This window comes from Oryza sativa, chromosome 1, assembly GCF_034140825.1.
Source record: "Oryza sativa Japonica Group chromosome 1, ASM3414082v1".
Taxonomy (NCBI): Eukaryota; Viridiplantae; Streptophyta; class Magnoliopsida; order Poales; family Poaceae; genus Oryza; species Oryza sativa.
Genome location: NC_089035.1, coordinates 25,843,964 through 25,914,597, shown reverse-complemented (window position 1 = coordinate 25,914,597; position 70,634 = coordinate 25,843,964). Strand labels below are relative to the sequence as shown.

Genomic DNA, 70,634 nt, shown 5'->3' with positions numbered 1-70,634 from the left:
AGTTATGAATTTTTAAAGATTAAATCGGATTAAATCATTTATTTAGATTTTAATTGAATTATGACGCAATAAAGAATTATTTTTGAAAAGGAAAAAGGATTTATTGCATTAGCGGGCTCGGGTTCACGGTGGACCGGGTGCACAGAAACGGTCTACGGAACGAACGGCTGAGATCTAATCTAAACAAAACGAACGGCTGAGATCGAACTGATCTACCACGGGTCTACGGCTGACGTGGCGCTGACGTTGACGATGACGTCATCACCGGCGGCGGCTCGGCACCCCGTACTCACCGGCGAACGACGGCGCGGCGGCGCAAACGGAGGGCACCAACGGGTAGAGGGCGACGCGACGAACTCACCGATGGCTCGGACGACGACGAACGGCAACCGACGGCGACGGTGGCGAGGTCGAAGCGGCGTAGGCGTTCGGGTCGACGACGACGGCGATGCTCCGGCGATCTTCGGTGGAAACGGAGGACGGGACGAGGACGGCGATGACTTGGCGAACCCGACGGCGGCCTTCCCGAGCGACGACGACGACCGGAGCGGCGACGGCGCACGACCGGACTTCCTTCGGCGGCCGCGGCACACGGGCTCTAGTGGCTAGGGCGCTACGAGTGGCGGCGAGCTGAGGCGAAGGTGGCGACGAAAAGAGGAGGTCTCGGGGGTCCTTTTATAGGGGCTAGGGGGCGGCGGCTAGGCCCACGGCGGCCGGCGACGAGAAGGAAGGTTTAGGGTTAGGAGGGTAAAACGAATCCGAATCGAGATCAAATCCGGCGATTTCCAAACAAAATTAGATGAAGTTTCTATAGGGGAAAAGATAGAGGGGATCGAAGGGATCATTTCCCCTCTACCAATTTGACCGGATCGGGAAAGAGGCGACCGAATTTTGGAAGGGGGCGGCGGCGGCTTGCGCGCGACTAGGGCACGGCTGCGGCGGGAGGTTGAAGACGGCCCTGACAGGTGGGCCCCACCTGTCAGCGGGAGAGAGGAGAGAGAGAGGGTGGCTCGGCTTGGCGGGCCGACTTGGGCCGAACGCGAGCAGGCCGGGGAGAGAGAGAGAGACTTGGGCCGACTTTCAGCCCAAAGCCAAAAGAGGACTTTTAAAACCTTTTTCTTTTTAAATTATTCATGAAATGCAATTCCATTTATTAAAAATACTTCCTGAAAAATCTAGGGACTATAGAATCAAGAGAATTATTTAACAAAATTTTATCTGGCCCACTTTTATATTGGAATTTATTATTTAAAATTAGATCTTTTCTTCAAGGCTTTTAAAATCATTTCTAATAATTCCATTTAAACAACAATTTATACACTTGGGATTTTTAGGGTGTGACAGTAGTGCAATTCACTCATTAACAATTGAACATATGCAATCATTATTGAACAATAGGATCATATCGCTTCAGCACTTCTTGCTTTTAATATCAAACACCCTATTGAACTTGACAGGACCTACCAGTGGGCAGTGCCGGTGGGCAGCAGGCGTGGAGATCCGCTAGGCGTCGCTGGTGTTGTCCTATAGGAAAATTATATAAGCATTTTCTAAAGGAAAATTTATATAAGCAAATCAAGAAGAAAGTACACTTGGGTCACTGCACATATAAAATATGATGAGGATAAATTATATTTTGAAGTCGAAAACAAATTCTGTCATATTTAGATCAAACTTATATGTTGCCAGAAATGAAATATATGTTAGATTCAACTTAGAAATTGCAGCTTTTGATCCCCTAATCTTCCTATACTAATTTGGTTATGTATATGAAAACAGAGCTGATGGTGATGGGTCAACAAACAGATGTGTCACTATGTACATCCAAATTGACATATACAATATTTCTATTTGACATCACAGAATGAGGGAAAAACAAAACAAAAGAATTTAGCTGTCATTATAGGATCATAGCAGTAACTGGCAGTGTTCTTGTATGCTGCATGTCGTTCCATTTAAGGTTGTTCACATAAAGTATGTTCAGGGATACCAGAGAGTTTCAGGCTGCTATCCAGTCATTTGACCATATAACTGGATTTATGCTACCGGCAGTTAGTGTAGGATCTAATGACAAACATAATGTTTTACAGGTATATGCTTAACACATAAATAATAATCTTAAGCTGGCACTACATGCACATGAATGACTCAAAGATTAACAGTAAACTACAATTTATCATTGATACAGTCAAAGCTAGTAGTTCACATGGGAAATAAATCTACTTTCACATTAAACAAATTAAACACCTCTCACAAGTAATGATTAAGGGGAATCAGTAAGTGCATATATCAGGAACATCCATTTAAAATGACTATTTTGCTAGTTAGTTTTGGATATACTGCAGTTAGTTTTGGATCTATGCATATTGATATGAAAGAATTCAGAACAGGACTAGCTCTATAGGCAAAATACGTCAACTGACCTACAAGGAAAATGATTTTACAGTCTCCTCATGGACGTGAGTCCAAATTCACAGTTGTCTACTCATTGTAAGTATATCCTTCTGAATTTTCATTTTACCTATCAGTACAATATATACTATTGGTTTATGAATAGTATTTGAAATTAATCAGAGAACCTGAGATCTACTACCTCCGTTTCAAGTTGTAAGACTTTCTAGTATTGCCCATATTCATATAGATGTTAATGAATCTAGGAACACATATATGTCTAGATTCATTAACATATATATGAATATGGGTAATGCTAGAAAGTCTTATAATATGAAACGGAGGAAGTACCTCAACTCTAATGCCATAACTGCTATAAATGGTATAAAGAGTTATCCAGACGTGAACTGTTCATAGTGATTCCAGAAGAAATTAGCATGGTATGCCAGGCTGCAATGCACGAGTCGAAAAACAAATTAATTTGTTACCCAAACACAGTTGACACCTGACAGTAACAAAATCAGCTAGGTGCATATGATTTCCAGCTCCTTCCTGACCTTAATTCACAAACCATGCTTGCCAGGATAAAAGGCTTACATTTTTTGCAGAGTATAAATGTAAGCCTTTTACTTATGCTGGAAAGGAAGTACTACATCAGATGGTCTACATGCACTGTTAAGTTCTTGATTATAGCTGCATACTGCATTAGACGTACTAATTATAACTGCAGGAAATGGGGTACATCATCTACAGAAATTTCACTCAGATTATAATAAGCAGCCATAACCACTGAATGAAAAGAGGCAATAACACTCAGAGCACAAGTGTTATAATTAGCAGTGTTACAGTGAGAATCCTCCAATATTTCTAGATCAATTGTTCAGTTGAAAATCACCTATTAGTCCTTACCTGGCAGCAAGCAACTGTGTGCCACTATGTGTAGGTAGAAAACAGTACTAACCGGTGAAGCCAATTAATTTCAAGCGCAATGACCTGGATACAATTATAAAAATGTTGATTATATTCTGGAGCACCATCACTCCATCAGCTCTCAGGCAGCATAAATGGCCGATGTAATTTTGGATCAAAAGCATAAGTAAAACTGGAATTATTATGGGAGTTTGTTTCTATTTTTTGAAATATTTCATCCTCTTGAAAGTATAAGTTGTATAAATTTATTACATGGTGTATAATGCTATTTTGATAATATCAAGGTTCCATGGTCAAAATCAGCTCAGCAGTAGGGACTCAGCAGCTCCATCTCATGAACCATCTGAAGTTTGTCAAGTCTCCAGTACTGCAAAAGAGTCCCCTCCATAGTTTTCTGTTGAAGTGCCAGTGGCAAATCATCTATGCATAACAAATGGACACAGGGCCTATGAAACGGGAGCTCCAGAAATCTGTCACCACTTTTTTTTAACCTTAAAAGGTGTTTTATCAGGCAGCTGTCGTGCCTATGAAAATGAAAGGGACCAAGCCATCCTGATTTCATGGGGTTTTGATAGCTCAAGGAGAGGGATGCGAAGTGAATTCACCACAAAAGGTTAGATTGAAAAAAATGTGTGCATCTTCAACTAAATAGCTGATTTGTAAGCAACATAATAGAAGAGCCTGACGGCCCTGACCGCCGCACCACCACCAGTCCATACACCCACCAATACAAAGCAAGACGGCAGGGCGACTTATTGGGGGGAGGAATGGGGGTAGGGGTTATGTACCTTTCAGCGGCGGAGGGACGGCGGCGTGACTCCGTATAGGTGGCGGTTGAGGCGAGGCGTGACGATTTCCGCGGTGGAGGGACAGCGGCGGCGATGCCGGTTGAGGCGGAGGCCGCACAGACTTCGCCGGCGGAGGGACAGCAGCGATGTCCGGATCGGCGGGCGGCGTGGTCGTGGTCGTGGTCGTGGATGGATGCGCCCGACGTTGAACTGGCGACGGAGATCGGTGTCTGCGCGGAGGAGGGCGTAGGTTGCGGCGGAGGACGGGGATCAACAGGCGACGGGTTTGAGAAAGAGAGTGGGGAGACCGGAGCCGGAGCTGGGCGGCAAGACGGCGGATTGGGTCGGCGACGGGAGGGAGGCGGCGGTGGGAGGGGAGACTGGGCGGCGACGGGAGGGGGACGGATTCGATAGCGGCCAGAAGGGGGAGGTGCGACAGAAGCGGATCGCACGGATGCGGTCGAGGCGGAGAGAGGGAGGTGCGGGAGGGAGAGGCGGGGTTGCCGTCCGTTGTAAATCATCAGATGGTTTTCAACCGTTATATGTGTCACACGTGATGAATGAGTAAAATAACTTGTTGAACTATTGGGTAGATTTGAGTCAGTTTTTAATTTTGTTCGCTTTTGAAAATATAGATTCATGTTTGAGTTAGTTTTTATGTTTGTTAGCTTTTGGAAATACAAAAGGAGTCGTATAAGAAATATTTTTAAAAAAACTCGCATACTAACTTGAGACGAAAGTCGGACTCCTAATTACAACTCATGATTTTCTTAAAAAAGATCAAGCGAATTTTCAGAATAAATTTTACCCTAACTAAATCGTATAACAATAATAAGATTAAAATAACTCTCACCCGTTGCAACGCACGAACATTGTTTCTAGAGAGAATCCTTTATATGCCACTGAAAATTGGTCTGATCCCTTATATGCCATTGAAAATTGGCTCTTTCCTTATATGTCATTGATCCAAATTTACACACCCTCTCATATCACTCCCGTCAGTTGACCGTGTGTTTACCATTAATTCTCAAGGAAAAAAGATATATTTACCCTTCTGATTATAGGGCATACCTAACAATTTAGAGTGGGCAAATATGTCTTTTTTACTTGAGAGTTAACGGTCAACTGACGGTAGTGGCACGAGAGGGTGCGCAAATTTGGACCAATGGCATATAAGGAAAGAGCCAATTTTCAGTGGCATATAAAAGATCAGACCAATTTTCAGTGGCATATAAAGGATTATCTCTTTTTTTCTACTGTATATCTACGATGAACTCAACTCTATTAAGTTTTAAATTTCAGCTACATCTGATAACGACAACAAGCAAAGATGAGCTAAAGACCAGCGTTCTGAAGTCAAGCCATAAATTATACCAATTAACTGTTTTTCACAAGAGGACTACGATTTGATAAGGTAGTATACGTTAACATCTTAAGACGCCTAACAAGGCGCCTGTAGCTCAGTGGATAGAGCGTCTGTTTCCTAAGCAGAAGGCCGTAGGTTCGACCCCTACCTGGCGCGTTGCTCTTTTCTTTTCTTTTTTTTTTTTTTACCTTTCCTCTTGTTTTTTGCCTATCCCCATGCTGCCAGAATTTTTCTATTCTTCCTAAACAATTGCTATCTTTGGGTTTGAAGGATTTTTGGAGCTGCTCTTTTTTTAAGCTTTTCTCTCCTTTTTTTTTTTTGCCTGCGGGCCCTGCCCCCATGCTGCCACTATTGGCCACATTTTTTACCAGAATGACTATGCATACGACTCGTACATCCGACTCATGTATGACCCTGACTAGCTGTGAAAAAACTGGACCCACATAGAAGTAATCTGAGCAACGTGATTAGTCTAATGAGGTGAGACGTACACGAGTCGTATGCATCGGTCATACGTATAGCTCAGTGGATAGAGCGTCTGTTTCCTAAGCAGAAGGCCGTAGGTTCGACCCCTACCTGGCGCGTTGCTCTTTTCTTTTCTTTTTTTTTTTTTTACCTTTCCTCTTGTTTTTTGCCTATCCCCATGCTGCCAGAATTTTTCTATTCTTCCTAAACAATTGCTATCTTTGGGTTTGAAGGATTTTTGGAGCTGCTCTTTTTTTAAGCTTTTCTCTCCTTTTTTTTTTTTGCCTGCGGGCCCTGCCCCCATGCTGCCACTATTGGCCACATTTTTTACCAGAATGACTATGCATACGACTCGTACATCCGACTCATGTATGACCCTGACTAGCTGTGAAAAAACTGGACCCACATAGAAGTAATCTGAGCAACGTGATTAGTCTAATGAGGTGAGACGTACACGAGTCGTATGCATCGGTCATACGTATAGCTCTTCTCTTTTTGTACTCTCCCTAAACAATTGAGTGGTAGAACATATCTTCATGCCTCCTTTGGTTTGAAGGATTTTTGGAAGAAAGACATCGGATTTGAAATCCTATAGGAAAATCTAGTATTCATCCATTTGGAATAAAAGGAATTGAATATACTGTAACAAAATTAAAGGAATGATTTTCTGTAACAACTGTTCCGCAGGAATTCAAGCATCCACTTATATCATTTTTTTAGAACTATACCATTTTTTTAATTATTTACTTTCCTAAGTCCAAGAACCAATGAAATCAAGCCATATAGAGCATCAAATGAACATAGTTTGAGGATTTGAGCTCATTTGAGGAATAAGTAAGGGTTTAAACTTGATTAGCAAGATTCCTATATTTTGCCAATTCATGTGTTCCAAATGAAATGTCTTCACTTTTTCCTACATCTTGAAGTCCTTTGTTGTGTGTGTGTTCCTATAGTTAGGATCGTCACTAGCAATTTGAGGCCCTATGCCAAATATAAAATAAGGCTTTACTTTTAGAAAATACTACTCTCTTTATCCTATAATATAAGGCACAGCTAAGCTCGGTATGGTCTTCAAAACTAATCTTTGTCTTTTCTCACATACTATAAGGTTTATAGCAATAAAGTTATAACCATATGAAAAAAAAATCAAATGTCATGGTTATGGATACCACATATCCAATAGTAATCGACTAAGCTCGAAGGGGCCCACCATATACTAAGTCTTATACGGAATCATAACTCATATATAGAAGGAGTTCCGCATAAGGAAGGACAACTAGAGTTCTATATAGAAACGACAAGTACTAATTGGATTGTATTCATATTGGTTTCCCTATTCCTACCTGGACAAAAGGATATCTATGGGTATAAATACAAGACCTAAGAGGAGAGGAGACACATAAAGACACAACACATGAGTCAGAACAGACACCAACACACGCCGCCAAACATCGACATCAGAAATAAGCCTATACAGACCCAATATGGTGCCTGTGGAGGCTGACAAGAGTTATCTAGCACCATCTCTGATCTCGATGAGTTCGTACTCGAGGAGGAACATGCATGCACAACATTGTAGATTGTGAACTTAATATTATAGCCATATCAGAAAATGCTAATTTACAATGGGGAAAAAGTTCAATTTAGCATATGATGCCAATAATCCAGCGAAACTTAGACCTGCCCACTCCACTTCTTAAATTAAAGGAAAATTTTGCTAATTTAAAGTTTGTGTAATTTACTGGTAGACATCGAAAAATGTACCAAGGATACTTTAAGCTTACAATAACAAAATTTGCTATTATTAAAGGATACTTTCCAGTTGAAAGATACTTTAAAATTGGTAGTTTGTTGGAGAATATTTCCGGCCGAACTAGAAAGATAAATTCTTCAAAATACAGGAATATTCATAGGGACAAAAGTTTCTAACTTTCCCCCAAAAAAAAAAGTTTCTAACTTAGCGTGGAGTGAAGATATATAATGTATGACAACAATATACTTGAGATGATAGCAGATTTATAGTTACATAATTTTGAAATTTTCACTCGAACGTCGTGGTAGAAACTTGTGGCCATAGGTACATGCCCATCTATTTGAAAATTTTCTTATTCCAATTGGATCGGAAACATCCTCCACCAAACTACCATTTTTTAAGGTGTTCTCCTGTTGTGGCACATTTGGCACAAATTTTTTAATCTACTAACAAATTACACAAAAGTTAGATGTCATATTGCAACATTTGCCTAAATTAAACTAAAGTGCTTGCTCAGAATACACTAATTCGAACCAGGGAAAAAAATCAGGAAATACAAGTAATAAATTTACAGGGAAAAAATTGCCTTTGTGGTAGCTGAAAGGTCTCCTAGAGAAGCCCAAAGGGTTTTAGAAGCCCAAGACAAAAGCCGACGCCAACGCAGGAGTTTGTAAAACCCAGGTGAGCACAAGAAACCCTACCGCCGCCTCCTCTTCTCTTCTTCCTCTCCCCTTTCACCAACGGAGCAACCATGGCCTGTCCTCCGCTCCTCCGAATCCAACTCTTCGATTCCGACTCCCACGCTCACCAGCTTCCTCCGGAGCCGCCGCAAGAAAGCTCTGACGAAGAGGACATGGTTGCTTGTCATCCAGAACTGAAACCACCTTCCCAAGGAAAAAGGAGGCAATCTTCTCCTTGAATTGCCTGTCTATGTCTGTGTTTCTCCTTATGGCTGTCCTCCATATTATTCTTCTTGTGCTGCTGAAGAGACTCACCGACCTCCGGCGGCGACGTCTTCTTCTTCCCATTGAAGGTCTCGGTCTTCTCCTTCAGCTCCTGCGGCATGGGACGACGAGGTGGAGCTCGAGTCCTCGAGGAACTTGTGCCGCATGGGACGCCCACCAAGAAAGCCCCCCTCGTCGCCCCGCCACCGCCACCGCCGCCGCCGAACAACCAAGAGTCTGAATCTGATTCTGATTCCGATGACGGCCAAAAGTCCGATTCCAGTGACGACGAGGCGCTGCCGGTGCCGAACCCAGCGCTTCAGGCCAACAAGAATGTGCCTCCGTCCGATGATGATGAGGATGACGACCAAGAGTCCGATTCCGGTGATGCCCGAGGTCGGTGAGTCTCCTCAGCAGCACAAGAAGAAGAATATGGAGGCCTCAGCCAAAGGGGACAGCCATAAGCATAGCAGGAGAAACACAGACATAGACAGGCAATTCAAGGAGAAGGCCTTCTACTTTTTCCTTGGGAAGGTGGTTTCAATTCTGGATGAAGATCATCTCGACTAGTTTAAGGAGGCTTTCTTGAAGCTTGCTGACAGCAAGGCCAGTGCCTTGGATGCTAAGATCAAGCAGCTGACTTTGGCTCAGGTCAGGGTGTCTTTGCAGGGGCGTGGCCTGGAGAAGGAACTGATCAAGTTGCTGTCGGGCTTGCTCAAGTGATCATTATAGATTGATTGACTGACCTTTCTCACCTCTAATTTACCTTGCCATCTTTTAGTTGTTGATCTGCCTTTACCATACAAGATTTCCGTTTAGAAGTAATCACTGTTATCTCCATATTCCATCGTGATGCTGACTTGAGGTTCTAATCTGTGGAGGCAGTAGTTTAGTTGTGATATACTGATATCCTTTTAGGAAGAGCTTGCTGGTAAGGTTCACATTGCTTAAGAGCAGCTGCGTCCATTTGTTGCCAAGGGGATATATAATAACTCAAATGGGCAAGTTTGTACTTTAATGGTTTTTGAGGGCATCAAGCAAAGAAAAAACAAGCCCAATGACCTATCAATGTCAAAAATTGAGGTGATTTTGTTCTCATTTACCAGTATGCCGTTTGGACATTGTTGTTTTTCTCTCAGACCGTATGATAGAATAGAATAAAATATACTACACATGTATACTGGCTATGCTTATAAGCAATTTATTTTTGTTTAGTTATATTACCATGTTGGCTTACTGTTGCAGTTAATAACTGCAGGGTACATTTTGGTGGGGGGGGGGGGAAGGGTGGAGATGCTTCTATTAGAGTATACGTTTATGATTGAATTAGTGAACTTTAGGTTTGTGGTATAGGTAAACAGCCCAAATGATGTGCCAACTGATGTAGAGTGCATTGTTTTTTTAGAAGTGTCAAGTCTATGATGTTGCATTTTGTAAAGTGAATTGCATAACGTCAGTTTGCCTCTGCTAGCTAGTATTTGTTTTGTTCTGTTTTAAGTTTATTCATTTCATTATTCTTATGTGTTTCCAAGCTGCGATGCATTTTATTGCTTTCCATTCCATGTAACACCATGATATGAATTGCCTGCCTGTTCATTTAATTTTAGACTCTTCTCTTTACACGTGAAGCCATGCCATTCTCTTTTCTTATCCTTGTTAAAACTTTTTTGTGTGCAAACTGCTTAAATGATGGAAATGCAAGATTCCTTTGGAAATATAGTTGCGGATAGTTACTGATTGATATATAAGAATGTCCCCAGAAACTAGATTCTTTAGTATAAACAATTGCAAACTTTCTAGACAATTGAAACTACTGATTGTGTTTTCAATGTCTTGATACCCTTCTTCCTTGTGTAAGTAAAGGAGTTATTTGACATCAACATCAGTGGGTGCTTATTTGTTTAGAAGGTTTCAATGACCTATCGGTGTAAATTGAGTCTATTTTTGCAAACTGGTTGGCCTTCTATGGTCTTGGGCTATGTGCAGTTGTGTTTCTGATGACTAATCTAGCCAAGCAATTATGTCACTTGATTTGCGTTTTTTTTTTCATTTTTGCAGACATGGAGAAAGCTTCAAGGAAGTACAGTATGCTAATGCACCTGGTCATTTTGCTTTTGGTCTGGCTCATATCTTTATGTTATGTACATACCAACCTCGTTGGTATCGTCTCATTTGGGTCCAAGATGGACATGTCTAATCTACTGATGTAAATACTCTGGTGATTTGGGACCACCAAGACTAGCCACTCTACCCCATATTTAGGTATGAAGTAGCTTATATTCCACTGAACTACCTGCACAACAGTTATTAATCATGGTAAACTTCAGTTAAGCTTCATTCAGAAGCATGCTGTTATTCTGGTTATGGTATGAATGATGGTATTGTGCGACTTCGACGGAACACAAGGTGAATGATCGTAGGGAAGTTTGGATTCTATGATTTTCATAAGAATAATCATATTAGTTTGCATATAAGAATAGTTCCTCCCCCAAATTTAAATGGAATTCATACCTTATGCCCTAATTCCACAGCAATACAAGCTGTGTGCTAACATTATCTTGTTTTATTCTCTGACAAGTCCGACGCACTATTCTCAAACAAATCTGATCTTGAAATTTCCATAATTTTCATGTGAGCCAGCCATGATGTTGTAATCAGGCGGTCAGGCTAGATCCTCAAATACTTCCTTCGGATATAAAACGGAGGGAGTAGTAATTTAGGATAACTGAGGTGAGCAGAGCTTCTTGTGTTGTTATATTGATCGATCTGATAATTACTCCGTAAACAAACATGTGGTCGATCCGGTCCACAAAGCCGTTGTAGCTTTTAATTTAACACCAAACATGTTGGTTGGAACATCAATTCGAGAGCTTTATTATTAACATATATGGGAGTTGAGTTTGTAAATGATCGATCTGGTGTAGTGAAAATAAAATGCCCTGAAAAATGACACAAAGGAACGGACCCAAATTCGCTGAAACAAATTTCAGAAAGAAATAACGCAGCGGCATTGTCACCAAGCTACACAGAGCTAACTAGCTCTTTTTTTTTTTTGAGAACAAGGTTTATTGATCATTAAAAGCATAGTACATGAACTAGAGATACATTCTCCATAACTGGCTAACTAGCTAGTGCTTCAATCGAGCAGGCCATTCAAAGATCCACAATTAAATTCAGAAACGGGAATTGAGAAGCCCAAAATAAGTTGATTTCTTCTATCCCTTGAATAAAAACATTGTCAAGTTCTTGGAGCGTGAAATTTATAGGCGGAAAACTTAACACTTTTATACGAGATATCCATGCAAGCTCAGATTTTACAGGCTTTTATGAAAGACCGACAGGGTTGGCCATGCTACTCGAACAAGCTTCATCTATTTTATGCTGCTGATGACCAAAATTTTTGTAACCCTCTGTGAGCACGAAATCATTATCACAACTGTAGTCATCACAACCTAAGCTCATCACTTGTTCATCACTGTGGCATTCACTCCCACAGTTCATTAACTGATCGTCAGTTTGGCCTCCTGTACAATGATATACTAGAGCTCTAAGACTACTGCTTACATTCAGTACAGCTTCTACCTCTGCACCCTTCCTTTGTTCTGTGAAATCAATTTTTTGACGTAGAGGCATCTGATGCCTCATCTGGTAAATCACCCTGATCACATTCAAACAAACAATCTATCAAATACCTTCTCACAGTAGTCTTGAACAGCATCTCATCGTTTGAACCTTGACATAGTATGGGACGCAGCAATTTAAGATCCCCTTTCTTCAACTTTTGAATTGACCAAATAGCATTCAGGACATCATTTTGCAAGAAAATAGCTTTCTTTGAGAATGGAAAGAACTCTGCCTGTGAGATGTCCATGCATTTCAACTCTTGCTTCCTATACAGATTCACCACTGATAGTGCTTTTGCCAAATTCTTTGGCAGGTCACCACTTTCCCCAACCCTTGAAATCATCTTATTGCACTGTTTCCTAATCACAGTAACCATATGCGCCTTTCTGCTTATACGAGGTACAAAACTAAATTTTGGGGTGAAAGATATTTCATCAAGCTTTCTTTTCATTGCAACAAGAGATTGTATAGTCAGTGTACCAAGTACATTTAATGCCTGGTTGATGGATGATAACATTTTCGGTGAAATAGGTGTTGCAATGTTTAAGGAATTAGATCGGCAACTGAATGAATTTGTTAAAATGTGCGACAGTTGAGACATGTCATTTTCATCACGCAAGTTTGCCAAGTATTGTGGTAGGTGGTCTTCTATGATCTTGTTCATCGCTGGCCTGGTCTTCTCAAAACTAACCCTATTGTGGGTGACGATGTTAGCCACTGAATGAAGTGCTTCATTGCTTAACTTATTTATTATGAGTTGCATGTCTGCAAGACCTTGTGGACTGAGTGAGCCATCCTTGCCTTTTTGCAACTTAAAAAACTGAAGGCCATCTTGAACAATGTGGTGGCTGTAGCCATCGCTTTGGAAATCAAAACATTTTTCAACATGGGCTATGACTTTCTCACAAGAAACCTAGGGAGAAATATTCAAGACAATGTGCTGACTGTAGTAACTGGATAAGAACAATGTGATGACTTACCTCATCACTCCTTACATATGATTCAGCCAAGTACCTGCAAACCAGAGAAATCTCATAATAAGATTTTTGTTTTGTTACAACAGTACTAATAATAGAAACATAATAGCACTAAAAGACAATGTAAAGAAGATAGCTGCCTTCAAACTGGTGTGACGTATAAGTTAGCATCATTTTCTGCACATGTAGTGGTGTGTGACCTATAAGTTAGCATCATTTTCTGCACATGAAGTGATTTGCAAGCCATCAAATGACAAAGATGAATACATAGAAACATATATTGAAATGCCACCTGATCATCCATTTATGTTCTTAGTTGCTTCAGTAATAAAGCATAAAAGTACCCATGGTGTGATATTACAAAACAATTCAATATTTTGAAATGAGCAACAAATAGATCATTTGTTTACAAGACATGATCACATTAGTAGACAGCAAGCTTCCAATCAGTACAATTTGAAACCCCAAGAATGGTGTAAATGGTGCACTTGCGCATCTTTTAGAAACTTGGGTCGTTTGATAGGTTTGATGAGACCGTCTTCCCTTGGAATCAGAGACCGCAGCCATCTGCTTAAAAAAAAGGTATTAGCACAAGAATACTGAATCTGGATCAAGAATGAGAAAAAAAAAGAACAGGGTTATCTTAGATAGTAATAGAAGAGAAATATACATACTTCCTTTTCTTTTTGGCAAGTGCTTTCTGCTTCCGAACAAGAGAGCACAGTTTGTTGGCATCCTTGAAAGAGAAATCAGTCTCAGAATCTGTAAAAGCAACAGTAAATTACAAAATATAAAATGGCAAATTATTAGAAAAGAGAAACCAGCCTACGTAAATGCTGTTGAGCAAAGTAGTTAATTAGGAGTAGTTGCTAATTTGCAATTATGCACCGTCATTGGTAAATTTGAGTGTACTTTTTAACTTCCAAATCAAATTTCAAAACAAAGTTCACAAGTTTATATCACATAACAAAAGTTTCGAACATCGTAAATCCCATATGGAATTACAAATTTAGTTGAAAAAAAAGGCGAGAAATATAGCAATAATATCTTATAATAATTGACTAACTTAACAAGCTAGGTTCAAAATGTGCAAATGTTGTAATATATAGTTCAAGTAGAAAAGGTCTTACACATCAATTATGGAAACTGTTGGTGGTTCTTCTTCAGTTACGGGAGCTTCATCAACTACAATGGCACATTCACTAATAAGCAATCACAAATTCAGTAATTTAAGAATTGGTAAGGACAAATGTTTCATAGTTTATGGTTCAAATACAACGAGAGACTGTTAACAATGAAACTATGAGCTAGAGGAATGAAGATACCTGCTAGAAAAGGGGCAGATGGGGGATCGACAGGCAAAGAGCAAGGGAAAGCGGCACGGGTGCACTGTGCAGGGGTTGACCCAGGATTTTGAGGCTGGGTATTCGAAATGTGAAGGGTAAAAATATATTTTTTACTCCCAAAAGAAACTATAATTGGCTTGTATAACATTAAGCACTAATGGTTGTACGATATATAGCATATATAACACAAAATTGAGCCTAACTTAATAGCCAACTGTACTTATATTCTCAGAAATTAAGTCATTGCATCAAAGCCCGATTTTTTTTCATCTAAGCACATGCAACACTGTATTTCCAAATACAAGCAAGCAAAACACACATTTAAATTTGTAGGCAGGATGCTCCTTGAGTGGTGATTCTATTCAACTGATGTGAACAAACTAATTGGATGCTGAATTGATGAGTACATACGTACACGTATATACCAACAGCCTACCTCCAATTGGCCCGGTGGCTTTTGTTTCAGAAATCAGAACAACATAATAGGTGTAACATTTTTTCTACAATTCAAATCTAATTCATCCGTAAGGATCATCAAAATCATAATTTGTGCTAATTAGTAATCTTCATTTGTTTTGCATAGCAGTGTTGCATATCGATCAGCTTTTACAAATCATTGTAGCATATACATTTTTCAGTGTAATCTAAATATAGTAAGGCAGTTACACGATTGCTATTTGCTGGCAAAGAAGAGAGTGTTTTTTGAAGAAGGCAAATAAGAGAGTTATCAAGGCTGATGATTCCTGCACGTTACTGCTAGTAACAAAGCAGCGAAAACAGGGGCGGATCCAACTTGGGACATGAACCCCTAAACTTTTGGGTGAACAAACAAACTGTTACTACTTGTATTAAGAGAGGTTTAAGGCTCTCAAATTAAGGAGGAGAAGAGCTTCTTCCAGATCTAGAAGAGAAGCTAGTAGGGTTAACGAACGCAAGCAAATTCCAGACATAAGTAGTCCTGGTGGGGTGAGAGAGAGATGAATCAGAAAGAGGATGTGGATGCTCACCAGGATCCCCTCCCATGCTCTGCTCGCCAGATGAAGATCGCCGCCCCTCCCCTGTTCAGCCGCGACTCGTCTTGGCAGCGGCGCAAGGAGCGGAGGAGACAATGAGACGGGAGGTTTCTCTTTCTTTTACGCGATACCCGACTCCTCCACCTTTATCTCAATATTTTTACTATTTTAAAACTAGTTGATTAGTAGTATTTCTTTATGATGAATCATTAATACTTGGAGAAAAATTAACAGGAACATATCCTATACACACTTCGTACACATCAACTAACGAATGTCACAAAAAATTATACATTTACTCCTAATAGTATATGCGCTCCATAATATATATTAACATAAGAAATTGTATTTATATAAGGTATCTGACTAATTTTTTAAGAGAAAAATATTTTTGTTAAGTATAATCTAGAATGCTATAAAGGTTAATAATATTGATCGATATAGTCATATAAATTTTATGCACTATATACATTGTTCAAGTGAATTGTGAAATTCACTATTTACTAGTTAAATGCATATGCATTACAATGTGATCTATATATAAAAATAAGATTTAGTTTATTTTTAGTCTGGTTTGTTATGATATATTGGATTTTTTACATTTCTTTAGAGATAATATTATATAACAGTTAGATAATTTATTATTTTATAAATAAATTAATTTACCGTACCACATTTATAAAATCCTATGTCTGCCGTTGAGTGAAAAGCACATCAATCTCTCCGATATTTAGTTAAACAAACAACCAATTTTTTTATCAACATCAGGTCAACTGGATCGACATGTTCACGTAGGCATGTTGCTTAGAAACAAAAGCCCAAAAATTATGTGCTCACATTCGTAATTAAAAGGTTGTTGTGATTAAATAACAAAAAATCGGCATCAAATCCATTACACAAGTTCGCTAAATCCTTGTATATATACGCTAAGCCATTGCACAAGCACAAGTTCTACTTCCCAAAATGAAATCCTCAGTGTGAAATTTGGATAACTCAATAATTTAGTTTTTTTTCTTACTAAATAGAAAAAGGAATCCTTATTTCCTATAAGTTCAAATCGTCTTTACGAAATACAACTATGTGATGTATAGTCATGATTATCATCGGAACACTTATCGGAGTTGAGAAAAAAAAACAGCTCCATCGAACCGATTGAGTGGAGCATAGAGAGAAATTTGACAAAATGGAATGATGAGATCCTAAACAAACCTAAACATATTGTTTTAAATTGAAACACATAATTTTTAGGACACGCGTGCTTAGAGATGGGCTTACTTTCCTATCATGTTCCTACATTTTTTTTCTAAGGATTTGCTAGATTTCAAGCGTCTGAAGATTCAGTAATTTATTGTCAAAGGGTTGGACCTGACAATGGCGTAGGTTACATTAGTACTAGGGTATATACGAGATTGAGAGTAAAAGATGCGAATCATGGATTCCTATACTGATTCAGCCCCCGAGATGGGTTATATCCCTAATCTTGTTTATATATTGATATGCGATGTGTTGCACTAATTACAAAAGTTGAGAAAGCCAACTATTCTAACCTACCATCTAGTCTTATCGAGAACTACTCTAGTGACTTATAGTCAGCAACTAACTTTGGGTCGAGCTTCTCATGGCTGGTCTTATATGTGGCTCCTGGCTATGGGTTATGCTTCAATACCCTCCCATTCTGAGGGGCTTTGTATTTATACCGATAGGCAACTCATCATCCAAGACCATAGACAGACAAGACCTTGTAATACCTGAATCCAACATCTTACCTTACTGGGGAGGATTTTTGGCCATATCTATAGAATTTACAAAACTTGGATATACCCTTCCATATAATATTGGGTACACGGTATTCCCTACTGGTATGAATACAAATATAGGATGCATACATGATCCGTAACACTAACACCTATAATTGCACATTGCTAAGCATAGGATTGCAGTGCTATATAACATGCAACTTTAGTTATTTAATCTATATACTTTTACTTTAGTTGTACATAATTAAGTTTGAATATTTTTACATTTATTTATTAGGAATTGCAAAGTTACTTCATATTTTAATTAGAGTGATTTATTTTTCAACATTTTATAAGAAAATAGCATACTTTGTTTTGAATAAGTAATCGTGGGAGTTATTGGAACCATTAAATTACTATCCATTGAATAGAAATCTGTTTTTTTTTTGGAAATTTAGATTTTTTTTTTCAACATTCTTAGGCATTTTAAATTAGAATTTTCAAATAATATCTAAGAGAAAATTCCACCTACATCCTATGTTTTCTACACACATTGGATCCGATTTAAGATTCATGCAATCTCTCAACCTTAACCCCTTCCCCCTTCGATCTCCCCGTCCTCTCCAGGCTCCGGCGCTAACGCCACCTATTTTGATCCCTCTCCTCCACAGCCACAAGCCCTCCAACAACTGACCTTCTTCCACTCTCCTTACCCTAAGCCAGCGACGATGAATGTCATTGCCCCGTGGTTTAACTTCCTCGTCTCCAGCGATTCCCTAGTCATTGAAGATGCCATTACCACTAAACTCCCGCAATCTATCCTCCCACAGCCGCATGCCATCCCCACGGCTTCGACACTGCTACCGTCACCTTGCCATCCACTTGTTCCATTGCTTATCTTCGACTCACCGCCTTCCACAACAATCCTTTGAGGCCAGCAAATTTACTCGTTCTTCCCCTCCCCCCTTTCATTCCAAGCATAATCTTAATCCTAATTGGTTGGTCCACCGCCATCTCTTCGAAGCTAGAGGAGAATGAGGACAAAACATGAAATGTGACACGGATCTAACTGTGAAAGATTCGACAGAAATCCATTCTAAGGGCATGTTTAGTTCACGAAAAGAAAATTTTTGGGTGTCACATCGGATGTTTGATCGGATGTCGGAAGGGGTTTTCGGACATGAATGAAAAACTAATTTCATAGCTTGCCTAGAAACCGCGAGACAAATCTTTTGAGCCTAATTAATCAGTTATTAGAACATGTGGGTTACTGTAGCACTTATGGCTAATCATGGACTAATTAGGCTCAAAAGATTCGTCTCGCGATTTCTCCTCTAATTGTACAATTAGTTTTTTTAAATCTATATTTAATGCTCCATACATGTGTCTAAAGATTCAATGTGATGTTTTTTCATGAGAGCTAATTCGTGCGCACGTGCCAGCAACGTTGCTGGCATGCGCGCCAACCGGCGGCTTCTCCCCACGCCACGCCTTTCTTTTTTTATTTTTTGGTGATTTTTTCGCTTTTTTCCCAGCTTTTTCTGATTATATTTTTTAATCTTTAGCACACGTGTTTTTTCAAAATGTTTTGAGTTGAAAGTTTTTAAATCTTAACTTGAAAATTTTCAAATCTGAACTTGAAAATTTTCAGATCTGACTAAAAGTTTTCAAATATCGAGTTGAAAATTTTTTAAATCTAAGTTGAAAGTTTTCAAATCTCGAGTTGAAAGTTTTCAAATCTGGGTTAAAAATTTTTAAATCTCGAGTTGAAAGTTTTCAAATTTGAGTTGAAAGTTTTCAAATCTCGAGTTGAAAGTTTTCAGATCTAGGTTGAAAATTTTCAAATCCGGGTTGAAAGTTTTTTAAATTTGAGATGAAAAGTTGAAAGTTTTCAAAATTTGACTAGAAAAATTCAAATTTCAAGTTTAAATCTAGGTTTAAAATTTTAAAAATTTGATATAGATTTCTTTTATTTGTTAGTTAAAAAAATCTCGCGAAAAAATCCTAACTACTACCGTAATTATCTTAAATTGTAATTATGAGAGTAATAGATTAGTCTAACTTAAAAAAACGCGCCAGGTAGGGACCTCATGTTTTTTGGAAATTTTTTTGAGAAACTAAACCAGGCCTAATTTTCCGTCAGACGGTAGCAATTCCGTTTTCCAATAGTTGCAAAAGAAACCTCAAGGCTCAAACAAAATTCACGTTCGTACGTCCCCACCCCCCTCGTGATGGTCGATCGAGTCACGAACTCACGCGCGAACCTCGACGCGAAATAACGCCCGAACCTCGACGCGAAATAACACCGAGGCCCGCCTGAGCAGAGGCAGTGGCAGAGACGACGCAGACCTGGCACTGGCACTGGCACTGGCACCTGATAATCCGTGACGCGTTGCATAAAACCGTCTAGTAGTCCCTGCCCCATACGTGCGACCCGAAACTTGCCATGCCGCAGTCGCTCGCCACGGCAGCAGCATCACGGTCCACGTGACCTCGCAGTCTGAGTCTGAGACACCGAGACCATGGATGGCCCCTCTCTCTCTCCACTGCGTTCCAGTGTCTGGAAGCATGGACGTGGCACAGGAGAAAGGCCACCTTCTACCAGTACTCCCTTCACCCTATTTTTCATTAAGAATGTATTTGTAAAATTTTCAATTAATTATTCGTCTTACTAAAAATATTTATAAAAAATTATACATAAAGTACTATTCATATTTTATCATCTAATAATAATAATAATATTAATTAAATAAAAAATTTAAATAAGATGGATAGTCAAACGTTAGATTAAAAACTTATAAGTACATTTAAAATAAAGTTGAGGGCGTATTTTTTTTCAATGGAAGGAGGACCGAGGACGTGCGTGCCCGTGCGCAGTGGCAGCGTGCTGCGGGTGGTGGCGTTCAGGGGCCGGGGTGTCCGGTCTCCGGTCCGGCCGTGCATGGCGATGTACACTGTCAACGCTGATGCCCCAGCCAGCCAGCCCACAGTGTCCTACCTCTGTTGGTGTGTCATGCACTCATGTGTGCATGTGGCCACAGCCGAGCTTTATCGGGTTTCTCGCATGGAGCCGAGGTACTGCGAAAAGGTCGCCACAAAATGCAGTTCAAAGGGGCTGTTTGGTTCCTAGCCACACTTTGTCATTACTTGTCAATAAAAGTTGTCACATATTATTTAAGATGAGGTGATCAAATTGTTAGCCATAACTTACTAAGCCTAAGGGAATCCTGCTACACTTTTTTGAGCCATTGACATGTGTGGACTCAATTTGTTGGAGGAGATTTTTGAGCCATTGACATGTGTGGACTCAATTTGTTGGAGGGAAATCTTGCCACAACTGTGGCTACAACCAAACACCTGTCAAATTTGCCTAACCTTAGACGCGGCAAACTGTGGCAAAGTGTGGCTTACAACCAAACACACCCAAAATACTCCCTCCGTTCAAAATATAATATACTCCCTCTGTTCAAAACATAATATACCTTCCTTCCTAAAATATAAGTATTTTTAGCATAGTGACAAAAGAAACATTTTTAAATTTAACCATTAATAACAAAAAAAATAAAAAAGATCAATCATGTTAAATTGATATTACTAGTTTTATCATCAAACAAACTATCATAATATGCAATTCTTTTATTTAAAACACCTTACTTTTATAAATATTGTTGGTAGACTGTGTAAGGGTCTAAAAATGCTTATATTTTAGAGGAAGTACTAATATGAAGTAGTATTTTTGAAGTTTTAGCAAATCTAAAACTAATTTTTAGGGGATCTTAAAATTGAGAAGGGAAAATATCTACAATAACAAACGGTCTCGTTATTTTGCCTATAGCTAATGGCAAAATCTAAATCAAGAGGCCTCTCGTTTTAGTGCTAACGAGAGACCCTATCTAGATACATTAATTGTAGCACTATTCCTCATCAAGTAAGTAGAAAATAGATTCTTATCACCTATGTTTTAAATAAAATTTTCTCTTAAACTACTAATCCGATCTACGATCCGATTACATAGTTGTGTTCGTAAGAATTAAATCTTTATAACAAGGTCTCACATGATTATATTTTGATGAAAAAAATACAAATTACTTTTATATTATATCTAAATTACTTTTAGATTTCACTAAATTACTTCTTAGATATATAAAAGTAATTTCAGTAGAGATTAAAAGTAATTTACATATATTATAGAAGTAACTTAAAAAAAAAGGAAGTAACTTTATCATGACATTAAAATTAGATCCGTTAATCAGCACAAATTATGGAATTGACTAAAAATGATAACAAAATAAACAACTCACAACATTATGAATGTATAATAAGTAATTTAATCAAATCAAAAAGTAATTTATATATATAATAAAAGTAACTTACATATATAATAAAAGTAATTTACAATATAGATATTTCTTTTATCAAAATATAGTCATGTAAGATCTTGTTGTAAATATTTAATTACAACGAACATAATGGTGTAATCAGATTATAAATCAGATAAATAATTTAAAAGAAAAATCTATAAGAAGAAAAAAAAAGACATATGTTATGTGGTGTACTAGTAGGCAACAAGGTCTGAGATGAGTCTCTGGTTAAGACAATATAGAGTACAGTTCCTATGTAGTCACGTCCATAGCTAATTATAGGCGGTAAAGCTTATTAACAACAAAACTCAAATATATGACCTTAGTAACTTAAAAGTCAATAATAAAAATAAATTATGATGAAAACAAATCAAATGAACTTTAAAACTGAGTTCCAAATTTAAATTTTGGTTACGATTGATAAACGGATGAACATATAGAGTTGAAAATTGTGGAGAAATTAAATAGAGATAAATGGTTGGAATTAGGAAGGTAGAGAAACACTTTGGTACTCTATAAATTTTAAATCAAAGAAAATCCTAGGCCAAGACACAAGTCAAACGGTGTCCTGCAACACCAGAATTTGTAAGGTCGTTTATAGTGCGCTTAGCTGGCGTGTGGCATTGATGCGCCACCACAGAGATTTCCTGCCACGTCGGGCCTGGTGCACCCCTGCGAAACCCCTCGGCACCAAAATTGGACGCGCGCTCTTTGTTAGAACTGAGCTGATCGTTAGAGAAAAACACGAGAAGAACCCCGCTATGGAGGGCAACGCCCCCCCCCCCTCCCCAAAAAAAAAAATCCAATCGATCACCATCGCGACGCTCCAAATGGTGGCGGTGGGGCAACAAGAAGGTAGTGGAAGGGAGAACAAGAGCAACGGGAAGAAGAGGAACCTACCAGCGTCCTGGGAGCACCACGTCGGAATCGCCGCCGGTCCATGTTGCAACCAAGCTTGTTGCTTGATCCGCCGCGATGAGGAGGATGGGGGATCGTCGTTGCTCCGCGTTGCCAACTCCCTTCACCTCGGCTTCTCCACCAGATCCTCAGAGTTCTCCTCGATCTACACCGCCACGCTGCCTTGTCAAGGTCGCCGTCGCCATAAGCAGAGAAGGTGGAAGAAGAGAGCAGCGTCGGGGTAGAGGGAGGGAGAGTAGCGCCGACCGACGGATGGGTGTGGAGGCGAAGGTGAAATGGTGGCGATTGGGTGCAAATGAAGTGGTGAGGAGCCACCCACTTGCCTTGTCTCCGCCGAGCTCCCGCCGTTTTCTCCTCCCATACCGCCGACCTCACCATGTCATGCTCCACGCCGCTGAGCTCATCGGCGTGCCGGCCAAGGGAGTAGGGTCACTAGTCGGGTGAGGAGGATAGGAGGGGTGGTGCACCAGCGCCGACTAGATGAAGAGGAGTGTTGGTCGTCGGCAGGGAGAGGATAGGTGTAGGCGACGCTGGAAGTGGCATAGGGAAAGTTAGGAAGGAGAGGTTCTATATATGTTTCCCATTTTGAGGGTGTTTTTTGTAAATTTTAAACTATTCTCTAAATTCAGAAACTACGAGGACTTAAATGTTAAATGTTAGGGGCTGACATGAAAAGTTAAAGCCACAGTCATAGCTCCTTTTGCATTGTGAGATAAAGAGAGTTGAGACCCGTTAGCACATCCTATGTGGAACACCGAAGCTCCTCAAAATAACATGACGCGCTGTGAATGGCCTAATTGGCTCCACCCTTGCGTAGACCATTCTTATGCCACGTATTCTTGGACCAAAGCCTATCTAGGATGTCAATGCCATCATCAAGCTCATACCTACGTTTGGGTTAATGTTTTTTTCTTTGGGGAAATGTTGTACTCCCCATATTTTAAAATTTATAGTACTATATTGTTAATTTTCAAACATGTAGTTTAACCATTTTCCTTACTAAAAAATATTTAAATATAACTAATATTGTTGGTATCTGTTGATGAAAAACACAATGCCTGGGAGATCTGCTTAACTCCAGTGCAGGTCCAAAACTCGCTTTCGGGTATGCTAGCGTGTCAGTTGATTTGATCCTGCAATCAACAAGAAATAAAGGCAAAGAAACCGCGGTTAAACCTATAAACGATAGCCGATCGGCTAGGTGCCAATGACATATCATTTATCTTTGAGCCGATGTCATATATGCATCGATCGGCAAGCATTAATAAATAAAACAGAACTAAATCTACTCGATCGGCTGTAGATATTAACAATATATAATCCTTATATCGATATATACTTAAATCAAGTGATTGGGATAGATCGGTCGCCATGCCAAGACAGTATAAATCACTTATATCGAAATATATATTAATAATAAGATTATATATGTTCATAGCATAGCCGATCAGATAGATCTAGTATGTATCGGCTAATACTCCGATACCACTCCATGTTAAGATATTAAAGCAAGCATAATATACCAAACAAGAGCCTAATATACTTGAATGCAATAAGATCTTGGCATAAAGGGCAGATTTAACATGTCAGTAAAGCATACAAAGCAAATATAGTTAAATCAGGTAAGATCGGCTGAAACTCCGATACTACCCTAATCGGCAACCAAGAAGCAGGCTAGAGATTGAGATTCTAATCACGACTCATAAAATCAAATGACTGATACAGCTATAAGTATGAAAAGAAGGACAATATCTAGACAATCAAGTCATTGGAAGTTTCATAGAGTGGTAGATATTATATATAATCTAAACCAACATCGATATTTAACCTAATCAGCTGCCCTCTACTAGCAGATGTTAGCCGATTGTAGGTTAGATGACAATATTGCCATAGATTATATAAGATATATGATAACTCGACAGATTACATAAACAAGATTAGAGTATCATAAAGATGGAAGCACTAATCCCAAGAACGCAAGCTGTCATAACAAGTTTTACCTCTTGTTGAAGATCGAAACCGATGCAGCTCAACCCGAAAGCAAGAACGCGTCGAAATAAACTAAAGCGAAAAAAGGTGGCGATGCACCGAGATTGTATTGAACGTGTGTGTTAATTGATTACATGAGGTTCGGGGTCTATTTATACCCGAAAATTACAAACTATGTCCATATCGACCACGACTCTTATCTCTAACAAACTCTAAGATACCATAAGTCTTTACGGCAGACTTTTGCCCAAACATATCTCTAAGGAAATTACATAAAATATCCTAATTAATAGATACAATTGCCTTCTCAGGACTCTATCCATGCGTGGCAATCATCTTGAAGCATATCAACTCAACCCGATGTCGTACACCAAGTCGTATTGTCGGAATCGGCTGTATCACCTAACCGTAGCCGATCCGAACTCTAGCCGATTCTTACTCTGTTTCCGCGACGATCCTCATCTTTGATTCCGATTTGATCTAATCTTCTTCTCCGATACCGATATCACTAAATTTGGTCGTTAACACATGCCCCCCAAGTCCGGAATATTTGGTAATGTTTCGGTTGTAATGGTTTGAGGGATACCAAATCGATAGATTATATGTTCTTGAACAAATTGTATAGCGTCCCCAGAATCAACTTTCTTCAAAGGAATCGCCTCTACCCACTTGGTGAAATAATCGGTCGCCACCAATATAAACTTATGTCCTTTACTCGATGGTGGATTAATCATGCCGATCATATCAATTCCCCAACCTCTAAATGGCCATGGTTTAATGACAGGATTCATAGCCGACGCCGGTACTCGCTGAATTGCTCCAAACTTCTGACAATCTTGACATCCTTTGTAATATCTGAAACAATCTTCCAGCATTGTCGGTCAAAAATACCCTGCACGCCGAAGCAACCACTTCATCCGATGAGCCGATTGATGAGTGCCGCAAATCCCTTCATGAACTTCGCCGATTGCAACCTTAGCCTAATTAGCACTCAAACACTTAAGCAACACCCCATCAATCATCCGATAATAGAGTTCATCATCCAACAAAGTATACTTCAACGCTTTATATCTCAATTTCCGAGAAGCCGATTGAGATGGATTCTGCAGATATTGATGCACATCATATCTCCAATCATCGGCTGTTATCGAGGCAACTTCAACCTCAACATCTTTGATCATCGGCTTATACCCCGATGCCCCTTGGGCCAAATCATTAGCTTCAGTGTTTTGTTCTCGAGATACATGCTTCAAAGTAACCAGCCGAAATTCCTTCATTAGTTCTTGGCACTTCTCATTATAAATCATCAATGTATCACTCTTGCACTCATATTCTCCTGCCAATTGACTGATTACCATCAAAGAATCCCCCATAATTTCAATCGCATCGGCTTCAACTTCCTTGAGTAACTGCAACCCTTTAAGAACTGTCTCATACTCAGCTTGGTTATTGGTTGCATAAGGTTTGATAGTATAAGCAAACTCAAAACTTGCCCACCGAGGGGAAATAATAACCAAGCCGATGCCACAACCATGAGTGCACACTGACCCATCAAAGAATAAAGTCCATGGCACAATCTCAACCGAGCCGATTGAATCATCACGATGTTCCAAAATAAAATCGGCTATAGCTTGTCCTTTGACCGCCTTCGGTGAATCATACCGAAGATCAAATTTTGTTAAAGAAAATATCCACTTTCCAACCCTTCCTTTCAAAATTGGAGCCGATAACATGTATTTGACGACATCGGCTTTGCATATGACAGTGTATTCATTGGACAATAGATAATGCCTTAATCTTGTACATGAAAAATATAAGCACAAGCACAACTTCTCCACAGGAGAATATCTAGTTTCTGCATCCAAGAGCCAGCGACTTAAGTAAAACACAACTCTTTCTTTCCCTTTAAGCTCCTGAATTAAGACTGAGCCGATTGACTTCTCACCGGCCGACAGACATAATCTAAAAGGTATTCCTTTCTGTGGAGGAATCAAAACTGGAGGAGAGCTAAGATATTCCTTAATACTATCCAAAGCCTTCTGTTGCTCTACCTCCCAAGTAAACTATTGATCGGCTTTCAATCTTACAATGGCGTAAAAGGCTCTAACCTGCCAGACAAATTAGAAATAAACCTTCTAACAAAATTTATCTTGCCGATCATCTCTTGCAATTCTGTCTTGTTCTCCGGAGGCTGAATCTTCTTGATCGCATTAACACTCCTTTGAGTCACCTCGATCCCCCTCTCATGAACAAGAAATCCCAAAAACTGGTCAGCCGATACGCCAAAAGCACATTTTGTCGGGTTCATCTTCAGGCCATATTTCTTGGTTCTCTCAAAAACCTTCCTCAAATCGGCTATGTGGTCTTCTATCTCTTTAGATTTAACAACCACATCATTAATGTAGACCTCAACCAACCAGTCAATTAGATCATGATATATATAATTCATGGCTCTTTGGTATGTAGCTCCAGCACTCTTTAAGCCGAAAGTCATTACAACCCACTCAAACAAGCCGATTGCACCAGGACACCTAAAAGCTATCCTATGGATATCTTCTTCGGCCATAAAGATCTGATTGTATCCTGCATTACCATCCATAAAACTCAAAATCTTGTGTCCCGAGGCAGCATCAACCAGCTAATCGGCTACTGGCATTGGATATTCATCTTTTGGAGTAGCCTTATTCAAGTTTCGGAAATCAATGCACACCCTGACTTTGCCGTTTTTCTTAATAACCGGAACTATACTAGAAACCCACTCGGCATATCGGCAAGGACGAATAAAACCAGCATCATATAACCGTTTAATCTCAGCCTTGACAGGTTCAAGCATATCGGCTTTGCATCTTCTCGGAGGTTGCTGGTGTGGCCTAACCCCTGGTTTGATAGGTAGCCGATGTTCAACAATCGATTGGCTGAGTCCAGGCATCTCATAATATTCCCAAGCGAAGCAATCTCTGAATTCTTTCAACAGCTCTATCAACTTGGTTCTAAATTCCGAAGATAAATTCTTACTAATAAATGTTGGCCTTGGTCGATCACCTGGACCTATGTCAATTTCTTCCAAATCATCGGCCGACATGAAACCATGTCCTTGCTTGTCATCGAGATCATCTACTGTGTCCTTGGTGTAGACATTTGAACCCTTCACGACGCCCTCAAAATAATTGCTTGGGTTCTCCATCTTCAATTGGTTGTATATCAGAATCGGACACTTTTAGAAAATCTCCATCCCAAACTTTTCCAGATAAACAGTCAAGACCATCCATCTCCCAAAGAGCTAAATTGGCACTGGCAACATTGACTGACCTGTCGGCTGGCACAATTTCAATCTTGTCGCCTTGCCACTGAATCAAGCATTGATGCATGGTTGAAGGAATACAACAATTGGCATGGATCCAATCCCTTCCAAGCAACAAGCTGTAGGAACCCTTCCCATCGATGACAAAGAACGTTGTAGGGATAGTTTTGTTGCCGACTGTCAGTTCCACGTTCAAAACTCCTTTGGTTTCTGATGGATTACCACCAAAGTCCTTGAGCACCATGTTTGTCTTGATGAGATCTTTAGTGTTTCTGCCCAATTTCTTAAATGTAGCATAAGGCATCAAATTCACCGCAGCCCCAACATCGACCATCATCTTGGACATCGGCTTCCCATTGACATAGTCATTTATATACAATGGTTTAAGATGCCGATTCTCTGTACCCTCTGACTTCTCAAAGATCGCTTGTTCTGGTGACAAAATTAATTTAGCTGATTCTTCTTCAACTTTGTCGACATCGGCTTGCTTGACCCCAAATTCAGCAGGCAACGTGAAGACCATATTAACCGATGCAGTCACAACGCTTTTTCCTTTGGCCAATCTCTTTGCTTCATCGGCCGTGGCTTCATCGGCTGCAGGAACTTGATTCTTAACACGCCACTCCTGCCTCGGCTTTGTTTTCTTTAGCCGATGACTGATTTCCTGTTCGACCTCCTGAAAACGTTCCCGGTTCCTCAATCTCTGAACCCTTCTCTTCTGAAATACCAGAAGGACACCATTGAGTTTTCCTGTCTTCATTATCCTCTTGGTTACATTCTTGGTTCACTGGGCCCAATCTTTGATGAACATGAACTCTTGTCTGCCTTAGCCGATTGCCTCTATTATACGATCGGCTTGAACTTTCTGCAACATTACCGCACCCAGGACAGTCTTCAATAGACGGCAGCCTCATACCCTCATTCCAACAAAATCTAAAGAAATCACAACCCCAATGAGGATCAAAGCCATCATCATCTTCTTCATTATGCTTCTCCTGCTGCCTGTCATATTTCTTCTGATATTTATTGATAATCTTAGCCAAATTCACCTGAAAACCTCTTGCACACCCTCCATCGGCTGTTCGACCAGTTGTATGCACTATATTGATAGGAAAAAGATTACCATCAACCTTCATCGGCCTCTTAGAATCATCAAACTTGATTTTGCCTCCCTCAATAGCTGCTTGGATCTGTTGCCTGAAGACTTTGCAATCATTAGTAGTATGAGACCCAGAATTATGCCACTTGCAATACCTCTTCTTGCCCAATTCTTCAGCCGATAGGATCATGTGACCAGCAGGAAGTTGAATCTGTTTCTCCCGAAGTAGCAAATCAAAAATCTTATCAGCCTTAGTAATATCAAAGTCATACCTCTCCTCCTTTCCAGAACTCTTTACCCATTGGCATGGTATAACTTTCTTGCTTCTAACCCATTCGGCTGCTGCTATTTCGGAGTCATCTTCATCTTCATCATCCGATCCATATATGTAAGGACAAACATGATTAACCTTTCTAGAGTTCTTCCTAGCCTCTGCAAACCTCTGTTCATGCAAGGTTACCTTCTTTGTAAGATGCAACAAGCTATCAAAGTCTTCATTTGAGAATTTCTCCCTAATCGGAGCAATCATACCCTGAAAAACCAAATCGGCTAACTGGGCATCAGTTAAACTCAAGCTGTAGCACTTATTCCTCATATCTCTGAATATCTGAATATACTCATGCACGGGCTCATCATGCCTTTGCTTGATTGCTGTTAAATCGGACAGTTTCATTTCATGCACCCCACTGTAGAAATAGCTGTGAAAATGCTTCTCCAAATCGGCCCAACTGTTAATTGATCCATATGGTAAAGAAGAAAACCAAGTAAAGGCCGATCCAGACAAAGACAATCGGAACAACCTAACCCTTAAGGCATCCAGAATCGATGCTTCACCGCACTGGGCCAAAAATCGGCTGATGTGTTCATAAGTCGATGTACTATCCTGCCCTGAGAATTTTGAAAAGTCTGGAACCTTAAACCGATTAGGTAAAGGAACTCTCTCAAACCATTCGGGATAAGGCTGTCGGTACAAATTTCCAGCGTCTTTCAGCCTAAGCCCAAACTACTCCTTCATTACATCCGCAATCATATCGGCCCATGGTCGTTGCTGAGGTGCTCCTTGAGGTTGCTGTGGCATGGGCTCAAATTGATTGTATTGAGGAACAAACTGAGGTTGAGCCGATCCTCCCTGCTGATATTGAACTTGTGGTGATGGAGGCTGATACTGATAATTCAAATTGCCCCCCTGGTAATTTTGAAAATCTGGCTGAATATTACGCACCAAATGTTCAGGAACAACTTGAGGTATCACCGTTTGATCTGGCTGTACATGATGAACCAAGTGCTCTGGGACAACTTGACTCGTAGCATGCTGCCCAGGCTGACTGCCAGGTGTTGTAAATCCAGCCGATGCATTCATCAAACCTTGCTGTTGAATCGGTTGAATGACCTGTTGCCTTAATGGTGTCTGCTGAATTGGTTGTAGAACCTGCCGTCTTGGTGACATCTGCTGAATTGGCTGCACGACCTGTTGGATTGGGGGTGTTTGTTGAATCGGCTGCACAATCTGCTGCCTTGGTGGCGTTTGCTGAATCGGCTGCTGCTGGGTTGGATCAACAGTATGTTGAGGAGGTAAGAACATAGATGCAACCTGATCTTGTGTTAGCCGATTCATATTCTGTCCACTATGTTGTTATTGTTCTCTCACCAGCAACCGAGGATTAACTAATTGGCCTGGAGCCGATGATGGTGCAGCAGGTGCAGGAGCTGATACTGGCGCCATCGGCTGAGCCGATGGTGCATTAAGAGGGATTGATTAGACAGCTGGCTGATTATCAGTGATTAGTGGCCGATAATTCGGGAACACCCCTCCTGGTAGATAAACCGGTCCTGTAGCCTGATACTTAGCCATTGAACCATCAACCATTGTTTTCACCATGTTTGACAAAGTGTTGACTAATATTCCAGATTGATTGATCAAAGCATGGTGCACGGCATAGTCAACTTGATCCTGGAAGTTGTTGAACTGCAACTGTGCCGCATTGCCGTCTTGATTAGGGCCTTCACCTTGAACTCCCTGAGCACCATCACCTTGAACACCCTGCACTCCTTGAGAGCTATCACCCTGATTTCCTTGAAAGCCATCTGCAGCACCTTTATTACTCGGTTGAGCCGAACCATCTGGAGCTTGTTTCACTTCTCCATCCTTAGAAGAACCGGTCCCAGGAACATCAGCAACTACCTTCACCTTATACTTCTGCACCACTGTCCCCTTGCGGGTCTGCATGAATGAGTTTAAGAACTGGTTCCGTGCTTGCTGCATCATTGCGTCAAAATCTTTCTGTTGATCAGGTGTCAACTTGTCTGGAGTGATGGTCATGATGTTGCCTTCATTAACCTCAGATAAGCCCAGCTACTGGATCTTTTCATTAACAGAACCTGGACTAGCCGAGGACGGCGATGGCGGCAGTTTCTCGGCCATGGGGAAAACTGTTGTTGACTTCTAATCGGTCCCACTGGGCGTGCCAAAAGCGTGTTGATGAAAAACACGAGGCCTGGGAGATCTGCTTAACTCCAGTGCAGGTCCAAAACTCGCCTTCGGGTATGCTAGCGTGCCAGTTGATTTGATCCTGCAATCAACAAGAAATAAAGGCAAAGAAACCGCGGTTAAACCTATAAACAATAGCCGATCGGCTAGGTGCCAATGACATATCATTTATCTTTGAGCCGATGTCATATATGCATCGATCGGCAAGCATTAATAAATAAAACAGAACTAAATCTACTCGATCGGCTGTAGATATTAACAATATATAATCCTTATATCGATATATACTTAACTCAAGTGATTGGGATAGATCGGTCGCCATGCCGAGACAGTAAAATCACATAGATCGAAATATATATTAATAATAAGATTATATATGTTTATAGCATAGCCAATCAGATAGATCTAGTATGTATCGGCTAATACTCCGATACCACTCTATGTTAAGATATTAAAGCAAGCAGAATATACCAAACAAGAGCCTAATATACTTGAATGCAATAAGATCTTGGCATAAAGGGCAGATTTAACATGTCAGTAAAGCATACAAAGCAAATATAGTTAAATCAGGTAAGATCGGCTGAAACTCCGATACTACCCTAATCGGCAACCAAGAAGCAGGCTAGAGATTGTGATTCTAATCACGACTCATAGGATAAATACTATGATATTCATAAAACTTATTGGGATATAAATTTTCAAAAAAAATGATGTATTGTGTGTATTTACTAAAACTTACATCATGAAAAAAAAAGAATTTAAGCAAATTACCTTTATTACAAATTACTGATCGAAATTTCGATAATTTCAATAATTTCGATAATTTTGATCGGAATTTCGCTAAAACCGACCGGTTTTTGAGAACTTGTCGGCAGCTTAGGGATTTGTATTCAAATTTTGGTTTAGTTTGGAATTTACTGGTTTTTCACCGGATTTCACGAAATTCCGAATTCCGCCTGTGCCCGAAACAGAAGGGCATGTCGGAATCGTAAACCCTGGATGTGACATATTCTAGTATACAATGAATATAGATAGAGGTATGTCCAAATTCGTAATACTAGAATATGTCATATCTAATTACATAGATTGGTTTTTTATCGGACGGAGGGAGTACATACCACACACTTGCATTTTCGGACACGAAGAACTAACCTAAAGCCGTCCATGGCTTCCATGCCTCTACCTGTGCTGTACCCATCCGGGGCCATTGAATCCATTGGAGAAAAAAAAAAAGGGCCCAAGAATTCTAGAAGATCTGTTCATCTGCTGTACCCAACCCGTGCAGTTGTAAAAGCGCTGAACTGGTAACGCACGCACGCCTCACACTATCCCCACTCCACTCTCCCATCACTCATCACCCGCACGAGTAAAAACCATTGGCCTCGCCGCTCACGCGCACCAGCGTCCCACACTCTCCAACCAAAAGCCGGAACCGACGGCGTCGCAGCGCAGCGCAGCGGCCGCGTTCGACAGCCATTGCCACCGCTCCCCATGACGGTCGCCGCCGCAGCAGCAGCAGCAGCAGACGATGCCGGAAGACCGGGCGCCGCCGCGGCGAGGCTCCGCGTGATGTGGCGCGTCGTGCGCGCGGCGGAGGCGCTGGCCCTGGCCGTCCTCCTCTCCCGCTCACTCCCCCTCCTCCCCGTCGCGGCGGGCGCGGCGGGCGCCGTGCTCCGCGTCGGCGCGTCCTTCCTCCTCCACCCGTGCTCCGTCTTCCTCCTCGCCAACGGCATCGTGGTTCTCCTCGTCGCGCTCTCCCGCCGCGACCGCCCCTCCTCCTCCTCCTCGTCCTCTTCCTCATCATCCTGCTCCGACGACCACGACGACGTCCACGACCAGTTCCTCTCCTTCGCGGGCGCGCATCTGCCGCCGCTGCCCGCCGCGATCACCGGGGCGGCCGCGGCGGATCAGGAGGAGGGCGCGGTGTTCGAGGACAAGCAGGCGGTGCACGTGACGCCGGCCCGCGCCGCCCCGCGGCGGAGCAGGTCCGAGAAGGTCGGCCGCGGCAGAAGGCCGACGAGGGCGGCGTCGCCGGAGCTGCGCCGGTCGGAGTCGGAGCGGTGCCGCCGCCGCCGCCGCTCCCTGTCGTCGTCGTCCGCGTCGCTGGCGGACTGGGGCATGGAGGAGGACGACGGCGGGGAGAAGGAGGAGGAGGAGTTCCGGAGGGCGGTGGAGGCGTTCATCGCGAAGCAGCAGACGCGGTTCCACCGGGAGGAGTCGTTCGTCCTGGTCGCCGGCGCCGGCGCCGGAGACGAGACGAGTGCTGCTGCTGCTGCTGTTGAAGTGAAGTGAGGCCTTCGCCTCTCCGAGACTCGAAGAGCGTGATGATGAGTGTTGAAAGGATCGATCGGGTGGGGAAGCGTGTAAAGAATGTCTTGGTGCCTTGTTTGGTGTACAAGTTTTGCCTTTTGTCTCTTGTCCTCCCAGCATCTGGAAATGTTTCTTTTCTTTGTTTGCTTTTTGGCGTGTCTGTGCCCACTGCTTCGTCCAAAGCTTCTTACGCTGCCAATGTACTGCTGGTACAAACCACCACCAATTCAAATTTCTCCGTAGCGCCAAATGAATGGCAGGACATAGGACCAATTCAAATTTAGTTCGGCCCAAAGTATGAAATTTGGTTGAAATTGGAAACGATGTGACTGAAAAATTGTGTATGGAAGTTTAGAAAAAAAAACCTTTGAAACTAAACACACCCATACTACTACAGATGAATGGCATGACTGGATTACAGATTACTGGACCCCGTTTAATGCCATCATTGATCGTAGTACAACTTAATAGTCTCTTGAATCAATAAGAAAATGGAGGAATAAAAAAATATAGAATTTTGATAGAAATGCAAGTTTAAAACAGAGTATTATAACACTTAGGAAAAATATAAAAATGATCATTTGATAGGACCACAGAAAATACGTAGAAATTAGATGAGAGAGATAGACACAAAGAAAAACTTTCAAGAGGTTAAAACTCTTACTAAATTTTCTCCAAAATCTCAATTCTATAGGAATTCCAAGGGATTTGATTCAATCATTTGTTTCAAAGTTTATCATATGAAATAGTTTATTATAGGATTGTAATTAATCCTCCAAATCCTGTGTTTTTCTTAACAAATCAAAGGGCCCTAAAAACGCATGAATTTCATAACTTAGTTTAATTCTTGTGATATTCCCGCAAAAGTCATCTACTCCGCATATAGATTGAGAAAAATACTACTACTACTATGATTTTTGTACTAGCACATTTCGGGAGCCTCGAGATCAACTAGCCATCGTCTGGAAAAATGGTTTTTTTTCAGTAGTGGGGTGAAGACGGCAAGTTTACTTGTGCTAATGGACATGATATGAGAGCAGCAGTGGCGACACATTTCGGTACATCGCACGCATGCCTTTTCTCCGTATGAACAGTTGCAACGTACATATGCCATGCCAACCTTGCATGCCCCCCAAGTACTTACTATTCGTGCAGCCGTGCATGATTGCCAACACGAGTCGATCTATTCAGGTAAAAAGAACATGAGTGTAGCTAATCCATGCAAGTGAAAGGGATATATATATATATATATATGTATGTATATATATGTATATATGTATATATATATATGTATATATATATGTATGTATATATATATATGTATGTATATATATATATATATATATATATATATATATATATATATATATATATATATATATATATATATATATATATATATATATATATGTATGTATATATATATATATATGTATATATATATATGTATATGTATATATATATATGTATATGTATATATGTATATGTATATGTGTATATGTGTATATGTGTATATGTATATATGTATATATGTATATATATATATATATATTACATATATGTATGTATATATATACATATATATATGTATATGTATGTATATATATATGTACATATGTATATATACATATATATATATACATACACACACACACACACACACACACACACACACACACACACACACACACACACACACACACACACACACACATATATATATATATATATATATATATATATATATATATATATATATATATATATATATATATATATATATATATATATATATATATATATATATATATATATATATAATGAATTGAAATGTTGGTATATATGACATTTTCTCTGGCACTGATCGCCTGATCTGAAAGCTTGCAAGATGGATATCAGTTGCTGAGTAACTGCAAATCAACATTAAGTATAAAGACTAGTAGACTACTTCTACAATGTATAATATCCACTCTAGAGGCTTTAAGATCCTCTCATACATACCTTGTGGATGCCCTAAATGCACATACATAAATAGTACTCTCTCCGTCCCTAAATATTTGACGCTGTTGATTTTTTTTAAACATGTTTGACCGTTCGTCTTATTAAAAACTTTTGTGAAATATATAAAACTATATGTATACATAAAAGTATATTTAACAATGAATCAAATGATAGAAAAAGAATAAATAATTACTTAAAATTTTTGAATAAGACGAACAGTCAAATATGCTTAAAAAATCAACGGCGTCAGACGGAGGGAGTAGGCTACTAGCATTAGCAGTCGTACGTAGCATGTAAACTAGTGTGCCGGCCGGATGCTCCTTGCCTGTGTCGCTGTGTGCATATGCATGCATGATGAATGGTTTAGCTCTTAATTTTCTACACTACTACTAGAATCTAGCTACTCCTAGTTCAGAGCAGGGGCCCCGGGTTAACCAATAATGTTACACTACACAGTTGGGGTACAACATGGAAACTAAACTGAGGTCTCTTTTGAAATAAAGGAAAATAAATGATTTTTGTAGGATGGCCTATTTGATTTATAGGAAAAACAATAATTTTAGAGATTTTCAATTCTATAAGAAAATTTTCTATAAAGGCCTTTACAACCAAGGATTGAATCCTATCCTATCATATCATTTGTAATTCGTATGAAATAAACAATCCTATAAAAATTTTAAAGAAAACTTAGCAAAAGTTCCATTCTCTTGGAAAATTTCCTTTGAGTTTATCTCTCTTATCCGATTCTTGCGTTTTTTTCTGTGCTTCAATCAAACGGTTATTCCTACGTTTTTTTAGCATTTTGCAATACTATGTTTTGCACTTGCATTTCTGTTAGAATTATATTTTTTTTCCTATTCCTCTTTTTTTTTCATTCCTACGATTCAAAGGGACATCCTATAGAATTTTTCCCATGTGCTCCTTTAGAACAAAGAAATGGGCACTTCAGATTCCTATAAAGTTCTCGTGGAATGGCTTGATTCATGGGAGTTTTAGAGAATTTTTAACATGAAGTTGGACCTTATAGGAAACTTTTCTTGGGTCCATCTCTCCAAAATTCCTACACATTTGGAGCATTCAAACTACAAGTTTCACACAACACCTGTATTTTAGCATTTCTAAGAATCAACTAGATATGTCACCTTAATAATTTCTATATTTTTTCTATTTCTGTGTGTTTTTGAAGTACTATGTTAGGAGTCCTGAGGGGGCCGGACTGCCGGAGCCCGGTTACATTAGAACATTACTGAGGCTAATTAGCTAGAGTAGGTTCTACGGGTCACTGACATGACAATTCTTGCATCATTTATACTATATTTCTTCTACAGTATGAAGAGACTGGGTTGGCACAGGCCAATTATTCAGTTTGAGTATATAAAAAACTAAGGCTATATATATAGCATGTTGCCTTTTCAGTTTTTACAGCAAGAGATTGACATGGCTGTGAGCCTGTGACACTGCACCACACATAAGTATATATTCAGGGCTTGTTAGCTGATGGCTAATTGTGTAGTAATTCTGAACGACATATAAATGAACGCAGGCAGTAAAACACTAGTACTAAGATTGAACAACCTTAATTCAAAGGTTTTCAAAGAACACATACGGCCTCAACTATTGTCAGATGTTATTCGAGATTTGGAGTTTGCAGAGATACAGAGTACTGTAACATGTATGAATGAACACATTTTACACCACTGAAGTAGTGTTGCACTACTGCAGCAGTGAAAAATGTGAAATGCTAGTCTTTCACGCTGAATCTGCAAATCCAACCCTCATTTTGCCATAGTCAAAGATGGTGTGATAAGCCCCCATAAACACATCGCCTAATATCCTGCATAAATGAGGGGGACAGAGGAACGATCGTATAAGATTGAGGAGTCACATGCATCTGATAAAAGCGAACTGCAAAGGCAACCACTTAGTATCATTTAATTACCTCCAGTGAAATATATATGTCTAGTTAGCTTATCGCCATCTTTGCAAAAATAAAAATTATGCATTTTAAGCTGAAAATAAGTCAAATTAAATATTTTCCAATCTAATTCTTACAAATCGGCATACAAATGCATAGTATTTATACTACCACTTTTCATAAATATTTAACATTGAACAAGATTCCGTGAAACTTCTAAAATTCAATCGAACTATTTGAGGGAGCTAGAGTAGGCAAAACACTAATTATCATGAAATTAATTAACAATATTGCTCAAGCTTATGGTGGCTTATCCATATTTGGCAGAGTACGGGAATGAACTCGTGAAGGCTTATTCAATGAGGAACTCATCCTCATATGCAATCACTTCCCTTTTTTTTTACTTTATTTATATGATAAAATTGCAAGTAATAGTAACCATCCTTTCATAAGTATGATCTTCTACATTCTAGTTCTCCGTGTTCTACCGTCTGGCTTACCTTTTTCATGTTACATTCAGATCGAATAACTCTGTAAAATTACATCAATACTTCTGCATATTATGATTAATATAGTAGACATCCCTACATATTAATTACCACATACATGTTGAACGAGTAGATCAATCCATCTACCTACCCGCACAATTTTATATTACAAAAATTTTATAACAAACGTCTATATTATTATGATAGCATTTTTCAAGACGAATGTATGTATACTACCATTTATTTTGTTTATAAACTAAGTATACGAGAAATTACTGATGCTCGGAATTTAAAGTTTTATCAAATTTTATTCTAAATATTAAATATTTATAACCAGGAAGAGTATTGTGTTGTACTACTGAGATCCGGAAACTTTTATAAAGAAAAAGGTCCATGGGAGCAAGGTTGAAACAAAAGTTACACACATATGACGGTCTTACCAGAGAGGACCTATTGGAGGAGGAATGTCTAAAGCCGTGAATCCACTCATACAATGAGCCAGGAATCCCTCTCCAAATTTGAGAATGTACTGCTTAACAGGAAAACTGTATTAAACAGGAGTATTTGGGTGAAATTTCGATGGCTTTTAATATCATAGAAAGAACTTCTCCGTAGGAGGATGGCAGTTAGTCAATCGTTATATTGTAAACAACAAAATAAGAAACCAAACAGTATGAAATGGTAATCCATAAAGCTGAGCCGAACAAATGGACACAGAGAAAGCATCATACTAGAAAGGCAAAATACAGAAAAATAGATTACGACTAATTTGAACTTGGAAAACGACACCTTGTGGCTTGGGCCATCTCCGTGGATGGACCAGAAAAGGGAAAATCTCGGACCATTCGTGTGCAGCATGGGCCGGTATATCAATGGGCTGAAATTAATACCCATCCAAACAAGGCCTCATGAGGATGGGCCAGGATTTTGGGCTTCCCAAATCAAGGAAATAATGCATGATGCAAATTAAATATTTATTTCTACTTATATTTTATAATCCACTAGCAAAAATACCCGTGCGTTGCAACGGGTGAAAAAATTCTAATGATAATATATGTTTTTCATGCATAATCATGTTAATGACAATGTTTGTATTATGATGAGCGGCTTGTTTTTTTATAAACGGTGTTTTTTTTTCTTGCGTGATTTTCTCGAACTATTATTCAGAAATGGCGCATTTCTTTCTTATAGTTTTTTCCTACCATGTTTTTTTTTACTTTTTTTACTGACGATGAAAACCATATTTTTCTCCCCTTTTTTTCTTTTATTTTCTCGTGTGTTTTTTGCATGTTTTTTCTAACAATCATTTTCTCACGCGTTTTTTTCTTGTTTTTTTCAAATGTTATTTTTTGCTTTTTTCCAATACAGGAGAATATGTGACGAAATAAAAGCCGTGTAGTAGATGGCAAAAAATCAATGGATTCTATCCGACTCAAGTGTCCATCAATTTAGTGTTTTTTCTGACAGTTTTTTCAGAGCGATTTGTTTTTTAATAGATGGTGTTTTTTTTTCTTGCGCGGTTTTTTCAAACCATTTTTTTTAGAAATGGCGCTTTTTTTGACAGTTTTCTCCTCGCATGTTTTTTTTAAAAATTTTTTACCAGCGATGGAAATAATTTTTCTCGCGCTTTTTTTTTTGTTTTATGGAAGATGTAAAACCTTTTTAGTGTGTTTTTTTTGTGCTTTTTTCTGACTTTTTTCTCACGCGTTTTTTGAACGGTTTTTATTTTCTCGTGTATTTTCTATTTTTAAATAGTTAGATTAGATTAGAGATAGAGAAGAGATATATACTGATTAGAAATCGGACTTTGTTTCGCCCTTTCCATTTTTTTCTCACATGCATTTTTTATTTTATACGAACCAGCTTCTTATTTTTTACGAACCATTTTTTTCACTTAGGGGAAACGGACTTTTGTTGTTGTTGTTTTTCCTTTTTTTTTTGCGGCTTTTCTTTTTCTTTTTATGCACCTTTCTGCCTTTGTTCTCTCACTTTTATCATTTTTTTAACAAAAACAACCTCAAGTACCTTATTGCAAAATTATAGGGACTCAAATGTAAATATAAAAATTATAGGGACTCGAATGCAAAAGTAATTAAAATCATATGAAAATGAAATGCTCTCGACCTGTAGGTTCCATTTTTGCAAATAGATCTTCAATTCGGCACATCAATTTTTTTCACCAAGATGTATGTGATATCATTGTATAGATTGAAACCGAGAGGAGGGTGCCTGGGATCTCAGACTCAAACCGAAATAAGTGGTGCCTTTTATTTTTTCCTTTTTAAAGGGGAATCGGATATAGAGTCGGACTTTTTTTTTCTGAGAGGAATAGGAGTCGGACTTTTTTTTTTATTTTTTCGCTATTTTTTTTACGGACGAAGGAGTCGTACCTTTTTTATTATTATTTTTTCGCTATTTTTTTTACAGACGAAGGAGTCGGACTTTTTTTTATTTTTTCGCTATTTTTTTTGACAGACGAAGTAAGCATCCCTTATTTTTTTAAGTAGTAGAGAAGTATATTCTAATAAGAGTTGGAATTCCGGGGAATATTCAGGGAAGCAGCAAAACAGAAAGAAAGAAAGACATAATACTAATACTCTATTAGAGAGCAATACCTGCTCCGGTGTCAGCTCAAATGCTCTTCCACCTATGCTGAATGCGACGTTCGGCAAGTGACCGATGTGTCTGCAGTCCACATATGATCCTACTGGGCTAGGCATGTTGCCACAGAGCTGTCATTCAACACGGCTACTGGTTTAGAACTGTTCGATGAATAAAAACAGTAACACTTCGTATAGCCATACCTGATTAGCATACTCCAACTTGCCCTCCTTTGTATGGTTCTGAACAAATTCGCTCTGCATCCATGTAACTGCCATCTCACATGCATTACACGTAGCGTCAGAAACTTCGTCTGCAGATTTGTGCGTCTCACCCAGCACACTCTCAATGCCATCGCTGATGAATTCAGAAGAAGCATATACGATTATGATGGAAATCCAAAATAGACAAAGTACAAAGAAGAATTTCTTTTTCTAGAAAAATGTTGTTTAATTTGCCACAGCACCTAATTCCATGCGCTCCATCGGATTTGCAGAGCCCAATTTTGGAACACACTTGTGCTGGTGGTGTCTGCAATCAACATCCAACCATGCATATGGAGTTGAGATTCTGAAGTGAAAGAAACAGAAATGGAGACATTGCATCTTGCTGACGAAGTAGTAAGTACAGCAAATGCAAGTCACTCTGAAGAAGAGAGCTCCAACCTTATCTTGCAGCAACTCTAGCATTTCATGCCCATGTCTAGCAACAACTTGTTTGCACTCTTCGTTTGCCACACCGGTGGCTCCAATATGTGCATGGATCTGCGCAATAGCAGCCTACACAACAGCAAGTAATCCAATATAAACCTCTCAAAAACATAAAATAAAATAAAAATAAAAGTAAACCTCTCACTGAGACGATGGATTCAGTGAGTACTTTGATTTGCTATGCAACAAACATAAAAGAAAATTATCAAAGTTAAGATGAAACATGTGGAAGGATATGGATCGCTTACTATAGGACCAGCAATCAACGAAGTTCCTGAGTCTGCTATGACAGCACAACCGTCAACACAAATTCCTGTCATGACATACATCATCAATCAGGCAAGAGGAACGCAATTATTTGTAGACCTGGAACTGGAAAAGCAAACTAGCATAGAGCATTACCAGTGCTCCTGCCTCCAATAAGAAAATCTCCCATTTCAAACTGCACGTTTACCGATGATGGAAACAAAGTTAAATTTTCAAAAAAGTTTGTAGAAAGGACAAATTATAGAAGATTCAGGTCAGGCAACTGTACTATGTAACTTATGAAGACTGAAACTTACTGCTAACCTGCCAATAAGCTTTCCGAGTAACTCGGGTGTATGTATGATCACCTTTGTAATGGCTCTCGTCAGCACCTCCAAACACAATCTCACCCCCATTGATATCGTTTGCATTTCGATTTAACCAAAAGGAAAATACCTTGTCAGTCACAAGGCTTTGTTGAATCATATTGTACCTGGTAGACTACTGAAAATGTTAAATGCCACAAAAAAACAGGACAGTCAAGTGATAAGTCACAAAAATATTTATGGCATACTTTGTATCAGGTTCCCATTTAATGAACAACAAGAGGTTCACAAAGAAAACCAAACACTAGGTGATATTGCAGGTGTTACCGTGGTAAATGATAGCAATATATATCAGCAAGATTTGTGCTGTCGTTGTTATTAGGATTTGTGTCATAAAATTGGCTTGACCATTAAAAAAAAGGAGACAGCCATTGAAGTATGCAGTGGAAAAAAGGATTACTTCCATCCCAACTTCTGAATCAAGATGTTTTTAGAAAAGAAAGATTTTATTGAAATAAAGATAATTACATCAAGATGATACAACCATCTTGAGATCACTCCCGGACTGAATCAAGATGTGGTGATTGATTCATGTCAAATAAGGGTCATAAAAAAAAACAAACAAACACCAGAACAATGGCACCGACTAATTCATTATTCAAACATCCTGAAAAACTACAGTAATATCATAGTTGAAATTATCATACCAGACTGGGTCTGCACCTTCAACTGAAATTTCCTTAAATCCAAGTCCAAGGATGCCATCAAATTTTGCTGCTAGAAACGTAAGACCAGGCTCATGAGTAGCTTCAATGAATTCCTGGGAACATAATTCAGTTCAGTAACATGAGCATTGACAGTTCATAGTGTTCTGTCAGATTAAGCATATAATTTCGAAAATGATAAAAGAACCTGATTATTGACAACTAGATCACCAATGGTAACTTGATCTTGACTGTAATAACCATGAATAGATCCTGTTCCATAGTGAATGGAAGCAGGTGTTCCTGAATAACACATGGAAATGGAGAGGTGAGATCATCACGAAGTATTAGTCCTATTAGAAGCACTATGTATAATAATAATAAAAAATATGTATTCTTTGGCAAGTACTATCAGAAAAAAAAATGTATAACACGGATAGAAAGAAACAGAGGCTGAAATGATGTCAAATCAAATATAATTCAACTAAGAAACCAATTTATATCTTATTTTTATGGCTTTTTCACCTAAAGTATATTGGGTGAGTAGTTAACCCACATGAAGTTCATTCAGCTGAGAATATCTAGCAATTGGAAGCTGAATTGTTAGATAAATGATTTGACAATAGATGGTAACACAAAATTGAGTTAAAGTTGACTTGAACTTGTCACAGAGCACACCCACACTTTCCCCTTCTAAGTTTTCCTATCACAGATTTTTTTCAAATTTGAGAACTAGTACAGAATCTGAGCAACAAACAATCCACAATGTACTAAATTGGTAGATATCTGGTAGAGAAAGAATACCATTCTCCATGTAAGTACTGGAACTTCTTGATTCATACTTCCGATGGAAGTAACAGGCAAGCTGTTCCCACAACAGCAAAAAAGAAATAAGTGAGTTATCAACCTAGCATAACATGAATCCCAAAATGCAAAAGTAAGGAAGAAAAAACATGTGTTGCCGTAGCTTCTTACCGAAAAAACGCACTTGGCGGAAGGGACCCAGAGGTTGGAGCTCCCGGTGTCAAAGACCACCGTAAAATTCTGCGGTGGGCAGCCAACTCCGATCTCCCCAAAATACTGAGCGTTCAGAAAGTTCTTCAGCGCTAGAGGATGATTCTGAGTGCCATTTTTCAGGCTACCCCTTTCTCTGAACCCTCTGTAACTCCAGAAATGCTTGAGCCTCCCTTCCATGGCTGCAGCCTCTATGTCCCTGAGCATTCTTTGCTGATGCACACGAACATGGTTAATGGCTTCCGTGACCGGATCGTAGAATCCCTCATCTGCCGAATTCATCCTGACGCCAGAATACCCAAGTGCAACCTCGTGGTCCACTGTACCACTCTTGGGAACTAGTTCACCGTAGATGCTCTCCATGATCGGTCTCTTCTTCAGCGCGATGCGGATCAGTCCATCATTGGCAGCAGATGCAAGCATACAAGAAACGAAGAGGATCGAGAGAAGGGTACATATCCGACTGGCTGTGTGACCCATTCTGATCAGCAGAATATACAGATGAGGCGCAGCAATAATAGTTCGGCAAAGCTTCAAGCATGACAAATATGTACATCATGCATGTTTGTGTGATAAAATGTCAGAATTAATGAAACGGCATGAAAATAATTCTAGCAATATAATCTTTTCTTTTGCGGGGTCTAGCAATATAATCTTGACCCCGTGCTAATTCATCTCAAGAGCATTTCTCGAATTGGCAAAAAAGAGCTTGCTAATTCATCTCAGAGTAACTGCTCACCTGGAAGAGGTAGAATGTTAGAGAACTGGAGATCAGCGGAGGGCGTCTGAGAAATTATTGCCGTGCTTAAGCGCTACTTATAAAGGCAGAACACGTACGAACTGAGCTACACCAGCCGGGACACAAGTACATGCAAATCTGATCTACCTGGAGATGGAGTACATCCTTGAACGACGCTGGAAATACATCCGAACATGCAGTGCAGCGTCATGGTAGTATGCTTCACCGGAGACGGTATAGGTTTGCGTACGTCACGTAACACTGTCAACTGGACCCTGTGCAGTGCCTTGGAAGGCTAGCTAGCTAATCGAAGGATTCTCACATTTCCTCACTGAACCCCGAAGTGGCAGTAGGAGCAACGCCCATGTCACCGGCCGGCCGACGGCCGCGATGCTCGGCCATCCGATCATATTCCGATCCACCGCGCGAGATGGCCCACAACCGCAACGCAGCCTTTGGGGGCACGAGACGCGACGCGACCAGATGTTTGCATGCGCCGCACTCCACGTCCCGGCTAGCTAGGCGGCTATTTAGCAGCAGCAAACTAGAGTCGGCCTGCTTTTTTTTTAAAAAAAAGTTAAAGATATTTAGTAAATCTCACAAAACTACAGGTATTTTAACTAAATTATCACAAAACTAAAGATTTAAAGCGTTGTATCACAAAATTATAGATTTAGCACCAAATTTATCATAAAACTACAGAGTTAAGATTAAGTATCACAAAAATACATATTTAATATTGAAGTTATCACAAAACTACAATTTTTGGAGTTTAAATCCCTTGCACCCTTGTTATGTTAGAGCTATAAACATTATTGCTTCGTGACTAAATTGCTTCTAAACCTGTAGTTTTGTAATAATTTAGTTACTAAACATGCAGTGTTGTGACACTTCCATCTTAAATGTGTAGTTTTCTGCTAAATTTGGTGTTAAATGTGTAGTTTTGTGATACACCGAGTTAAATATGTAGTTTTGTGATAATTTGATCATAATATCTGTAGTTTTGTGAAATTTACTCTAAGATATTTGATTTTCGTTAGCATGTTTTTCAAACTACTAAACGATATATATCGTGCGAAAACTTAATATATAAAAGTTGCTTTAAAATACCAGATAAATCCAATTTTCAAGTTTAAAGTGATTAAATTTTAGTTTAATCATGCGCTAATGATTTTTTTGTTTCGTGTGTTCGTATTTAATTGTTATTTTCAGCAAGTTTAAACGGGGCCTGACATTATGTGAGGCATTGGCCGTCGTGGCCGTGGCGAACGGTATACTCTCGTGTTTAGGTAGTCAAGCAGTTGCAATTGCACTGAGGAATGAGGTTCCGTCCCTTAATGAGGATTGTGGTGTGGTACCTAGGACTGTGGCTCGTTAGCTTGCTCAGCTCGTGGCTAACTTAACTCGACTCGGCTCGGCTCGTTATGTTTTCGAAACGAGCCGAGCTGCTGTTTTAGCTCGTTACACATAACGAGCCAGGCTGGTACCTACCTGTCCGGCTTGTGGACATCCGGCATCATCAAAGAAAATGTCAAATCAGAGAAAAGCTCTTGTTTCTTTGTCATGTTTAGGTGCTTCGTGTATAAACTAGTATAGGATTGTGGCCGATTGATCCACGCATTTGCGTGAATTGCAGAGTAAGTACTACTGCTCTGTTCTCTAGTTTGGGTAGTGATTCTGTTTCGACTTGCGTCCCCTAATGTTCAGGAAAGATGAGAAATGCAGCAACAGAATTGGTAACAGTTTGACCTTTTCTAATCCGGGTCCCGCGGCTGGCGAGATCAAGTTGCTGGATCGTTTTCTGGTGCAGATTCGCCGTTAATTTTTTTCAATTTTTTTGCGACATGTTATAAAAAGAGAGACGTCTCATTAAGGGACGAATAGACTTTTCCTGATTTGTGGTCAAAATATGAAGCGATTTCCAGAAATATTCACAGGTATTTTCATTCAAGTCACAACATTTTACGGGCAGAGATCAGATGAAACATTTACATTTACACAAGGGGATTAAAAAACAAAGACAATTCCTCGTATACACAGACAGCAGGATACTTACAGTTTCTCTGAAAATAAAGCCACACAAAAGTGGCAAAACAAATTAGCGCGAAAGAAAGAAGAAGAAAGAATCAACGGGACACTTCAAAAAATCTCCCAATTTGTTGTTCTCCCCCCGCTTCTCCTTCTCGATCCCAGAGCAGACAATCTCGACAAAATTCGAACGAATTTCGCGAAATCCAAACATCTCGAACTGTTTTTCTCGAAATTTATCTAGCCCTAGAATCCAGACCAATGAGAGAGAGCTCAGAGCTGCTTGAGGCCGAAGCGCATGACGAAGAAGCAGAGCCTGGCGACGACGACGATGGATTCCACCAGCCACAGCAGGTGGTACACCACCTTCTCGTACAGCACCGCCAGCAAGCGCCCCCGCGGTCGCCACCGCAGCGCCGCCGGCAACGCCCGCGCACGGAGCTTCCTCTGCGGCGGCGCCGGCAAGGCCTCGCCGCCGTCGCCCTCGCTCCGGCTCCGGCTCCCGGCCGCCTTGCTCTTGCTCCTCCGCGGCATCATCCGCCTCCGTATCCACTCCCCCACCTTGCCCACGCCAGCAGCCATCCGATCCAAAGTCGTCGAACGATCTCACAGCTGGTGGTTCTTCGAGATGTGTACGTACGTACGAGTATGACCTCCTCCTCCTCCTCTGCTCGCCGGAGCCTTTTATTGTGGCGCGACGCCCACGCGGTTGGCGAGTTGACGCTTGACGCTGCCTGTGCCGCCAGAATTTGAAATTTCGAATGCGTCCAATGCTCCGATGCTTCTCCGTATATTAGTACCAGTCCATGGACCGATGGAGTCATGGAGATGGAGTGGAGAAGACGAAAAAGATGTACTTAAATAATTACTCCCTCCGTTTCAAAAGAAGTACAGCTGTGGATTTCCGTGCCCAGTGTTTAACTGTCCATCTTATTTAAAAAATTTATAAAAAAACTGAAAATATTTAGTCACACATAAAGTACTATTCATGGTTTATCATCTAAAAACAATAAAAATAATAATCATAAAATTTTTTTAAATAAGACGAATAGTTAAACGTTGGATGTGAATAGTGCAAAACTACACTTATATTTTGGGACGGAGGGAATACTACAACATGAGATGAGAGGGCGACGAGTAGAAGACGATTCATGGTCAGAGTTAGGTCATGGTCAACAAGAGGCCTGAAGCCTGTGAAGGTTTGCCCGGAAGATTCCGATGCTGCTTGGAGAAGGAGGTTTGACAAGTATTTTTCTTTTTTGTTAGTCTCATAGTTAGTGTGTGAATCATGATAAAGAAAGATGATTTTGCGTGTGATGGAGTCAAATTTAGCCGCTAGGGTTGATCGGTTCGTCCTGTCTCGATGTACACGGAAGCAATTCTGTTTGACTCACTCAGGTGACAGCAAGGCTGACGCTAGTAATATTAAGCGTATCACGCTAGCAAGTGCAATTATTTGGGGTTGCGGCCAGTTGATTTCGCTCCGCTGGCTGTTTCCTTCTAGAAAGTCAGAGCTCGAAATGTGCTTCTGGAAATTCAGGACTCATGATTGTGCTTCTAGTACGAGGTGATTACTTATCCGTCCCATAAAAAAAATCATTTTTCAGTTTATACAACGTTTCACTCTTCGTTTTACTTTATTTTCATATTTTTGCCGTACATTTTAAAGATGTTTCCGTAGTACTACTATCTGAGACCAAAATACTGTACTATCTGGTCAGCCAGAGAGACTTTCTATTGGACGACCCAAACGTAGGCGGTGTGTTTAGTTACTTTCAAAATTGAAAGTTTGGGTTGAAATTGGTACGATGTGACTGAAAAGTTGTGTGTGTATGGCAGGTTGATGTGATGAAAAAAAATTAGAAGTTTAAATCCAAAGTTTGGATCTAAACACAGGGCCTGTTTGGATCCGGAGGGCTATTAAATAACCCTCCGAAATCTTGTTATTTAGGAGTATTAAACGTAGATTACTGATAAAACCTATTCCATAACCCCTAGGCTATTTTGCGAGACGAATCTAACGATGTATATTAATCCATGATTTGCTACAGTGATGCTACAGTAATCATTCGTTAATCATAGATTAATATACCTCATTAGATTCGTCTCGCAAAATAGACTAGGGGTATAGAATTGGTTTTGTCAGTAATCTACGTTTAATACTCCTAAATAGCAAGATTCTAGAGGAATATTTAATAGCCCGAAGGATCCAAACAAGCCCACATTCCAGAGGATCCAAACAAGCCCACAGGCGTAAAAGTGTTGTTTCGTGCTTTTGTGACGATTCACTAGTAGACGTCTAGACATGCCGTAAGAGGCAACATCAACATACTGAAACAGCCTGATTGTTTCAGACTTTCCGTTCACCTAAACTAGTAGTGCAGCATCATGAGAAACATCATACTCCATATACTAGTTAAAAAAAGAGGAAAATCCCGTGAAATTCAGTGTTGTCATTTGGCTTAAAGCATCATGAGAAACATCATACTCTCGACCAAACTCAGTCAAACTGACATGGCCTGGTCAAATGAACCGTGTAGCTGATTCTACCAATACAAGGGGAGAGAAACTGATGATAACACCATTCCCTCATGCACAACACTGCAAGTCTGCAAACAGAGGAGCAAGTGAAAACTGAAAGCTTAACAGCACATAAACCCAATGAATGATCCGTGTCATGCATACACCCAACGAGCTTCGTGGATCACAAGAATGGTCATCCAAAGAACCAACATATACCTATACAGCACAAAAAACTTTGAACAACAAAAGAACCATGAAATCCTTCCCTCCAATAATGCTACTACTCGACCTAATGGCTAGGTTTTACCTACCAATCATCTCCCTATCAGAACGGTAACCACATTGGTGATCAATAACATCATATCCCAGGCTGATCAATGATGATGATGATGAGTACTCAGGATGGATCGTAGGTTTATGAACTCAGGACTGAGACCTGTCTGATGTCGAGCTTCCAGTTCTTTCTACCTTGTTTGCAAATTCGGTTGAATTTGAGCCCTCTGCAATCGACTCGATATCCATGCTTCCTGTGCGACTCCTTCGGTTCCTCCGATCCTTTTGCACATGAAGATATGTTAAGCAAGAATTTTATTACTTACAGTATACAACAAGTTTGGTTTTTCAATCATTACCTCCCGGTATGGAACTTCTTCAGACTCAAGCATCCTAACAACTTGGCCCATCTTAGGTCTCTTTTCAGAGTCAGGATCAACACACCGTAACGCAACCAAAAGAGCCCGCTTAATAGCTCTAACAGTTGGTCTAACCTCTAGGATTGGATCAACCACTTCTTCTGCTCTCCGGTTTGCCACCATTATTTTGAGCCACTCGACAAGATTGACCTAAAGAAAGAAATTGGTTTTCATCTGAATAAAAATGTCTTTTTTGACTAACAGCAGTGCAGAAGCATAATGTTCATAAGAAGTTGTCAATACAAACTTACCAAAGGGCACAATACTAAACTATCATGTTTAAATGCATAAAAAATCAGCAACAGTACTAAAAAGATACTGATATTATAACAGGAACCAAACGATTACAAAACATGGATCAAAGTAATATTATGTACCTCATTGCCAGAGCGGCTGTAATCAACAGGTTCCCTTCCTGTCACAGTTTCCAACAAGAGAACACCAAAACTATAAACATCGCTCTTTTCATTCAACATGCCCGTGTTAGCATACTCAGGTGCAACATATCTAAATCAAGAAGAATGGATGAGAATTATTGTACTCCTTGAAATATGGCAAACAAAGGATGCAAATGAGTACAAATAATGGGTAGCTAGCAGAGGAAAATACCCAAATGTTCCCATCACTCTAGTAGTAATGTGGCTTTTATCAGACCCCAAAAGCTTGGCCAATCCAAAGTCAGAGACCTTGCCATTAAATTCCTCATCAATCAAGATATTGCTTGATTTTATATCTCGGTGCACAACTTTTGGTTCTATAGCTTCATGAAGGTAAGCTAGTCTGTGATCATGATTAACCCGCCAAAATATCATCAAACAAATTCCGACAACAGAAACAACATGTATCTTATAGACTGAGAAGCTGATGAAACTTACGCTTTTGCAGTGCCGATAACAACCTTCATACGATTTTCCCAGCTAAAAACACCATGCTGGCGCATAGCTCCATGAAGCCACTGCTCCAAGTTACCGTTATTCACAAATTCATACACCAACATCCTATTAAAAAACCATTGTCATATTATTTCTGTGATATACAATATATCCTAGAGCCTAAGATGCAACCACAAATTTCTAAACAGGTGATGCAAATTTGTTTAGCTCTTCCTTAAAAGACCAAGGGTTACGGATTTCATAAAGAGAAGAATCAACTCTTGCTAATCTGTGGAGGTGTACATATTTGTCATGGAAAAATGGTACCTAATATAGCATTCTGCCTCAACACAAAGAATTCATGATGCTCCAATGCAATTCATAGTTCATCATTTTCTGTTGACATCATAATCACTGTAAAATATATGGGCATGGAGTAGAAGTATTAATCAAAGGCTAACTCAACCCTCTATTTTTTATGGGAATTACTGTCAGGCTTTGCCCAACTCAACTCAACCCTCTATTACCTCACCGTTTATTCTTTTTGCAGCACCAGAGCTGGCAGGCTAATAATATTTTTTTTGACGCAAAAGGCTAATAATATTGCACTCCCTCTATTCCAAAATATAGGGCGTATTTTGTTTTGTTAGGACAAAACTTTGTTGCAATATTATAATATGATTTATGTGATACAAAAGTATAATCATAAGCAAGTACTTTTGAATATGAATCTAATAAATTTAACTTTGCGTCCTAAAAATTATATCATAATAGAGTAATCTTCGGTCAAAACCTTGTCCTAACGAAACAAAATACACCCTATATTTTCACACGGAGGGAGTACATGTTTTATGTGCCATAGATGTGCTTTGAAGCATGTGTCCGCATTACATGTTGGATTTGCGAGGATGAGGGAGCCCTGTAGGCAATTATCATCTGTATAGGATACATGAAAAATTAATTGGGCCAAATGCAGGAGCAGTCTAAGGAAGGTTGAAGATACAACTGAAAAGCTTAGGAGATACAGCAGGACAACTCTCACTTCATGTCTTCAGGAGAGCTATGTGGACATAGTAGAATGTAGTTTGTACAATCTAAAAAACAGTATAAAAGGGAATTTGCTAGTTTACTAAAAAGCATGACCTTATTTTTTTCATCTGTACATCTGAAAGGACAAAATTAAGGCCGCAGTTCCTTTAGTTGATCTATTAAGAATCATTCCGATAGTCCATACAAACTTAGGCAAAATCAGGTTAGCCTAGCATTACAAGTACATATATAAATAAAAAAAGAAACAGACAATTTTGTTACTAACTGACATTTCTGAAAAGAAACAACAGAGCAAGTGTATCATGTCTGGCACTTCACTTACCTATTCACTCCCTCAACACAGTAACCCAACAGCCGAACCAAATTCTTATGCCGGACATGGCCAATAGCCTCGACCTCCACTCTGAACTCCTTTTCTGCCTGCCCCCTGCAAACCCATCATGCAATGTAATTAAGTAAATGAGTAAGATTGTTAGAAACAGAGATCAGAGCAATAGCTAGCAGCCAATTGTGAGCTTACATATTGTTAAAGATCTTTTTGATAGCAACTTCAGTTCCATTCACTAGACGGCCACGATACACAACTCCATATCCACCCTCTCCAAGCACATTCTCCCTAGAGAAACGGTTGGTAGCAAGCTCAAGGTCACGCAAAGTAAACCAATGGCCCCAGCCGAGATGAGAGAACTCCGGGAGGCCAACCAGCGGCGACGCTGACACAAATGCTGCAGGAGAATACGGTTTCCTACCATGCCCTGTGCTACCATCTTCACCGGAATGCACACTACCAGCACGGTCAACATTGCAAACTGAGCTCCCCTGGCTCATGTTGTCAGGTTCCGATGACTTGCTCAGTGCCATATGCCCCAGCGTCTTCCCCGGCTCCCGGTTTGTGTGCTTGTCTTGCGGTGGGAAGCTAGGCTGCTCACGTTCATGCATTGTCTGCGCAAGGCTGCGGCCGCCAACCCTGTCAACCGGGATCTCCTTGGAGAAAATGGGGATCTGTGTTTGCCTCAAATTGTCCATTGTTCTCTTCGTCTTGCGGCGGGATGCCATCCAAATGCATATCATCAGCAGAATGGCAACTAGAAGAGCGACCACACCAATTGCAATCCAGACCCACAATGTTAGGCCAAGAACCGTCCTCCTCATCTCTGAACTCAAATCACTGGAACCCATAGTGGCCCCGTGCTCAATTCTTGTGTAGATTGGGAAATTTCAGTTGGACTGCATCAATGGGGATCCCCTAGTTGGCCTCAGCAAGTGTGGATGCACTCTTCTCCCTGCAGAATGAGAATGAGGCTCTTAAATGCATATGACTTAGTTGTTCTTGCATTGAAACAATCAAGCAAGTCCAGCTTATAAAGAAAAAAAATGTCACTTGAACTACGCCCTGCAAGGAAACCCAACAACGCACAATTCCTGCTCCACGCAGGAATTGCGCCCCAAGAGAAACGTACAGTATTTTTGGGACGGTGAGATGCATCGATGTAAGCAGAAAAAGATATGCAATTCGACAGCCAAAAGGAAAAAGGATATGAGGACTCCCAAAATTCTCTTTTGATCCCCAGTCTCATCAGTCATCACATGAGAAGAAGGTTAAAGCTTACCACTTTTGGCAATAGGACCTCCATCTGCTCATCCCTCAAGCAAAGAACCTGGAGCATCAAAAGGGAAAAGGAAAAAGAAAACCAAGAACCAGTGAGAAGTTAGGACCAAATCCCACACTTCGCCCTACTCCTGCCAACAACTTGAGATCACAGAAGCAGGCAAGAACAGCAACGATTGCCTCGCGAAACATGAACAAGAATCCAACCTGTGCCAGCAATGGCGATGGAAGTAACGCCCAAGACGGAGAGAGAGAGAGAGAGAGAGAGAGTAAAAGGGAAGGTGGTGGATGTTGCAGGTCTAGCATTAAAGGCTGGATCAGGGAGAAGTGAAGGAGAGATGGTGGGCTGGCAATTAAAGAAAGAAATGGTCCGGTAGATTGTTGGATGCAGCGGTGAAAATGGCTGTGGCGCTGTGCTGCTGCTGCTGCTGCAGCTGCAGGGGAAGAGAGGGAAGGGAAAACAATTTCGCTGGTCTGCAGGATAAGGTCAACTGACAGAATAGAATAACTGCATGCATAAGCATGACCGAATAAGCATGGATTCAGGCTGGCTGATCTGAGCCTGGGAGAGTGCGGCCACCACTCCCCCTCAATCCTCACCGAAATCCTCTGTTTGTTTAATCCACGAGCTCTGCCGTTTTGCTACACTTCTTGGCGTATCCCGCGTCACAGCTGTACGTCGCGGCCCATAAAATTCTCCTCCTCAGCCTTCCCCGGATCCTCTGCGGCTGCCCCTGCTGACACGGTGGCACTGCTGAGACCAAAATCTGCTTCTACTCTCTCTCTCTCTCTCAAAACTTTCATCCTGTGATCGAGTGACTACGAACAAATACGGAGTTTTTGCCACCGCCGCCTGCACGACGAAACGAGCGAAATCCGGAACGGGGCTCGTGATTGGGAACGTAGTAAAAGCAGGTACAATAACAGGCTATAAGTCAGATATAAACATATTTTAATGAGATAAATGAGTAGAGAGAAGGACAGCGGGTTATAAATTTATAGCCAACTGTAGCACGGACTCTAAGACACAGTGTGTGCATGACAGGTGGAACCAAGTATTAATAGTATAGTATGTAACTATTATATGAATGAGCTATTAGATTAGCTATAAATGAATCGGAGCTAGTCGTTGGCTATACTATTGAACTTGCTCTAAACAACCACAACTGTCAACAGCACGGCATGATGGCACTGCTACAGCATCATGAGACAGGTTGATGCAGACGATCACGTACCGCCCCGAAAGCAGGGCCCCATCGCCATCCCCGCAGGCGAACGTACCGGCCCGGGGACCAGACCATGCACCCCCGCGCGCGCGTAATAATGCGATGAAAACTGGAAAGGCGCGGACACCGGGACGACAGGGCCAGGCTTGCATGCCACAGCCAAAGCCCACCGGTGAGTGAGTGACAGCCGCAGCCGCAGCCGCGCGCGCCGCGGAAGCTGGCGGGCGGCGCGCCCCCCACAAACCCTCGCGCGACAACGCAGCATCGCCAACGCCAATGCCTGCCCACGGGCCACGGCCACCACGGCGGAACCCGAACGGATCGATCGTAACAGCAGCAACCGCGCCCGCCCGCTCGGCCGCGCGGTGATCATCCCGAATCATTGGCGCGGGTGGTCCACCGCGTGGGCGTGGGACGACACGCGGTTCGCTTGCATGTTTTAGAGCATGTATAATAGTGAGCTATAAATCTACTGTAAATTTAGATGAAGGAGAGATAGTAAAAAATTAAAAGTGTGGGCTCTCATGCAAGAGTTAGCTTATCACAAGCTCCAAGACAAATACATTAAATGTATAAATGAGAGATAGAGAGAAGAGAAGAAAAATATAGCCGACCTTATAGCTAATCTATGATATATGTTGGCTTTAAAATAAGCTAATAGTAGAAAATGAGCTATACTATCCTTGCTCTTAGATAACGAAGCGCCGCGCGCCGCTCGTATGCGCCTGGCTCGGCACCTACGCGCGGGGGTTGGTGGGTTGTTGGCTGGGTGCGGCAGTTTGTCTTTGGGACTTCTTTCGGCACGAACCGTGTGTAGCGAGGAGAGGAACAGTTCGGATCGACGTGTGTTTTGTGTCGAGCGCTGAGTGCCTTTTTGAACGAGAAACCGAAGGGGTGTCAGATGCTTCTCTAGCCGCTCGGTCCATCTAGCTTTGCTAGCGTTGAGTATTACTGGTTTGGGATCCTCTTATTTACTCGAGTCACTGATATATAAGATACACTACAGTTTTTTTTTTAGTTTTTAGTTTTATTTGGAGAATGCACGTGTCGCCTCGCTCTAGGGCGACACGGGCGGCGACACACCCCACTGTCAGCCCCCCTCCCTCGCCGCCGCCCGAGCAGCCGCCGGCAAAGCCGGGCGGTGGCAAGGACAGCGGCGGCGGGGCCTTCTTCTCCCTCGCACCTCTACCCGGCGGATGGAGCTTCGACGGAGAATGGATGGAGGGACGGAGACAGTGGTCTTCAGTGCCGCCGGCGGCTGGAGGCGATTGATCCGATGCCGATGGAGGTAGATATGGCCCCCTCGTGGCTAGGTCAGGAGGGAGCGGCACCGGCCGCGCCGCATCGAAGGCCGGCGGATGAGGTCAAGCTGTCGGTGGAGGAGGCCGTGGCGCCGGCGGAGGTGGTTGCGGCACAGACGGAAGAGGCGAACGAGGTGGCGGTGGTGAGTGGTGGTGGAGGCGGTGGAGTCCAGGGTAGAATGGCTAGATCTGGGAGGCTGCGGCAGACGGCGGGGTTTGTGTGGTGGTGGCGGCGGCGGCTGGCGATGCTGGTGGCGGTTCCGGCGATAGCCGGCACAGTGAGCCTGCTGGTCGCGGCATCGCCCTGACCTTCGAGTGTTGTCGCGTGGTCGACTAGCAGCAAGAGATGGAGGCGGGAAAGGAAGAGACTGGCAAGGCGTCGGCGACGACTGTGACTATGGACTGCGGCAGCGCGGCCGACGTAGTAGCGGCTGCGACGAAGAAGGAGAAGTGAGGGGATCCAATGGCAGCAGGATGGAAGGCGGCGGCAAGGATGGCGACGGCGGGCAGGACTTGGTCACGACGGAGGCGGATCCGGCCCCCTGGAGGACGGATCTTGTGTGGGGCGAGCTTGCGGCGGTGGCGGCGCTGCGGAGCTCGCAGCGACGGTGTCAGCGGCAACGACGCAGAGCTCATGGCGATGGTGGCGGCGGCGGCTGGACGGCGGTGAACAACACGGTGGCTGGTCGACGGCAACGGCGCTACCGGCTGTTGTGGCAACGGGGTGCGCTCGCGGTGGCGATGGTCGCAGCAGTGGCTGGACGGCGGCGAGGGGGCTGCGGCCAGTCAGCGGCGAGGTGGCCGTCGGCAGCAGCGGCTACGGTGGTAGTGACCGTGTGTACGGTCGGAAGAGGCATGGCGGTCTCGGACAGCTAGCCGGGGGCATGGCAGATGGCCGTACCTGAGCCAGCGCGGCAGTGATTGGAGGGGTCGGAGGCCGCCTTGGCACAGAGAGGTACATCCGATGGCAGTGGAGGCCGGCAAGGCGCGAGAGGCGCGGCCGGCGGCGAGGAAGCCGGACTGGCGCGAGAGGCGCAGCCGATGGCGAGAGGCCGGACTGGCGCGAGAGGTGCGTCCGGTGGTGGAGGAGGCCGGCACGGCGCGATGAGGCGCGGTAGGCGGTAAAGGAAGCGACCACGGTGCGAGGAGGAGCTGCCGGGGGGATGTGGCACGGTTTTCGGCGCACGAAGGCTGGTCGACCGGGGGGGCACCGGTGCAGTGGTCCCACATGTCAGCAGAGGTTGAGTAGTGGTGGAGCATTGGTGCGTCAGCCGTGGACCTGCAGGTGATGAGCGGCAGGTGAAAACCCAGCCCGGCCTTGGCCGTACCGACAAACTATGGTTCATTCCTCCTCCTGAGGGCGTTGTTGTGCCATCTCATCCCTCAAGGGTGTTTGCCGGGTGAAAGCCCAGTCTTGGCTCTTTTGTGTCCCTGAACGGACAGACGGCGGCGGTGGTTTTCCGTCGCTTCTCTCCTTGGAGACGTCGTTTAGGCATCCCCTTATCGAAACCACTCGAAAGATTGGTGCAAGCACACTTTAGCTAGAGTTGGGTTTTGTGTTGGTTGTAAGGACGTTTTTGGGCGTTCTCGTCTGTGTTCCTTTGTGGGCCTAGCGGCGCTCGGTCATGCTTAGCGGCGGCCGGTTCGGTACTAGTCTTCTCCCGGACCTGTGTATTGAGGCTGTCGGTGTGTGGGTGGTGGTATATTTTTTTTTCATTTTTCCTGGTTACGACCCTCTAGGGTTGTAATCTTGTATTTTTTTACTCTATCAACAAAACTTCGCATCGTCTCGTACGAATCGTTAAAAAAATATAGATACATGTGTCAGTGACCTACATTAAAAAAGAAAAGTAGGTAAGAGAATCCTCTTTCGAGTATTACCTTGTTAGTAGTAGTTTTAACTTACAATTTTTGTTAGTTAGGTTACAATGGAAAAAATTACTCTCTCTATTTCAAAATATATATACTTGTTTTGGACCCCGATAACGGTTTAGAACTAAGGTAGCTTGATATCAGGATAGAAGCAAGATTATGAGTACAAGATGGAAATAGGGATTTGTATACATATACTAGATCAAACATTTATATGTATAGCTGTGCAATGTGTCATAATGATTTACAGAAGGAGAACAAGCTAGCTATTCCAGCCTTCTAACTAGTTTTTTTTTTTTGTCGAAACTAATGCGGTGACTTGTAGTTGGCGGCTAACTTTGGGTTTCCTCCTAGCTGGTCTTCGATGTAGCCCGTGGTTGTGGCTTATTATTCCATGCCCTTCTCTTCTAACGGACTTTGTATTTATACATGTAGGTAACCCCTCATCCAGATAGAACTCGAGGACTCTAAGTAGACTACGGGCAGACAAAACCTTGTAGTATCCATATCGGAGTCTGGCATCTCATCTCAGCGGGAAAGGAATATCGACCTTATCTGTAGAATCTAACAAATTTGGATAGACCCTTTCGTATGATATTAAGTATATGGTATTTCCGGTGAACAAGTATAGGAGGTATACAGATTTGTAACACTGATAACTTTATAGGATGTTTAGCTAGGTCAAAATATTCCCTTTTGTTATTTCAGTGGTCAATTCTTAAATTGATCGTAATTTCTCCGTCCTAAAATGTAAGTATTTTTAAGATGGACACGGATATTTTAGAAGCATGAGTAGATAATTAGGACAAGGTTGTGTTTGGTTGACAAGAGAAAATAAGTAAATAAATTAATTGGAGAATTACTATAATTGGTTGAGAGGAGGTGGTAGATGAAAAAATAGCTTTATTTTGAAACAAGACACTATGCTAGCAACAATTTGTGACTGAAGTAGTATTTATATTCCAAACACCTGATTGGCTATGGAATAATTGAAATGATGGGAATCATCAAAATTATTGTAGAAATGCTTATATTGTTGTACAAAATTTGATTGTGAAAATCTTTTATATTTTGAAACAGACAAAAACAAAGAAAGTATTCCCTCCGTCCTAAAATATAATAAAATATAAGAATCTAGGATAGGATAGGATATTTCCTAATACTATGAATCTGTCTAGATTCGTAGTACTAGAAAACGTCTCATCCTGTCCCTAGGTTCTTATATTTTGGGACAAAAGGAGTATATGATATGTTTACGATGCCACAACTTCAGTAATTTATTGTTACAAATACGAGTGATCAAAATTTCAAATAACGTAAATTGCATTGTAGTATATGAAGTTATTAGGTGATGCAAATTACTACATAAATTGTAAAACACTCATTTTGGAGCACAAACTTAATTGGTGTGTGAACCTACCAGAAACATAACACGACTAATCTTATTTATTTAGGCTGTGTTTAAATCCAGGGGGTAAAGTTTTGGCGTATCACATCAGATATACGGACACACATTTGAAGTATTAAATGTAGTCTAATAACAAAATAAATTACAGAATCTGCCTGTAAATCGCGAGACGAATTTATTAAGCCTAATTAATCGTCATTAGTAAATATTTACTGTAGCACCACATTATCAAATCATGGCGCTTAGGCTTAAAAGATTCGTCTCGTAATTTACACGCAATCCGTCTAATTATATATATATATATATATATATATATATACACACTATGTATGTGTCTAAACATTCGATATGATAATGTGTAAAATTTTAGTAAACATAGCTACTTTTGATCACACGCTACTTTTGATCAGAATGCTACTTTTGTGTGAGAAGTAATTGTACAACAAATCACTAAAATATATACATATCCAGTACCCCATATGCAACGGGGACAAAGATTCCGGAGTATGTGAGAGTACATCACATCATGGCCGGCATAAGCATGCGTGTCGTGGTGCTGCACTGCTGGTGGACGTTACTGTGTGCGTGAACGACGCCGATGGCGGCCTCCATGCGGACCATGCTGTAGCTGCATCGATGCCCTGGCTGGCTGGCTGGCTGGCGTGGTGTGGTGTGGTGCGATGTGAATGACGGTACCACTGCTACCGGCCGTCTCATCACTTCATCCGCTAGCTAGCATGCTTGCTGCATGCACAGGACGGTTTGGTGTTAGCACGCATGTTATGTCTCGACACACATTATTGGTCCGGCCGGCGCCCATGGCGTAGCTGTTCTTTCATCACACGCTGACACACACCTCCGAGCCAATGACTAGCAACATGAGGGGGACTATGCCGGGTTGGCAACAGAGCGACACATAAACCACGCACAGGATTCATTGGGGATCGATGTGACGGATCTGTTCCGCGAGTATAATCCGGGATCGGGAATGTACGTGTACGTCTGCGCGCGGCCAGCTCATCATACAGATACGCCGCGTCCTTGTCATCAAGGAGGAAAATACACGTCCCGATAACACGTTCCCGACACAGACGGCTAGGTAAGCATGTTGGTAGTAGTATCTGTTAAAACCAGGGGCAATAATATGACAATTCTCCGGCCATCTGAGGCACCGAGCTGTACAGCACAGACGCTTCTCACAAGTATACGAGGTTAAGGCCATTCCCAACCTAATAACTAGAATAATGTCCATAGCATTAAATAAGTTGTCATCTAGAATAAAAAAATGATGTAGCAAGTGAATAAATGAGGAAAGAGAAGGAAACCATGTCTTGCATGAGACTTGGTTTCTACACAATATCCAAGACATCATGTGAGATAAGTAGCATTAAATTTAAACATGGAATAGTGGTGTTTGCATTGGAAGAGTAGTGTCTATTAGTAGTTTCTTGATGATGTGGAGTTTATAGAAATTATTTCTAGTGTCTTGGGTTGGAAATGGCCTAAGAGCTCGAGTCCTTGCCTCCCTCAGAGAAAAAAAAGGCAACATTTGTATTATCACTAGTTTTTTCAATTTTGTAAGGATATCATTTCAATGATAGTTTTAGTGATATTTTTTAAATTTCTAATGATAGTCTTGTACCTTTTGCTTTGTTAAGTTTAATCAAGTTTATAAAAAAAAATTAGCAACATTTATAATATTAAATTAGTTTTTATTAAATCTAACATTAAATATATTTTGATAATATGCTTGTTTTATGTTAAGAATATTACTATATTTTTCTATAAATTTGATCAAACATACAAAATTTCGAACATAAAAAAGTCAAATGATTTATAATATGAAATGGAGGGAGTAATAACGATTTTAAACTTGTAATTACTCCAAAGGGGAACTAGTACTAGTACTACTCCCTCCGTCTCAATATGTAACAAGTTTTGGCATTCAAAATTTGTTAAAAATGTTGCAACCTAGTACAACTTTTACCACAAATCTACCAGTTCTACGCCTTATCAGTGAAAGAGAAGAAAAGAATAGAGTACTAGTTTGTATTGCCGTCTGTGCTTTTGCCGCCTACCAGTTTAAATTTTGATTTGCGTGTGAGTGGGTTTTTACTGTGTTTACCCAGCTTTCTGGCGGGTAGTATCGTCTTTTTGCTACTTTCCTTAATACTTGTGCACAAGCTTAAAACTTGTTATATATTGGGATAGAGGGAGCAGTAACTATTAAGGCCCTCTTTGAATTGGAGGAAAAAAATGGAGAAAAACAAATAAATTGAAATCCTACGCTATTCATGCCTTTGATTCGTAGGAATGAGAAAAGGAAAATGTAGGAAACTTTCCTATTCTTACGATTCTGGAGGAAAAATGAAGAAAATTTAACATCCACTCTAAGCTATTTACTGAGTCTATCCCTTTCATAGATTCCTGCGGTTCAATCAAACAGGCATTTCTGTGTTTTTCTTATGTTTTCCTTTTATAATTATGTGTTTTTTTATATTCCTCCGTTTTTTTAATCCTACGATTTAAAAGGCCCTAATAGTATCGAGTATTTAAGCTCAAGATCACTTCCACTGTTTGGTCTTCACCTCCTGGACGATCATAGTATAGGCGCGCCCAAGTTCTTTCATAGCCTCTGGTTGAGCGATCTGAATGAAAATGTAAAAATTCCCTTGTTAACTACACACACATCACGCATGAACTCGCAAAGCGGCCGGAACTGCAACGCCATGGGCCATGGCACGGTGTGACGTTGTCATGGACTCACGGTGCCTCATGGGCCTAGCGCTGGGCCTTTATTAATGGGCTTGAACTTCCTTCAACTATTTTGCTGATACGGGTACGGGCATTGCATTTGCACCGTTCTGTCCAGTGCGTTCTCTCTTGCTGTGCACGAAAGAAATTCCATTTCCTAGATTTTCTTTAATAATGCGTCCATTTTGCCTTGTAAACATTACACGGTTCAGCGTGAGAAGAAGGCGTGGATCGGGTGAATAATAAGGAAATAAATTCTTTTAATAGGTTTTCTAAGTACAACAGTGGAATCTGTAACTGTAATATAAACATATCCTGCCTGCCGCTAGAACTGGGACGTACGAAGCTGCATCACCGTGCTTCTGAGTTTTCTGACGAACACTAAAAACAGATGGGGCACCTCAGCCTTTTGCCGAGCTATAGCTAGCTAGCGTGTTGCATAGCGCGGCAGGGGATCCATCGATCGAGGTGTTCGTCGCGAATTTAAATCTTTGCGTGCATGTCTCAGCACCCAACGCACCGCGGCGCACCCCTCTCTCAACTAATTCTTGAACTGCAACGGCTGTAGAGAAATTTTCGCCACCCTGAAGTGTAGGCGATCATGTTGACATGCTCATCAGAGACACCGTCGCGATCAGGACGCCGGCGAGCGCCACCGCCGCCCTGCCGCTGGCCATCGTCGCCGGTGCGGCGCCGACGTCGCCGTAATCAGGAGGGGAGTTTGACCCGAAGCCGCCGGGAGGGGACATTGAGCCGTAGTCAGGAGGGGTCGTGGATCCACCGTAGATCGGCGTCCCGGTGTCCGGCGTGGTCGGTGTTGGTGTCATCGGGGTGGTCGGCGTCATCGGGGTTGGCGGCGGCAGGGTGGTCGGGGACGGCGGGGGCAGCATGTTCTGACCACCACCGCTGCCGTTGCAAAACAAAAAAAAGTTCAGTCGTTGTTGCAAAAAGAAAAAAAGAAAAAAAAGAACACATATTTTCTTTCAAAATTTGTTTGAATTGGCACGAAATCGAAATCTTACCTCGAGGCTGAATACTGGCACGACCCTGAACCTGCATGGGTGAAAGACGAGCAGACTCGTCAGGAAGTTGTGACCACATGGATTCAAGTGTTGCTGAGTCGGGACGCTGATGAGCTTACTCGGATCGGTGTTGGTGATGGTGGCCGTGCCGCCGAAGTCGCAGCTGGTGGCGACGGGGTTCTTCTGGTAGTAGCTGTTGAAGGCGTAGGAGGCGTGGTCGTGGACGGTGTCCGGGTTGAAGCAGCTCCCGCCGGGCTGGATCGCCGAGCAGTCCGCGCCGTAGCCGCAGGCGTAGTCCAGCGCGACCTGCAGCGCCGTCGGGCTCGCGCTCTGGCTCGCCACGCACCACGATCCTCCACCGCCGCCACCGCCGCCGCCGCCTGCGGTCGCCAGGGATGGGAACGCGGAGGGCGAGCTGCTCATCGGCATCGTGCTCGGGGAGGTGGAGGCGGACATGGGCGTGGTCACCGTGGGGTACGACGGCTTCGCCACGGAGACGGTGGCCAGGCCCCTGCGCGCGCTCGCGCCACGGGCTGACGCATCACCGGCTGCTTCTGCTCCGTGGTGCTCTGCTCCTGTCGCGATCAAGCGAAATTGGTAAGGTTGGAAAAAAAAACCATATATGTATGGGATGCTTTTACATGTCAAGCCACAAATTTTCATGTGAAAGAAATCCACGCAAAACATTCCTGTTTATCATTTTGTTCAAATACCAAGACATACTAAAATTATTCCATAGAAGATGTTTTCATACTAGAAGTACACCACCGACAAGAACAAATATAAATGGTGCAGCTAACATCAACATCAAATTCAATCATATTCCTATACGGAGCATCGACCTACGCTCGTAGAGTACAAAACGAAGATTGAACAATCAAACAAATATTCCAACAACTCACCACCGCAGAAGGCGAGAAGAAGAACAAGGAGGCCCAAGTAAGCCATGCCGATATCTATTCCAAACAAGGCAGCAGAACGGCCTGACGATCTGACCTGAGCTGACGGCGAAGTGTAAAGTAGGGCCTTGCTTTCCCTGCGGCGATGGCGTATATATACATGACGCGGGAACAGCCGAATCACAGGTTCCTTGGGCAACAGGGAGAGAGAGAGAGGGAATAAGAGGAAACTTGGGGAGGGGAGTCCGGGAGCTTTGCAGGAGCACGCAATGAAAAAAATGGCAAAGAAATCCGCCGGGGGAAAGTAAAAGAAGGCTTTGGTCGATCGATCAAGGTGGAGGGAGATCTAGCCGGGGAGGAAAAGCAAACGCAGCTTGGGCGAGAGGAGGGCCGGAGGAGGAGTAGTAGTACTTTGGAGGTGAAAGAATTCTTCATGTCGGCCGCGTTCGTCGACTCGAGCGCAAACCGGAGCCCATCATGATGGCGATGGCCGCATCGGGATCGCAGCGAATATTTGGCTTTGCCGGTTTTTATATGCGTAGGCGGTGTACGAGGTTCAGATAAATATGCGGTGAACGGGTTTCGATCAGAGCGTAGTTCAGGAAATGGTTGGTGTTTTGCCGTTTTCATAGTTGGTCTTTGTATTTCTTTTTTGTGGTTCTCAAATCGTGGCTTTGGCTTAGGATCCACACCTTAATGATGGAATGATGATTATATTCGAGGCGGTTAATAATTTCTTGAGCAAAAGGTAATTATATAATGTAGGGCTAGAGACCATTGTTTTTGTAGGAGTATCAGCTTAATATGAGCTTTCATATTGTTAAATTTCATTGGTCCTGTTAAGTTGGCGCTTTTGTGGACTGCCATCATTTTTTTTCTCCAAAGATACGAGTAACAGGGTTAAAAACCGATTACATGGCCTTTTTCTTTCGAGATGTTAACCAATCACCTCTTGCACAACAGAAAAGGCAGATAGGGTTGAGGTAAACCGACAAAGTTGTAGAATTTAGTAAACAAAGATATCAAAGTTAACATCCAATTAATAAAAAACTTTGACATACAAAACAAATATAGCGTAAAGTTGAGAGAAAATTAATCATATGCTAGTTAAAAAAAGAGAGGGGAGAGATAGGGAGTGGATTCTAATCCCTCGAGAGGGGCCCCTCGTATATCTTTTTCTTCCAAATTCGATACAAATAGTTGTGAAAAATTCTGAAAAAAAATTGACAATGTAGAGTATAATGATACCTACTAGTCCACCAAAATTCATGTTCAAATTCGATCTACACATCGAGAAACAAAAAAGACAAATTTAGATATAAACAGTACGCTACTATTCATACGCTGAATTTGTCTTTTTTATATCTCGACGTGTGAGTTGAGTTTGGACTTAAGATTTTATGAAGTTGTATATATGTGTTGTATGAATGTTGTCAAATTTTTCCAAAATTTTTTAGAACCGTTTAGATGGTTTTTGAGCAAACGAGGGAACATCCCCTGGAGGGATTAGAATAGTTTCCTGGGAGAGATAGGCATGTGTGTCTCTCACGTAAAACAAGCCTTGACTGGTCTTCCTCACTTCAAGAAGATCGTTTTTTTTTTGGTTGCTAAGATCTACAATATGTTACTAATATTTTGCATTTTAAGTATCTTTCGTCAGTGATTCCATTATCTATTTGTGTACATGCAAATGGCCCGATTTTTTTTAAAGACTTCAGGATAATTCTTTTTATGTTTTTAAGTTGAAATTGCATGATCAGAATTCAGAACGGTGTTGTTGGCAGAGCCAGACAACCTGGGCAGTGGGCAGTGATGGCGATGGTGAGGCGGAGAACTTCAACTTTCCACACGATGCGATGCTTTTACTGTAACCATGGAACTTCAACTATACACAAGTAAAAAGTTTGTCACCTGGGGGAAGAGGCTCCTCTCAGTTTTCACTTCTCGGTTATCTCTGCAAGATGCTGTTTTGGTTCCCTTTTTGCCTTTTCGCTGTTCCCGCACAGCCGCAGTCTGCACAAATCATGGCTAAAGCGCTGAGATTAAGCTTTCTGTTTGTCGAGCCTATGCACTTGGGCTGTGTGCCAGTGAACAGAAAGAGATCGAGCTACTCCAGTAGACAGTTGTTAGCTTCACTGTTTCAGTGCTCGGCTTAGTGAAGACCATGGTGGACAAGGCATCTAGCCAAGGAGTACAATCTATCTACACTTCGTCAGTTTGGAATGTTTCTTTCTGGGCTTTAGGGGTGATTGAATTGATGCATGGAAAGCGATGGTATGGCACATATTGGTTTGGTTTCTAATAGACGTAAGATAGATTCAATTCGAACTAACATGGTGGCCCGCGCAGATTGCGCGGCTAGCATCATTATATTTTCTCTCATATAAAAGCATATATCTTTTCTCATTATATTATTATAAAATATATTACAATGACAACATAATTTTAAATTTTGCAATAACTTTTCAAAACTACTAATGTGTAATAACTACTCTAGTCTCCTCTTCTAATATTTCTTATTTTTTAATTCTGAATTTCAGCTATTTCTAAATTGTATTTCTATATGTACTCTGCCTTTTCTTTTTCTCTGATTAATGTGAGAATTTCTAGGCCATGAGAGCGAACGTGGAGGCTCCTTTTTATTCCGAATTTTAGTTGGTTTTAAATTCCAATATGAACTCTATACTCTACTTCTAATATTCCTTATTTTTTAATTTCAAATTTCTATTTTTTACTTAATTGTATTTCTATATGGACTCTATACTCTACTTCTAATATTTCTTATTTTTAATTCCGAATTTCAGTTATTTCCTAATTGTATTTCTATATGGACTCTATACTCTACTTTTAATATTCCTTATTTTTAATTCCGAATTTCAGTTATTTCCTAATTGTATTTCTATATGGACTCTAGTCTCCTCTTCTAATATTCCTTATTTTTTAATTCCGAATTTCAGCTATTTCTAAATTGTATTTCTATATGGACTATAGTCTCCTCTTCTAATATTCCTTATTTTTTAATTCCGAATTTTAGCTATTTCTAAATTGTATTTCTATATGGACTCTGCTTTTTCTTTTTCTCTGATTAATGTCATCAGAGCAAACGTGGAGGATTCTTTTTTTTTCCAAATTTTAGTTAGTTTTAAATTCCTATATGGACTCTATACTCTACTTCTAATATTTCTTATTTTTTAATTTCGAATTTCTATTTTTTTTCTTAATTATATTTCTATATGGACTCTATAATCTACTTCTAATATTCTTTATTTTTAATTCAGAATTTCTATTATTTCCTAATTATATTTCTATATGGACTCTATACTCTACTTCTAATATTCCTTATTTTTAATTCCGAATTTCTATTATTTCCTAATTGTATTTCTATATGGACTCTATACTCCTCTTCTAATATTTCTTATTTTTTAATTCCGAATTTCAACTATTTCTAAAGTGTATTTCTATATGGACTCTAGTCTCCTCTTTTAATATTACTTATTTTTTTAATTCTGAATTTTAGCTATTTCTAAATTGTATTTCTATATGGACTCTGTTTTTTCTTTTTCTCCGATTAATGTGAGAATTTCTAGACCATGAGAGCGAACGTGGAGGCTCCTTTTTCTATTTCTTTAATTATAGAGATAATCCATTGTATACCACTGAGTTTGTCATAGGTCTACAATTTGCCACTGACTTTGTCACGTTCTATAATATGCCATCGATTTTTGCTTAACTTCTACGATTTACCACCGCCATCCGGTTAGTCTCCGTTAGTACTGTACACTTTCATCCAAATGACCAAAATACCCCTGAGACAAAAACTTTCAAATTTTGGATAAAAATTCTGAAATGTCAGACTTTAAGTTTTTGGACAAATTTTGAATGTTTACAATCTTATGTTTATAATATGGTATTTCGGAATTTTTGTCCACATTTTGGAAGTTTTATCCCAGGGGTATTTTGGTCATTTGGACAAAATTGTACAGTACTAACGGAGACTAACTGGACGGCGATGGTAAATCATAGAAGTTAAGTAAAAGTCGATGGTATATTATAGAACGTGACAAAGTCAGTGGCAAATCGTAGAGCTATGACAAACTCAGTGGCATATAATGGATTGTCTCTTAATTATATAATAGATTTGGACTGTCAAGTTTTCAGATCCACATCAAAGGCCTCTTATAGTACGGAAGTGTTTTGAAGGCCCAGAATGTTTTGAGAGTTTTTGGGCCCAGATCTAGCCCAACCAGTGGCCCACACGAAACATGATTACCAGGAAGGTTAAGGGCTTTCGGATTGGTATTATTTTAAACCATGGTAAAATCGATAAATATATGACTACATTTAGTTTGTTACCAATATTAATAATGCATATGAAATTTTGGCAACAACACATATACTTATTCTACCAAAACCTGACATGTTCAAATCACTACCATGGTCAAAAATTTTAGCAAGTTAGCCTCATGGTCTAAGTGGGCATTTTGTAGTTTATATGTACTTCTATATTTTTTTTTTCTATACACAGAGATAGTACGAGATTGCTCATTCGCGCATACGTGCGACATCAGCAGGTCGCGCGTGTTTTGCATTTCGTCTGCGATTTTGCTATATCTCACTCGAAAGATTTTTTCTTATCTCTCACTCGATTTTCTCACTCAAATTTACAGTGCATTTTCTTGTAAATTACAGTGTAATTTATGAAACTTACATTGTAACTTTTGTAAGTTACACTGTAATTTTTGAATCTTCGCATGTAAATTTTAAATTTTGTATTGGATTTGGTCTTTTTCTTGAGGATATGGTAATTTAGTGTCCATTATGGTGTTTCTTAATTGCTTTTTGCTTTTTATTATATCTATCGGATTTTAATCTAAAGATTAAAAATATGTATGATACAATCGTAAAAATCTTTCGAAAGATGTATAGGTACTCCCTTTCGTCTGCAGCGTCTCCACTTCGTGCGTGTTCTGGGCCTGCAGACGTGGACTCCCATGCATATATATGCAAGCAAAAGACAAACTTAATTAGTACTTCCTAATCCAAACTAGTATAATTTGACAAAGCATGCACGTATAGCGTATTTTGTAAATTTTCTACGATTAGTACTTCCTAATCCAAACTAGTATAATTTTGAAAGTTTAATTAAACTTTTTAATAGAAGGTTTAATTTTAAATTTGAATTTTTTGAGTAAACTTCAATTCAAATTTTAAAACTTTCAACTTAAATTTTGAAAACTTTCAACTCAAATATTGAAACTTTCAACTCAGATTTGAAAGCTGTAAACTCAAATTTTAAAACTTTCACCTCAAAGTTTAAAAATTTTCAAATGAAAAATTGAAAACTTTCAACTCGAATTTTGAAAACTTTCGACTAAAAAATAAACTAGAATTTAAAAAGCTTTCGACTCAAAAATTTCAACTCAAATTTTAAAAACTTTCAACTCATATTTCAAATACAAATTTAAAATTTTTAACTAAATTATTATGTATTGTTTTTAAAAATAATGGTAATCACTGTCATTTGAAATAAGCACTGTCATTAGCGTTAAGATAATAGCATGAGCTTCGGGCAGCCGCACGCGTGACATACGCTTCCCAGCGCGCATGCGCGAACTAGGAGGCCCGAGTTAGTACGTATAAAGTTTGCAGATATAAAATTTGTATGTATAAAGTTGATATATATAAACTTTTATTTGGGCCAAAATCACGCGGGCTGAGAATATCCTAGGAAGCGAGAGTGGGCTGGTTGCGCGTGGGCTCCTGGAAATAGGAAGACCCAGCAAGTTGGGTTATTTCCCTCTCTCCACCCACGCCCTAGCGATTTTTTTAAATTTTTTATTAAAAATATTTAAAAATAATTTTTTTTTTGGGTGGGTGGGGGGGGGGGGGGCGCTGCAAAAGGGCACCGAGGACGGCCTGGTATTTTTGCAGATCGTCATCCCAGAGGGCGGCAAGGGGGCCACCTGCAAAAATTCTACTCCTCTTGCACAGTAGAAAATAGCCCTCCCAGATGGCGACAAGGAGGCTACATGCAAAAATGCTAGACCACGCTCCCAACCCTTTTGCAGGTGGCCCCTAGAGCCAAAAAATGCCCTCTGGAGGGTAGCAAGGGAGCCGCTTGTAAAATTTCGGCGCCCTCGGTGGCCAGTCGTTATGGGAGGGTCAACGGCCTTCTGCCACGTTGGCAAAATTGCCCTCTGGTAGGGCGAATTTTAAAAATCCTCTTCCAAACGGCGATGGGCGACTAGTTTTATAAAATTTTTAAATAGAAAATTATTTTTGCAGATATTTTATTAAACTAGAAAAAAAGCTTATACGTTGCAATGGGTGAAGGCTATTTTAATCTTATTATTGTTGTACGATTTAGCTATGGTGAAATTCACTGTGGGAATTCGCTTGGATATTCTTTTTACAAATCATGACCTGTAATTACGGGTCTGATCGTCTCAAGTTATCATGCAAGTTTTTTTTAAAGATATTTCTTATATGACTCTTGTATTTGTATAAACAAACAAAATTAAAAACCGACTCAAACACGGACCTTTATTTCCAAAAGCGATTGAACTTAAAACCGGCTTATAGATGACGTACCAAAATACCAGCAAAAATATCTTTAATTTTTATAATAATAGAGATAAAATTATGTTGTCGTCATCACAACTATCAAGCACTGTCGCCAGACAATACTCCCTCCGTCCCATAAAAAACAACCTAGTACTGAATGTGACATATCCTAGAATATGTAACATTCAGGTTCTAGATTCACTTTTTTTTTTTTGGACGAAGGGAGTACTTCACTGCACGAGTATTGATATGGATTCTAATGTAAGCAAAT

At 40.8% G+C, this 70,634-nt stretch overlaps 5 protein-coding genes, 2 long non-coding RNA genes, 2 other non-coding genes and 1 pseudogene across 12 annotated transcripts in view; 4 read left to right on the top strand and 6 right to left on the bottom strand.

Moving 5' to 3' along the window:
* LOC136351276 (uncharacterized) overlaps positions 1-4,592 on the bottom strand; it is a 6,125-nt gene extending 1,533 nt beyond the window's left edge. Inside the window, exons 1-2 of the long non-coding RNA XR_010742032.1 lie at positions 4,110-4,592; positions 1,465-1,524 (exon numbers count right to left, since the gene is read on the bottom strand). This is a non-coding gene — a long non-coding RNA (uncharacterized lncRNA). The remainder of the gene's footprint in view (positions 1-1,464; positions 1,525-4,109) is intronic.
* Positions 4,593-5,558: 966 nt separating this feature from the next.
* Positions 5,559-5,631, top strand: TRNAR-CCU (transfer RNA arginine (anticodon CCU)). The gene has a single exon. It is a non-coding gene; the product is annotated as a tRNA-Arg (tRNA).
* Positions 5,632-5,977: 346 nt separating this feature from the next.
* TRNAR-CCU (transfer RNA arginine (anticodon CCU)) lies at positions 5,978-6,059 on the top strand. The gene has a single exon. It is a non-coding gene; the product is annotated as a tRNA-Arg (tRNA).
* Positions 6,060-9,108: 3,049 nt separating this feature from the next.
* LOC107278480 (uncharacterized) lies at positions 9,109-10,995 on the top strand. The gene is made up of 2 exons (XR_001544777.2): positions 9,109-9,720; positions 10,696-10,995. It is a non-coding gene; the product is annotated as an uncharacterized lncRNA (long non-coding RNA).
* A 652-nt stretch (positions 10,996-11,647) lies between these two features.
* On the bottom strand, positions 11,648-13,485 carry LOC4326589 (uncharacterized; annotated as a pseudogene).
* Positions 13,486-13,489: 4 nt separating this feature from the next.
* On the bottom strand, positions 13,490-15,739 carry LOC107280071 (uncharacterized). 3 transcript variants are annotated; one of them, XR_010738793.1, is made up of 5 exons: positions 15,592-15,739; positions 14,564-14,657; positions 14,369-14,423; positions 13,913-13,974; positions 13,490-13,805 (listed from the first exon to the last, which is right to left on the bottom strand). XR_010738793.1 is itself a non-coding variant. In XM_015769444.3 (5 exons), the coding sequence occupies exons 1-5, from the start codon at positions 15,605-15,607 to the stop codon at positions 13,789-13,791; spliced, it is 261 nt and encodes an 86-aa protein (XP_015624930.1). In that variant the 5' UTR covers positions 15,608-15,739; the 3' UTR covers positions 13,490-13,788. The 3 variants fall into 3 exon arrangements, 1 of the variants encoding a protein (XP_015624930.1); XM_015769444.3 differs by having other exon boundaries at positions 14,369-14,440; XR_010738794.1 differs by lacking the exon at positions 14,564-14,657.
* Positions 15,740-32,811: 17,072 nt separating this feature from the next.
* On the top strand, positions 32,812-33,947 carry LOC9271453 (uncharacterized). The gene has a single exon (XM_015789899.3). It carries the CDS (start codon positions 32,981-32,983, stop codon positions 33,779-33,781), a length of 801 nt encoding a protein of 266 aa, XP_015645385.1. The 5' UTR covers positions 32,812-32,980; the 3' UTR covers positions 33,782-33,947.
* A 3,414-nt stretch (positions 33,948-37,361) lies between these two features.
* On the bottom strand, positions 37,362-44,726 carry LOC4326588 (aspartic proteinase oryzasin-1-like). Its single transcript, XM_015778704.3, has 14 exons — positions 44,544-44,726; positions 43,766-44,285; positions 43,595-43,655; positions 42,999-43,093; positions 42,794-42,906; positions 42,085-42,253; positions 41,917-41,956; positions 41,763-41,827; positions 41,470-41,583; positions 41,271-41,335; positions 41,008-41,161; positions 40,819-40,935; positions 38,644-38,732; positions 37,362-37,634 (listed from the first exon to the last, which is right to left on the bottom strand). Exons 2-14 carry the CDS (start codon positions 44,282-44,284, stop codon positions 37,550-37,552), a joined length of 1,686 nt encoding a protein of 561 aa, XP_015634190.1. The 5' UTR covers position 44,285; positions 44,544-44,726; the 3' UTR covers positions 37,362-37,549.
* A 4,473-nt stretch (positions 44,727-49,199) lies between these two features.
* On the bottom strand, positions 49,200-53,595 carry LOC4326674 (probable receptor-like protein kinase At2g42960). Its single transcript, XM_015755331.3, has 9 exons — positions 53,525-53,595; positions 53,319-53,366; positions 52,229-52,991; positions 52,031-52,135; positions 50,662-50,784; positions 50,396-50,566; positions 50,164-50,293; positions 49,727-49,936; positions 49,200-49,649 (listed from the first exon to the last, which is right to left on the bottom strand). Exons 3-9 carry the CDS (start codon positions 52,885-52,887, stop codon positions 49,518-49,520), a joined length of 1,530 nt encoding a protein of 509 aa, XP_015610817.1. The 5' UTR covers positions 52,888-52,991; positions 53,319-53,366; positions 53,525-53,595; the 3' UTR covers positions 49,200-49,517.
* An 8,523-nt stretch (positions 53,596-62,118) lies between these two features.
* LOC4326673 (PLASMODESMATA CALLOSE-BINDING PROTEIN 3) lies at positions 62,119-64,304 on the bottom strand. Of its 2 annotated transcripts, none has more exons than XM_015777740.3 (4): positions 63,803-64,304; positions 63,020-63,475; positions 62,901-62,931; positions 62,119-62,784 (listed from the first exon to the last, which is right to left on the bottom strand). In XM_015777740.3, the coding sequence occupies exons 1-4, from the start codon at positions 63,846-63,848 to the stop codon at positions 62,478-62,480; spliced, it is 840 nt and encodes a 279-aa protein (XP_015633226.1). In that variant the 5' UTR covers positions 63,849-64,304; the 3' UTR covers positions 62,119-62,477. The 2 variants fall into 2 exon arrangements, with proteins under 2 accessions (XP_015633226.1, XP_015633234.1); XM_015777748.3 differs by having other exon boundaries at positions 63,020-63,469; positions 63,803-64,175.
* Between the last annotated feature and the right edge of the window lie 6,330 nt (positions 64,305-70,634).

What these genes read in the sequence shown, in the direction of transcription:
- LOC107280071 (XM_015769444.3), bottom strand. An exon ending in ATCTGCCCCTTTTCTAGCAG is followed by an intron (nt 14,441 to 14,563) that starts GTATCTTCATTC and finishes ATTGCTTATTAG; the next exon opens with TGAATGTGCCATTGTAGTTG. An exon ending in ACAGTTTCCATAATTGATGT is followed by an intron (nt 13,975 to 14,368) that starts GTAAGACCTTTT and finishes TTCTCTTTCAAG; the next exon opens with GATGCCAACAAACTGTGCTC.
- LOC9271453 (XM_015789899.3), top strand. Translation starts at nt 32,981, where the DNA reads ATGACGGTCGCCGCCGCAGCAGCAGCAGCAGCAGACGATGCCGGAAGA.
- LOC4326588 (XM_015778704.3), bottom strand. Translation starts at nt 44,284, where the DNA reads ATGGGTCACACAGCCAGTCGGATATGTACCCTTCTCTCGATCCTCTTC. An exon ending in TAGAGTTGCTGCAAGATAAG is followed by an intron (nt 41,336 to 41,469) that starts GTTGGAGCTCTC and finishes TGTTGATTGCAG; the next exon opens with ACACCACCAGCACAAGTGTG. An exon ending in CCTCCAATAGGTCCTCTCTG is followed by an intron (nt 37,635 to 38,643) that starts GTAAGACCGTCA and finishes TCATTTATGCAG; the next exon opens with GATATTAGGCGATGTGTTTA.
- LOC4326674 (XM_015755331.3), bottom strand. Translation starts at nt 52,887, where the DNA reads ATGGGTTCCAGTGATTTGAGTTCAGAGATGAGGAGGACGGTTCTTGGC. An exon ending in AAAAAGATCTTTAACAATAT is followed by an intron (nt 52,136 to 52,228) that starts GTAAGCTCACAA and finishes ATGGGTTTGCAG; the next exon opens with GGGGCAGGCAGAAAAGGAGT. An exon ending in AAGAAGTTCCATACCGGGAG is followed by an intron (nt 49,650 to 49,726) that starts GTAATGATTGAA and finishes CATGTGCAAAAG; the next exon opens with GATCGGAGGAACCGAAGGAG.
- LOC4326673 (XM_015777740.3), bottom strand. Translation starts at nt 63,848, where the DNA reads ATGGCTTACTTGGGCCTCCTTGTTCTTCTTCTCGCCTTCTGCGGTG. An exon ending in CATCACCAACACCGATCCGA is followed by an intron (nt 62,932 to 63,019) that starts GTAAGCTCATCA and finishes TCACCCATGCAG; the next exon opens with GTTCAGGGTCGTGCCAGTAT. An exon ending in TGCCAGTATTCAGCCTCGAG is followed by an intron (nt 62,785 to 62,900) that starts GTAAGATTTCGA and finishes TTGCAACGGCAG; the next exon opens with CGGTGGTGGTCAGAACATGC.